General features: G+C 44.1%; 3 protein-coding genes and 1 pseudogene across 6 annotated transcripts; 1 reads left to right on the top strand and 3 right to left on the bottom strand.

The window, feature by feature from the left end:
* The first annotated feature begins 35226 nt into the window (after positions 1-35226).
* Positions 35227-37083, top strand: LOC147971528 (uncharacterized). Its single transcript, XM_087526160.1, has one exon. The coding sequence runs from the start codon at positions 35568-35570 to the stop codon at positions 36939-36941; it is 1374 nt and encodes a 457-aa protein (XP_087382286.1). The 5' UTR covers positions 35227-35567; the 3' UTR covers positions 36942-37083.
* A 187-nt stretch (positions 37084-37270) lies between these two features.
* Positions 37271-40247, bottom strand: LOC125509134 (ASC1-like protein 1). Of its 3 annotated transcripts, none has more exons than XM_048674024.2 (7): positions 40048-40247; positions 39742-39943; positions 38567-38793; positions 38331-38486; positions 38061-38246; positions 37755-37939; positions 37271-37650 (listed from the first exon to the last, which is right to left on the bottom strand). In XM_048674024.2, exons 2-7 carry the CDS (start codon positions 39904-39906, stop codon positions 37619-37621), a joined length of 951 nt encoding a protein of 316 aa, XP_048529981.1. In that variant the 5' UTR covers positions 39907-39943; positions 40048-40247; the 3' UTR covers positions 37271-37618. The 3 variants fall into 3 exon arrangements, with proteins under 3 accessions (XP_048529981.1, XP_048529982.1, XP_087382287.1); XM_048674025.2 differs by having other exon boundaries at positions 39742-39967; positions 40048-40239; XM_087526161.1 differs by lacking the exon at positions 40048-40247 and having other exon boundaries at positions 39742-40036.
* Positions 40248-44732: 4485 nt separating this feature from the next.
* LOC147971527 (uncharacterized) lies at positions 44733-45444 on the bottom strand (annotated as a pseudogene).
* A 766-nt stretch (positions 45445-46210) lies between these two features.
* On the bottom strand, positions 46211-56036 carry LOC125509133 (aminopeptidase M1-C). 2 transcript variants are annotated; one of them, XM_087526159.1, is made up of 23 exons: positions 55768-56036; positions 55550-55695; positions 55202-55304; positions 54896-55082; positions 54708-54801; positions 54412-54565; positions 54095-54199; positions 53890-54006; positions 53357-53470; positions 52392-52593; positions 51910-51995; positions 51705-51821; positions 51177-51290; positions 50226-50408; positions 48696-48978; positions 48501-48622; positions 48314-48411; positions 47878-48055; positions 47687-47801; positions 47535-47602; positions 47341-47418; positions 46783-46857; positions 46211-46670 (listed from the first exon to the last, which is right to left on the bottom strand). In XM_087526159.1, exons 2-23 carry the CDS (start codon positions 55597-55599, stop codon positions 46488-46490), a joined length of 2826 nt encoding a protein of 941 aa, XP_087382285.1. In that variant the 5' UTR covers positions 55600-55695; positions 55768-56036; the 3' UTR covers positions 46211-46487. The 2 variants fall into 2 exon arrangements, with proteins under 2 accessions (XP_087382285.1, XP_048529980.2); XM_048674023.2 differs by lacking the exon at positions 55768-56036 and having other exon boundaries at positions 55550-55758.
* Positions 56037-71521: the final 15485 nt, after the last annotated feature.

Below are 71521 nucleotides of genomic sequence, written 5' to 3'. Positions count from 1 at the left end.
CGCGAGGTACCCCTGCCTTGATCTCTCCGCCTCCTCGCGAGCCTGCCTGATGAGGCTGCCTCTGAGGAAGCTTCCTATCGTCCGCCCCGCCAGGCTTGGCCCCTCGCGAGGGTCTTTGAGCTTGAGCTGATGAAGATGGGCCGCGCTGGGCCTCGGTTGAGCCAGGCCGCAGGCAGGCAAGTTTGGGGACCCCCGTTCCCAGAACGCCGACAGCCATAGGCTGAAGTGTGGGGGATTTGGAGGAAGGCCTAGCATGTGATGATAAACGCCCAGACATGGAGAAAAGAATCCGGAGCTAGATCGTGAAAAATCTAGTCCGTAATAAAACATTAGCCCCCAGACAAAGGGGTGGAGAGTGAACCCTAGCCCTTGGAGGAAGTGAGAGATGAATACGACCCTCTCGCAGGATCCGGAGGTCGGAATAACCATTCCTTGAGTAGGAAGCCTGTGGGGGATCTCCGCGGTCAGGTATCTGGCCGTCCGAAGCTTTGTGATATCCTCCTCTGTAACGGAGGAAGCACCCATCGACCTTGAGGGTTGGGTCCGGACATGATGGGGAAGATTGGAGCAATGAAGTCGAACCTTGGGTGCTAGAACTTGAGGTTGGGAAGGCTGGGGAGAGGTTTGGCATAAAAAGACGGCCCTTGGTTCCTTTATAAAGGCATCGGGTATTGAACGCCTCCTCCTGAGCCTGAAGACTTGCCTATTCTTAAGGAATCTTTCCAACAGAACGGTTGGGTTACCCATGCTCGTATTGATGAGAATCCCGCAATAAGGGGACATGATCTCTGCTTCGACAGGACATGCCAATAACAACCACGCCTCGAAACGTGGAACGGCGGGATAGGAAATGGTTTGAAATAAATTATCAGGCAAGCTTGATGTAACATTATAAAAATTATCAGCAGATTGGACTCGTAAAATACTATACTCTACGGTGGTGGTACTTGTGTTGCAGGTCTGGACACTGTCGTTTCATCCGAAGACTATCCTGAAGTATTCGGAAAGGGGAACCCGCCTTGCAAAGCCGAAGACAATCTGCGCGCCGGACACCTCGTCATTGAAGACTGGTTCAGGGGCTACTAAGGGAGTCATGGACTAAGGGGTCCTCGAGCGTCCGACCTGTTGGACATGGGCCGGACTAATGGGCTGTGAAGAAACAAGATTGAAGACTCTCTCCTGCGTCCGGATGGGACTCTCCTTGGCGTGGAAGGCAAGCTTGGCGACCCAATATGAAGATTCCTTTCTCTGTAACTGACTTGGTACAACCCTAGTCCCCTCCGGTGTCTATATAAACCGGAGGGCTTAGTCCCGATAGGGACAATCATTACCATAGTCATACAGGCTAGACTTTTAGGGTTTAGTCATTACGATCTCGCGGTAGATCAACTCTTGTAATACTCATATTCATTAAGATCAATCAAGCAGGAAGTAGGGTATTACCTCCATAGAGAGGTCCCGAACCTGGGTAAACATCGTGTTCCCTGCCTCCTGTTACCATCGATCCTAGACGCACAGTTCGGAACCCCCTACCCGAGATCCACATAGACAATGGGCATCTCCATGGCCCGTTGATACGCCTAGATGATGTGAGACTATCTTCTCCTTTTTGTCTTCTCCACAACCACCATTCTATTCCACCTATAGTGATATGTCCATCATGTATTGCGTTAAGATTGAAAAAGTTTGAGAACATCAAAAGTATGAAACAATTGCTTGGCTTGTCATCGGGGTTGTGCATAATTTAAATATTTTGGGTGGTGAAGATGGAGCATAGCCACACTATATGATTTTGTAGGGATAGCTCTCTTTGGTCATGTTATTTTGAGAAGACATGATTGCATTGCTAGTATGCTTGAAGGATTATTATTTTTATGTCAATATTAAACTTTTGTCTTGAATCTTTCGGATCTGAACATTCATGCCACAATAAAGAAAATTACATCGAGAATTATGCTAGGTAGCATTCCACATCAAAAATTCTGTTTTTACCATTTACCTACTCGAGGATGAGCAGGAATTAAGCTTGGGGATGCTTGATACGTCTCCAACGTATCTATATTTTTTGATTGTTCCATGCTATTATATTACCTGTTTTGGATGTTTAATGAGCTTTAATATACCTTTTTATATTATTTTTGGGACTAACCTACTAACCAAAGGCCAGTGCAAATTGCTGTTTTTTTGCCTATTTCAGTGTTTCGCAGAAAAGGAATATCAAACGGAATCCAAACAAAATGAAACCTTCGGGAGAGTTATTTTTGGAACAAACATGATCCGGGAGACTTGGAGTCTATGTCAAGAAATAAGCGAGGAGGCCACGAGGCTGGGAGGCATGCCCAGGGGGGTAGGCACGCCCCCACCCTCATGGGCCCCTCGCAGCTCCACCGACATACTTCTTCCTCCTATATATACCCATATACCCCGAAAACATCCAGAAGCACCACGAAACCCTATTTCCACTGCCGCAACCTTCTGTACCCGTGAGATCCCATCTTGGGGCCTTTTCCGGTGCTCTGCCGGAGGGGGAATCAATCACGGAGGGCTTCTACATCAACACCATAGCCTCTTCGATGATGTGTGAGTAGTTTACCACAGACCTTCGGGTCCATAGTTATTAGCTAGATGGCTTCTTCTCTCTCTTTGGATCTCAATACAAAGTTCTCCTCGATCTTCTTGGAAATCTATTCGATGTAACTCTTTTTGCAGTGTGTTTGCCGAGATCCGATGAATTGTGGGTTTATGATTTGATTATCTATGAATATTGTTTGATTCTTCTCTGAATTCTTATATGCATGATTTGATATCTTTGCAAGTCTCTTTGAATTATCGGTTTAGTTTGGCCTACTAGATTGATCTTTCTTGCAATGGGAGAAGTGCTTAGCTTTGGGTTCAATCTTGCGGTGTCCTTTCCCAGTGACAGCAGGGGCAGCAAGGCACGTATTGTATTGTTGCCATCGACGATAAAAAGATGAGGTTTATATCATATTTCTTGAGTTTATCCCTCTACATTATGTCATCTTGCCTAATGCGTTACTATGTTCTTATGAACTTAATACTCTAGATGCATGTTGGATAGCGGTCGATGTGTGGAGTAATAGTAGTAGATGCAGAATCGTTTCGGTCTACTTGTCGTCAGACATGATGCCTATATTCATGATCATTGCCTTAGATATCATCATAACTATGTGCTTTTCTATCAATTGCTCGGCAGTAATTTGTTCACCCACCGTAATACTTGCTATCTTGAGAGAAGCCACTAGTGAAACCTATGGCCCCCAGGTCTACTTAACATCATATTAGTTTCCCTCAACTAGCCATTTCTGTCGCCGTTTATTTTGCAATCTTTATTTTCCAATCTATATCATAAAAATACGAAAAATATTTATCTTATTATCTTTAGTAGATCTCACTCTCGTAAGTGACCGTGAAGGGATTGACAACCCCTTAATCGCGTTGGTTGCGAGGTTCTTATTTGTTTGTGCAGGTATGAGGGACTTGCGTGTAGTCTCCTACTGGATTGATACCTTGGTTCTCAAAAACTGAGGGAAATACTTACGCTACTGTGCTGCATCACCCTTTCCTATTCAAGGGAAAACCAACGCAAGCTCAAGAGGTAGCAGACGTCACCGAGCTGAACGTGTGCAGATCGCGGAGGTGCGTACCTTCGGTGCTAGGATTGGTCGGATCGTGAAGATGCACGACTACATCAACCGCGTTGTCATAACGCTTTCGCTTACGGTCTACGAGGGTACGTAGACAACACTCTCCCCTCTCGTCGCTATGCATCACCTAGATGGATCTTGCGTATGCGTAGGAAAATTTTGAAATACTGCATTCCCCAACACAACTATACCATGATCCATTAAAAGAAACTATGTTAAAACTGTCTTATGTGATATTGGAGCCGGTGTTAGTGTTATGCGTCTCTCTTTATATCATAGACTTGATTTGAATAAGTTGACACCTACTGAAATATCTTTGCAAATGGCTGATAAATCAACTGCTATACATGTCGGTATTTGTGAGGATGTGCCTGTTGTGGTTGCAAACGTTACTATTTTAACGGACTTTGTTATTCTTGATATTCCCGAGGATGATAGTATGTCTATTATTCTTGGTAAACCCTTTTTGAATACTGCAGGGGCTGTTATTGATTGCAACAAAGGCAATGTCACTTTTCATGTTAATGGTAATGAGCATACGGTACACTTTCCGAGGAAACAGCCTCAAGTCCATAGTATCAATTCTATTGGGAAAATTCCAACGGTATTCTTATTGTTGGGGACATGCATATCCCCGTTGAGGTAACTTAGTGTTATTCGAAAATTCTCTGGTTTCATGTTATTTGGAAAGAGTTTATTAACAAGACTTGATCAACCTTGTTAGTGGATTACTTTTGATGAGCATGAGATGGATGAAGTTAGAAAGCACAACTCTCTGTACCCTCCCTTTACTTTCTGTTATTTAGATTAAATAAAGTGAAAATAGTATTTTCTGTCTGTTTCCTGAATTATCCTTGCAATAAAGAAACCCCGAAAATAAAAGTTCACCAAATGTCCTGAAAATTTTACATGATTTTTTTAGAATATTTAAGAATTTTTGGCACCGAGAACACACCAGGGGGACCCACCACCTGGCCACGAGGGTCCAGGGCGCGCCCACCCCCTCGGGGGCGCCCCCTGCCTCATGGACCCCACGTGGGCCCCCTCCACTTATTATTGCACCCACACACTTCATCTTCCTCCAGAAAAAATCATCCTCCAGCTCAAACTCGAGTTCCATCTCATCTTGCTACCATTCGATCTCCTTGCTCAAAGCTCCATTCACAAAACTGCTTTGGGGGATTGTTTTTCGGTATGTGACTCCTCCAATGGTCCAATTAGTTTTTGTTTTAGTTCTTTATTTATTGCAAATTTTTGCTACTTAGGTGACCCTGTTCTTGAGCTTGCATGTCAAATTTATGTGGTCAAAAATAGTTTTAATGCATGATATGGCCTCTAGGCACTTGTAGGAGTAGTTGCTATCAATCTTGTTGAGTTTGATTCACTTTTATTTTGAGTCACTAAAAATTTCAGAAATTTTTCGGAGAAAGAAAATGATGAAGAGATTGTTGAGGGGCTCTTCGAGTCGAAGCTCGAAGGATAAGCAAAGTGAAGAGAATAAGAAGCCCAAATATAATCTCCCACGCACTGCGGAGGTTCGGCCGTGCGAATGGCCTTGTGATGAATTCTTGAGAGCAGTCGAGATTTATGACGACTTTTATTATTTAGCTGAGAATGCAGGCCTCATCGACTTCCTCCGCGACCAGCGCGAACAGTATCTCCTCCTCACTAATATTGTTCGTGCAAAATTTTCACTTTCATGCTAAGAAATCACCACCTTCGGTGGAATTTCACTTATATGATGAGGTTAAGGAGATGTCACTATATGATCTTTGCCGGGTCTGTGAGATACCCTTTGAGGGCAGCATAGAGGAACCACATCATAATGATGTGGAGGTGTTTATTGATACAATTGTTGTAGGGGAAACGAGGAAATTTCCGATGCAAGAATTACTAGCATACATTTTCCTGTTCTATGATACGTCCATTTTGCATCATGCTTTTATATCGATATTTATTGCATTATGGACTGTTATTTCACTTTATGTCACAATACTTATGGCTATTCTCTCTTATTTTACAAGGTTTACATAAGGAGGGAGAACGCCGGCAGCTGGAATTCTGGGCTGGAAAAGGAGCAAATATTAGAGGCCTATTCTGAGCAACTCCAAAAGTCCTGAAACTCCACGAAACATCTTAAAATAAATAAAGAAAAATCCTCGCCAAAGATGAAGGCCAGGGGGCCCACACCCTGCTCACGAGGGTGGGGGGCGCCCCCCCTAGGGCGCGCCCCCTACCTCGTGGGCCCCCTGGTGGCTCTCCGACGTCCATCTTCTCCTATATGAAGTCTTTCGATGAGAAAAAAATAAGGAGGAAATTTTCGGGATGAGACTCCGCCGCCACGAGGCGGAACCTTGGCGGATCCAATCTAGAGCTCCGGCAGAGCTGTTCTGCCGGGGAAACTTCCCTCCGGGAGGGGGAAATCATCACCATCGTCATCACCAACACTCCTCTCATCGGGAGAGGGCAATCTCCATCAACATCTTCACCAGCACCATCTCATCTCCAAACCCTAGTTCATCTCTTGTATCCAATTCTTGTCCCAAAGTCCGGGATTGGTGCTAGTAGGTTGCTAGTAGTGTTGATTACTCCTTGTAGTTCATGCTAGTTGGTTTATTTGGTGGAAGATTATATGTTCAGATCCTATATGCATATTATTACCCCTCTGCTTATGAACATGAATATGCTTTGTGAGTAATTACGTTTGTTCCTGAGGACAAGGGAGAAGTCTTGCTATTAGTAGTCATGTGAATTTGGTATTCGTTTGATATTTTGATAAGATGTATGTTGTCTAGCCTCTAGTGGTGTTATGTGAACGTCGACTACATAACACTTCACCATTATTTGGGCCTAGAGGAAGGCATTGGGAAGTAATAAGTAGATGATGGGTTGCTAGAGTGACAAAAGCTTAAACCCTAGTTTATGCGTTGCTTCGTAAGGGGCTGATTTGGATCTATATGTTTCATGCTATGGTTAGGTTTACATTAATACTTTTGTTGTAGTTGCGGATGCTTGCAATATAGGTTAATCATAAGTGGGATGCTTGTTCAAGTAAGAACAGCACCCAAGCACCGGTCCACCCACATATCAAATTATCAAAGTATCGAACGCGAATCATATGAACGTGATGAAAACTAGCTTGACGATATTCCCTTGTGTCCTCGGGAGCGCTTTTCCTATTATAAGAGTTTGTTCCGGCTTGTCCTTTGCTATAAAAAGGATTGGGCCACCTTGCTGCACTTTATTTACTTTTGTTACTTGTTGCTCGTTACAATTTATCTTATCACAAAACTATCTGTTACCACTTATTTCAGTACTTGCAGAGAATACCTTGCTGAAAACCGCTTATCATTTCCTGTCGGGGGACTGATCCACGAACACCTATGGGACCGGCGGGCTGAGTCCCTTTCGGTTCGGCGGGGGCGGAGGTCACACAAAGAGCAGATCGAGGCGAAGCACACGAGCAGTTTACCCAGGTTCGGGCCGCACGGATGCGTAAAACCCTACTCCTGCTTTGTGGTTTGTATTGAGTTCTTGCTCGGAAGCGTGGAGTGCTACAGTACACACCAGCAGCTAGCGAGACCGAGCGTGAGTGTTCTCTCAACCCCTACTCCGTTGCACATGGGCCTCCTTTTATATGCTCAAGGGGTCACCGACAGGTGGCAACGGAGGCAAAGGGTAAAAATGGAAAGGTGCTGCGGTAGGTACAGCTACCTGCTACAGTGTATCATACCTAATCCATGACGGCAGGGGACAAGGGCATTAAATGCCCGTCTGCTTCGCCTAAAAAGTGCAAAAAAGGGACCGTCAGGGGCGCCACCGCTCGCCACGATGGCAAACTTGTCAGCGCCGCTTGCCACCGCGCACCGCTGGCTGCACAGCCTCCCGCCACGCACGCCTGGAAGGGCCCCAGAGCGACACGTTGGTGGATGTGCTGGAGCGCGGGCACAGAGGGGTGGCTTGCCGCGGCAAGCGTCTTGCCGCGGTCGTTGTCTTGTCGCGTCCGGGAGCTTGTCGCTCACCGGGCCTTGCCGGGACGCGCGGCGCGTTGCGGCAAGTTCCTTGAAGTGCCTTGGGTGGCCTTCCCGGCAAGCTCCTCTTGCCGGGGTCTTGAGATTCTTTGGTTGGCCTTCCCGGCAAGCTCCTCTTGCCGGGGTCTTGTCTCCTTAGCTGGGATACTTTGTTCTTGAATGGTTCCAAAGGAACCACGGAGGACCTTGGCGGTCACCCGGCAAGTGTTGCCGCGGGATGCTGCGACTGCCCGTGCACAAGTTCGGGATACTAGGGTACCCCTACTCTAGTACACCGACAGGAGCCCCCGGGCCTGGGCCATACACGGTGCCGAGCGCTGTTGGGCCAGGCCCAAAACAGGGCACGGGAACGCGCGGCCTAGGTTACGCCGTATGTCACTCCGTACCCACCGCGCCCTCCCCAAACGGCACGCGTTGAATGCGGCGTCGTGGGAGAGATCGTGGGTGGTTTCTTTATTCGAAAATGCGGAACGTCCACTCCCTCCCTCTTTATAAGCAGGGGAAACAGGAGCAGTTCGCCCATTCGCCCGTTGCTGTTCCAATCTCAGAAATCTCCGCCGCTCCCTCGTCTTCCCAAAGCCGAAAGAGAGCAGCGCTCCGCCCTCCATCGCCACCAGCTCCACCAACGCCATCGACCTCCTCCACCACCTCTGCCATGGCTCCAAAAGCTGACAAGGGGAAGGGCGTGAAGTCGACCGAGGCGCAGCGGCTTGCGGCGCTGCGGAAGGAGCGAGCAGTCTTCCCCCCCAAGCTTGCCGCGAAGGAGCTGAGGGAGAACTTCTACCTCTTCTGGTCGACAGAGACACGAGCGCACCCGCGCACGAAGGTACTCCCCGCCGTCGCTTGGAAGAAAGCTCCAAATGGATACCCTTTCTTTGCATTGTTCTTCTACTGCGGGCTCTGCCCGCCTTTCTCTGAATTCTTCTGTGACATCATGAATACCTACGGATTCCACCTCCTTAACTTCACCCCCAACGCCGTTCTGACCATGGCAGTTTTCGCACATCTCTGCGAAAACTTTGTCGAAGTCCATCCCAGCGTAGCCCTCTTTCGCCATTTCTTCATACCCCGAGTAGAGAGAGGAGGGCCTCTATCCGGCGGAATCGCCTGGATCTCAAGGGCCGGCAAGAAGGAAACATATCTGGAGGGAGAATTCCGCGGCAAGTGGGAGGAGTGGAGGGCAGACTGGTGCTGGATTGATGAGGAGAACCCGCAGCCATTCACCACCCAGCGCCAAACCCCAGTAGCACGCGGCAGTGATTGGAGTAACGTGGCCCCGGAAGACGATAGGCTAAAGATTGCTGTCACCCGGATCCTATGCCTCAGGCTTGCCGGGCTCACTGTAGGCGCTGTTGGCGCAGACTTCCTTCGCCGCCGCATCGCCCCCCTGCAGGAACGGGGGAGGCCCACTTGGGAGTTCAAGAATGCGGCAGACATCATGAGGCTGCGGCCGGGCCTCAACTTCAACTTCACAGTTCTGGAGCTCAACGCGATGCTTCAGGAGCTCTTCAAGTATGACCCCCAACATCCCGAAGTGTTCAGGTTGCCGGGGGATGTCGTTCCGTTGTGCAACAATTCCGCGCTCGACCGCATCCGTGCAATGATGCCGCTGTGCGACTCGCATGGAATTGTGCCAACTTGGCAGGAGCCTGCAGACGACGTCGTGTAGCAGTTCTTCGATGACTTGGTAGAAGTGGCGATCCGCCCCGACGAGAAGGACAGCCTCACCCGCAACACCACCGATGCAGAGATGGCACTCATCGCCACTAGGCTGGAAGAGGCGGCGGCAGCCGCAGCCGCGGGCGAGTTTGGATTCACTGTGGAGGAGGCAGATGCAGCAGAGGCAGGAAGCCGTGCCGAGCGAGGGGAGCCTGCCGGCAAGAAAGAGCTTGCCGGGCAGGGCGCCGGGTCGAGCGAGCCCACCAAGGACACGAGCGGCTCGTTGGAGATCAACTCGTCTTCCACCTCATCTTCAGACAGCTCGCCGCAAGCAGAGCCTCCATCTCCACCAAGAAGGCGTCTCCACAAGGCCGGGGATGTAGCGGAGCGGCAAGCGAGTCCACAGCCGCCGCGCCGCGCGACACGCTCCACCGCGGCAAGCACTGTTGCCGCGGGAGCGCCTCACGCTGATGCGGCAACTGGAGCGGGGTCCTCCCGGACCACCGCTTCTGCTCCTGCCGCTTCTCACGCCGCGGCGATAGCCGGAGCGGGGTCGTCTTAGACCGCAGCCACTGCTCCCGCCAAGCGGCTAAGGGAAGCTACTCCTCCGCCTCCTCGCACCGGACGTGAGCCAGACTTCGACTTCTCCGCGTTCAGCTCCGACGAGGAAGAAGAAGAGTAAGACTCCCTTGTTATACTTGTAGTTCTTCAATCCTTGTTGTTTGTCTTGTGTCTCATTTGCTTGACTCTGAACTTGTTCCTTTTTAGGACTCTGGCCCAGAGAGCAGCAAAGAGAGCCAAGGTCCCGGTGATTGTCATCGAGGACGAGCCCACCGCGACGTCAGGGGGTGCGCCCGAGACAACCTTGCGGGACCCGGCAACCTTTCTCCAGAGCAGCCCCCAGCGTAAGTATATGGTTTGCTTTCCACTTCTGAGGTGCGCATGGATACTCTGTCTTTGCTGATATTTGATTGCTGGTTTGTGTAGGAGCAGAGCAGCCCCACCAGGAGCGCCCGGAGGCCGCCCCCGAAACGCCAAGGGAGAGTCCTCCGACAAGGGAGGGTTATCCGGTAAGGGAGAGGTCTCCGGCGAGGGGAAGTTCTCCGGCAAGGGACAGCACCAGCGGCCCCCCGACGGCGGAGACCACGACTGCAGGACCCAGAACAGGTACTCCTCTTGCTTCAAAACTTCCCTGGGGTTCTTCTTCTCTTGATCTTCTTTTTGTTGGATTTTTGCTTGACTCTTCTCCCCTTTTCCGGCCGTCAGACCCATCTGCTGCGGAGCAGATGGAGACCGAGGTTGCCGCCGAAGAAGCGGCCAGTGCTGACGATCCCGCCGGCGCAGAGGCCGCCAAGGCTGCTGCCGCAGCAATTGGCGAGGGGTCTGGCGATCGCACTGACGGCCCTGAGGCCGCAGGAGCGCCAGGCGCTACACCGATCGCCGACCCGTCCGCCGCTGCCGCAGCGCCAGGCCCCGAAGAGCCCCAGCCAGGCGTCTATTTGAAGGCCGGCGACGACGTCTTCATCAACCTTCCCTGGGCATCAAGCTCCAGGGCGCCGGTCGAGGGAGAGATCTTCGACGGGGAGGTGCTCGCCTCCGCTGGACTGACGCTGGTCGACGCGCCGAGCAGCAGCAGCAACGAGCCCGAGGAAGAGCGGCTGCTGCGGAAGTTGCTGTCGCTCTACCGCGCGCGGCAAGCCAAGCTGGAATCCCGCGAGGCGCTTGTCGCGAAGGTGGGAGCAGACATCGAAAAGCGCGCAGAAGAGCTCGGGGGTTTCCACCGGGAAGCCCTCCGGTCCCTGGTGGAGGAGCGGGAGCAGCTCGCCGAAGCGCAGAAGGTCTTCTTCCTCGAGAAGGCCGAGGTCGAAGAGCAACAGCGGCTTGCCGCTGTGAAGCTATCCGCGGAGGAGGGCGAGCTGGCGCAGCGGAAGGTCAATCTTGACGCCCACGAGGAGGAGCTTGCCGCACGCGAGGAAAAACTCGGCGGAGCCCTCAAGCAAGCAGAGGACGTTGCCGCCGCCGAGGCCGCCAAGGAGGAGCTGGAGACGAAGGTGGCGCGGCTGGAGGCCGATCTCTCTGAGAAGGGCAAAGAGCTCAACGCCGCCAAGGACTCCAATGCGGATCTTGAATTGAAGCTGTCCGCTTTGACCAAGACGCTGGACGGCGCCAAGAAGCAGGAGGCGGCCCTGAAAGAAGAGATCAAGGCCGACAAGGCGCTGCTGGAGAGTGTTGCCGCCACCCAAAACGCCTTCAGGGAGACTGTGGAGCACTGGACGGAAAGTCTTGTGAATGCTGCCACAGATATTGACAGGGAGTTGGCGCAGCTGGGGATGGAAGATCTCGGGTATCCCTCCGACAAGAACCTCCAACCCAGCGCCAAGCTCGTCTTGTTCTTCAAGGGCGTGGCGACGGCCCTTCAGCGGCTCCGGGAGAGGGTCCCAAAGCAGCTGGCCGATGAGTCGCGCAAGATCTGCGCGGGAGCTCTTCAGAAAGTGTTGGTGAAGGTGGCCTTCCGCAATCCGGGCCTCAACCTCACCAACGTCCTCAAGACCTTGTCGCCGGATGCTGATCTGGAGGCGCTCAAGGCCCTTGTCGCACCCATTGTGGACAAGGTGAGCGGGATCAAGAGGATCGAAGGCGATCGCGTAGACTAGGCCGCCCATTTCTTCTTTTCTTGTCGCTATTTGTCATGTTATGAAAACAATCTGTTAGAGCCGCGACAAGCTATCTTTGTAATATAACTCTATTCTGGGTAGTGATTGCAATGTTATTCCCTTTACTTGATTCCTCCCTTTGTATGTTTTTGCCCTACGCTTTTAGGAAACTTGCCGGTGTAGGCACCTGAGCCGCGAGCGCTGAGTGCGGGACGTCAGCAGCCTGTTGGCGGTGCCGCTACCGACAAGAAACCTTGTCGCAACTAGTTGCAGCTCACTTAAGTTGTTGAGCGGACTCGAAACAAAGTAAGGGCGCAACTAGTTACGAGTTGGTTCCTCCGCGCATAGGTTTTCCATACAAAGTGCGGTCGTTCAAGGGAGATAACTTAAAATTTAAAAATCTGATTGCTCAAACTTTGGCAACTTAGCTTTTCTGTTGTTTGCTTCCCGGTAAGGTGAAACTTCCTTGAACGACGCCTGGCCATACCACTATCTTCTCCTTTTCCCCCTGGCAAACTTGTGGGCGAGGGAACCTTTCTTTCCTTGAGAAAAAAGAAAGAAGAGAAAATAAAGATATGGAGCCTTACGGCTCGTTATTGCTTACCGTGGAGTAGGTGCTGCACAAAGTGTCAGATCACATATGCCAAAAAATAGAAAGCATGAAATTGACAAAATGTGCGGAGCACATGGGCTTTACTTATGCACGGGGTCTGCGCCCGGCTTTGTACAAAGGATTACATGCAACAGCGGCAAGACTTGTACAAAAGGTGGTTGCCGGAACAGGTTCCGGCAACCGCGCCTTACGGGTAAAACTTACGAAGATGCTCAATATTCCAGGAGTTGCTCACCGGAATGCCATCTTCGGTCTCAAGGCGGACAGCGCCAGGCCTAGTGACTCATTTCACCCGGTAAGGGCCTTCCCACTTCGGCGTCAACTTGTTGGAATTCTTGGCGGACTGAACACGCCGAAGAACAAGGTCGCCCTCCTCGAAACTTCTGGCATTAACTTTGCGGCTATGATAGCGGCTCAAAGCTTGCTGGTAGCGAGCAACTCGCACAGCAGCCTGAAGACGGTCCTCCTCAAGGAGCAGCGCGTCATCTTGTCGCAGCTGCTCTTGCTCGATCTCATCATAAGCGAGCACTCGAGGTGACCCGTATACGAGTTCCGTGGGGAGAACTGCCTCTGCTCCATATACTAGAGCGAAAGGTGTCTGGCCAGTGGCTCGATTTGGCGTCGTCCTGATCGACCAAAGAACCACCGGCAGCTCCTCGATCCAGTTTCTTCCGCACTTGTGCAGCCTGTCGAAAGTTCTGGTCTTGAGCCCGCGCAGCACTTTAGCATTTGCCTTCTCCGCTTGACCGTTGCTTCTCGGGTGAGCAACAGAAGCGAAGCAGACCTTGGCGCCAAGATCTTGGACGTACTGCATGAAGGTGCGGCTCGTGAATTGTGTACCGTTGTCGGTGATTATCCTGTTAGGGATCCCGAAGCGGCAAACAATCGACCTGAAGAACTTGACTGCTGACTGTGCTGTCACCTTTCTCACTGGTTCCACTTCCGGCCACTTTGTGAACTTGTCGATTGCAACGTACAAGTACTCAAAGCCCCCAACTGCTCGGGGAAAGGGGCCGAGGATGTCGAGCCCCCAGACCGAAAATGGCCAGGATAAAGGGATCGTCTGGAGAGCTTGAGCTGGTTGGTGTATCTTCTTGGAATGGAACTGGCACGCTTCACACTTGGTTACTTGTGCAGTTGCATCTTGGAGGGCTGTCGGCCAAAAGAAACCTTGCCGGAATGCTTTGCCGATAAGTGCTCTTGTGCCAATGTGGTGACCGCATATGCCTCCATGTATCTCTGCCAATAGCTTTTGTCCGTCTTCCCGGTGAATACACTTCAATTTCACACCGTTGAGTCTTCTTCTGTACAGTGTCTTGTCGACAAACTGGTACATACTTGACTGCCAGGCTACTCTTTCCGCTTCTTCTTGCTCTTCGGGAAGTTCTCCTGTCTGAAGGAAACGGACAATCTGCCGTGCCCATGCTGGAGCTTGTGGCTCGACAACAAGGACTAAAGGCAAATCTGCTGCTGCGGGAACATCCGCTTCTACGGCGAGAACCTAAGCCTCTGCCGGAGCTTGACGTTCCCCGGCAAGCTTGCCGGAGCAAAACTTGTCGGGAGCTTCTGCTTCAAGGGAACAAACCCTAGGGCTTGCCGGAGCAGACTGCTCCTCAGCGCTCTTGGCGTTGATCTTGGGGACCTTCTTGGCGGCGGCTTCGGGAAGCTCTGCCGGCAAATAGTCACCAGAAACCAACTTCCTCTTCTTGCTCTGTCCAGTTGATGGCATTACGGACGGTTGAGTCAGCTTGAGCACAAAGATCCCTGGTTCCACAGGTAACTTAAGTGCGGCGCACTTTGATAGGCCATCGGCAATGGCGTTCTGAGCTCTTGGAACATGCTCCATCTGTAGACCTTCAAAGTGCTCTTCTAGCTTTCTCACTTCGTCGACGTAGGCTTCCATCAACGGACTCTGATAGCTCTTGTTTACTTGGCGGACGACAAGCTGTGAGTCACCCCTGACAATGAGCTTCTTGATCCCAAGGTCTGCCGCGATCCTGAGGCCGGCAAGCAAGCCTTCATACTCTGCAGTATTGTTTGTTGCTTGCTCCTTGGGAAAGTGCATCTGGACTACGTACTTGAGGTGCTCTCCGGCAGGTGCGACAAGCAGCACGCCAGCGCCGGCGCCTTGCAGCGAAAAGGCACCATCAAAGTACATCAGCCACTCTTTGCTTGCTTCATCGACGGGGATGCTCGTCTCTGGAATTTCTTCATATGGTGTTGGCATCCATTCTGCTATGAATTCTGCCAATGCTCTGCTCTGGATAGTTGAAGTGCTCTCAAACTTGAGGCCAAAGCTTGACAGTTCCAGTGCCCACTCAACAATCCTGCCTGTCGCTTCTGGATTCTGTAATATCCTCTTCAGCGGAAAGCGAGTGACAACTGTGATCTCATGTGCTTGGAAGTAATGGCGCAGCTTTCTCGAGGCCATGAGGAGGCCGAAAAGCAATTTCTGCACGCCAGAGTACCTTGACCTAGCCCCCTACAGAAGGGAACTGACAAAGTAAACTGGGCGCTGCACCATTTTCTTCTGTATCTCCTCGCGCATCTGCGCAGATCCATCTTTGTCAGGACCAGAACTTGCCGGGGAAGCCCGTTGCTTGTCGCTGGATGCGCTTGCCGTGGTTGCTGGCTCGTCATTTGCCTCCCTCTCTGCTACTAACGCAGCACTAACCACTTGATTGGTTGCCGCTATATACAGCAGCAACTTCTCTTGTGGCTTAGGTGCGACAAGTATTGGAGGGGAGGACAGGTATCTCTTCAAGTCTTGCAGCGCAGCCTCCGCTTCCGGAGTCCATTTCATTGGACCTGCCTTTTTCAATAATTTAAAAAACGGCAGGGCGCGCTCAGCAGACCTAGAGATAAACCTGTTGAGAGCAGCCACGCAACCGGCAAGTCTTTGCACATCCTTGACGCGCTTTGGTGCTTCAATCTGCTCAATGGCCTTGATCTTGTCGGGATTGGCTTCAATTCCCCGCTGAGACACGAAGAACCCGAGAAGCTTGCCGGAGGGGACTCCAAACACACACTTCTCTGGGTTGAGCTTGAGGCTGATCTTGCGCAGATTTGCAAAGGTCTTGTCTAAATCTTGGATCAGGGTTGCCTTGTCTTTGCTCTTGACCACTATGTCATCCATATAGGCTTCCACATTTCTGTGTATTTGTGGCTCAAGAGCGACATGGACTACTCTTGCAAATGTTGAGCCAGCATTTTTTAATCCGAAAGGCATCCGTATGAAACAGTATGTGCCACATGGAGTAATAAATGCGGTCTTCTCCTCATCCTCTTCTGCCATGAAGATATGATGGTATCCTGAATATGCGTCAAGAAATGAAAGCAAATCACATCTGGCTGTGGAGTCAACAATCTGGTCAATGCGCGGCAAAGGAAATGGGTCTTTGGGACAAGCTTTGTTAACATCGGTAAAATCAATACAAAGTCTCCATTTCCCGTTCGCCTTGCGCACGACTACAGGATTGGCCAACCACGTAGGACGGAGCACTCCTCTGACAAGGCCTGCTGCTTCCAACTTCTTGATCTCTTCTGCAATGAATTCTTGGCGCTCCACTACTTGCTTCCTGACCTTCTGCTTGACGGGCCGCGCATGAGGACAAACGGCAAGGTGGTGCTCAATTACTTTCCTGGGAACACCGGGGATGTCAGACAGTTGCCACGCAAACACGTCGACATTCGCCCGCAGGAAAGCAATGAGCGCGCTTTCCTATTTAGGGTCGAGAGTGGCACTGATGGTGAAGGTACCACCAGTGCCGTCCTCCTTGGCGGACACCTTCTTCGTCTCTGGCGGAGCTGCCATTGTCTTCTTACACTTGCCGGTGGAGCTCGATGGTGCGTCCTCGACGGCAGCGCAGCACTCCGAGGAGGTGCGCTTGCCGGAGTGGGCATCAGAACTCTTGCCGGACTTGGTCTTCTTCTTCCCCCCGGGAGCTTCAATGGCAAGTGACTTGCAGTCTGTTGTGGCTGCCGCTTCCCGGTAGATCTTGTCGGCGCAGATAAGAGCATCCTTCTTGTCGCCGGGGACAGAGATGACGGTTATCGGGCCTGGCATCTTCAGCATGTTGTATGCGTAGTGAGAGGCTGCCATGAACTTGGCAAGTGCTGGACGGCCAAGTATCCCATTGTAAGGCAATGGAATATCGGCAACGTCAAAAGTGACCCTCTCAGTCCTGAAGTTCAGCTCGCTGCCAAATGTTACTGGCAACGTGACCTTCCCCTTCGGCTTGCTCCTTCCCGGGTTGATTCCTTGGAATGTGCCGGTCTCTTCGAGGTCGCTGTCAGGGATCTGGAGTTTCTGGAGTACAGCGGAGGAGATCAGGTTCAAGCCAGCCCCGCCGTCAACTAACATCTTAGTGACCTTGAGGTTGCGGATAGTTGGTGAAACCAACATCGGCAAGCACCCGTCCGCAGTTGTGCGATCAGGGTGGTCCTCAATATCAAAGATGATAGGCGTGTTGGACCATTTCAGAAGCTTGCGTGACTCGACAGGTGGTTCTGCTGCATTGACTTCCCGCACCCACTGCTTGAGTTGGCAGTGCGAAGTATGCAGAGAAGCACCGCCGTCAACGCACAAGACCTCTGTGGCTTTCTGGAACTCCTGCTCACTGGTCTCGACATCATCCATGTCATCGTCGTCGTCGTCATCTTCATCCTTGTCGCGACCGCGGGGAGGTCTGTCTCCTTGCCGCTGCTTGGCCTTGCCGTGGCGTCCTCCCCGGACGGCGCGCTTCTTGCCAGATTCTCCAGCGCCTCCTTAGGCCCTTTCCTTGTCTCGTCGCTCGTACTCAGCCTTTTGTTGCTGGACGAGCTGCTCGACCTTCTTGCAGCTCTGGAGGCCATGGCCCTTGGTGCGGTGGATCTTGCAGTACTGCTTGTCAGTGCCGTCCTGCTTGTCGGCGACCGCCACAGCCTGGCAGTTGGTGCATGCGGCAATCTCCTTGCCGGAGCTACCAACTTTGGCTTTCTTGGCGCCACCTTCGTTGCCGGACTGCTCAACGACTAGCACATCTTTGCCTTTCTTCTTCCTATTCCGCCGTCGGTTTTTCATTGCCGGGGAAGCATCCTCGCTGTCAGATCCTCCTGCTCCTGCATTCTCTCCGAGGAGTTTCCTCCCTTCCTCAGCACGTGCACACTTGTCGGCCAGGGCATACAGCTCACTGACGTCTCTGATCTTGTGCATCGCCATCTCCTCCCGCATCCTGCGGTTACGCACGTTCTGATGGAACGCACTGATGACCGCGGCAGGGTGGACATCTGGGATGTTGTGCTGTACACAGCTGAACCTCTGAATGTACTTGCGCAGGGGCTCTCCTTCCTTCTGGGCGAGCAGATGAAGGTCACTCTCTTGGCCATGAGGTTTGTGGCCGCCTGTAAAGGCGCCAACAAACTGATGGCATAGGTCTGCCCAGGAGGATATGGAGTTGTCCGGCAAGTGCATGAGCCAGGACCTGACGTTGGGCTTGAGCACCAGCGGGAAGTAGTTGGCAAGGATCTTATCGTCCCGCCCCCCAGCAGCCTGCACCGCGATGGTGTAGATGCTGAGGAACTCCGACGGATGCGACTTGTCGTCGTACTTCTCTGGTACATCTGGCTTGAAATTCTTCATGCTGGGCCACTGGACTTGCCGCAGCTCACGAGTGAACGCAGGGCAACCTACCGTGTACGGCAAGTCTCCTGGTTCCCCTGGCGCATGCATGTCAACAGAGGGCCCAGCGCGCTAGTCTGATTGACGTCGCGCTTCTCTTCGGCGCTCGATGCGAGTACGAGTGTCTTCTTGCTGTCCTTCGTGAAGAACTTGGCGCTGATCGCGGCGAGCTCGTGGATCTGATGACGTGGTGGAGTCGCTGTCGAGGTGGATCCGGCGAGTCGGCGATCCTGGCCTTCGGGGCGGAGAGTGCACAGTAGTTGCACCCCCACCGGTCTTGTCGCCACCGGCTCGTGCCTGGCTGACTTGCCGCGGCTGCGACGTGCTCGGCTGCCGTTGAGTGTTGCCATTGGCGAAGCCGATGAGACTCTGGATGGTGGCCCTCCAGTCGTCATCTTGTCCGCCGTTGGAGGGTAGTCTAGGAGCAGTTGAGCTCGCGCCAAAGCTTCTGCTGCAGTGGCGGGTGGTGATGGCGAACGGTGCGAGGAGCGGGATATGCTCGGACTTCTAACTATGTTAGAAGGAGCAGTATCCCGTCCAGGCGACCGCGCCTCGCTCGCGCCAGCAGGTTGGCGTGCATGGTGGTCTTGAGCGCTCCGAGATCCACCAGCTCGATCTTGGTCCAGCAAACGCATGGTACCGTGAGTACCATGACGCTGCCGGTCCCGCGCCTCATGAGATGGGCGCGGTGCATGTACGGACGCCGAGGTCTTGGAGTGCACCCGGTCGTTGTGGGAGCCGGCTACGCCGCTGATGGGTAGCGCAGCCTTGTCCTTGGACCTGGCAGCACCGTGAGCTCCCTCGTCGACGCCCGTTCTTCCGCCGGCATCCGCCCTATCAGCCATTTGCTCCGGTGGTAGCGGGGCAGACGGAGCAGCCGCCTCCGAGGCCTTCTTCTTCGGCGGCATGTTGATGAAGATGATGAAGATCTAGCTCGCGTGAACGCCGGATCTGGTTCACACAACCTCGACGCCCCCTACCTGGCGCGCCAAAGATGTCGGGGGACTGATCCACGAACACCTATGGGACCGGCGGGCCAAGTCCCTTTCGGTTCGGCGGGGGCGGAGGTCACACAAAGAGCAGATCGAGGCGAAGCACACGAGCAGTTTACCCAGGTTCGGGCCGCACGGATGCGTAAAACCCTACTCCTGCTTTGTGGTTTGTATTGAGTTCTTGCTCGGAAGCGTGGAGTGCTACAGTACACACCAGCAGCTAGCGAGACCGAGCGTGAGTGTTCTCTCAACCCCTACTCCGTTGCACATGGGCCTCCTTTTATATGCTCAAGGGGTCACCGACAGGTGGCAACGGAGGCAAAGGGTAAAAATGGAAAGGTGCTGCGGTAGGTACAGCTACCTGCTACAGTGTATCATACCTAATCCCTGACGGCAGGGGACAAGGGCATTAAATGCCCGTCTGCGTCGCCTAAAAAGTGCAAAAAAGGGACCGTCAGGGGCGCCACCGCTCGCCACGATGGCAAACTTGTCAGCGTCGCTTGCCACCGCGCACCGCTGGCTGCACAGCCTCCCGCCACGCACGCCTGGAAGGGCCCCAGAGCGACACGTTGGTGGATGTGCTGGAGCGCGGGCACAGAGGGGTGGCTTGCCGCGGCAAGCGTCTTGCCGCGGTCGTTGTCTTGTCGCGTCCGGGAGCTTGTCGCTCACCGGGCCTTGCCGGGACGCGCGGCGCGTTGCGGCAAGTTCCTTGAAGTGCCTTGGGTGGCCTTCCCGGCAAGCTCCTCTTGCCGGGGTCTTGAGATGCTTTGGTTGGCCTTCCCGGCAAGCTCCTCTTGCCGGGGTCTTGTCTCCTTAGCTGGGATACTTTGTTCTTGAATGGTTCCAAAGGAACCACGGAGGACCTTGGCGGTCACCCGGCAAGCGTTGCCGCGGGATGCTGCGACTGCCCGTGCACAAGTTCGGGATACTAGGGTACCCCTACTCTAGTACACCGACATTTCCCTCTGCTCCTCGTTGGGTTCGACACTCTTACTTATCGAAAGAACTAGATAGATCCCCTATACTTGTGGGTCATCAAGACTCTTTTCTGGCGCCGTTGCCAGGGAGTGTAGTGCCTTTGGTAGGTGGAACTTGGTAAGGAAAAAATTATATAGTGTGATGAAATTTACTGTCACTTGCTACTACGGAAAGTAATTCTCCGAGGGGCTTGTTCGGGGTATCTTCACCCCGTCCAGTAGAGCAAAGAGTTGCTCCTGAACCTACTGAACCTATTGAAAATGAAACTCCTTTTGAATTTCCTTCGGGTATGATGGAAAGACTGCTAGCTAACCCTTTTACAGGAGATGGAACAAAGCATCCTAATGAGCACTTAATATATGTGGATGAAGTTTGTGGATTATTTAAGCTTGCAGGTATACCCGATGATGTTGCTAAGAAGAAGGTCTTCCCTTTATCTTTGAAGGGAGACGCATTGATATGGTATAGGCTATGTGATGATATGAGATCATGGAATTATAAAAGATTGAAGTTGGAATTTCATCAAAAGTATTACCCTATGCATCTTGTTCATCGTGATCGCAATTATATATATAATTTCTGGCCTCGCGAAGGAGAAAGCATCGCTCAAGCTTGGGGGAGGCTTAAATCAATGTTATATTCAAGCCCCAATCATGAGCTCTCGAGAGAAATAATTATGCAAAGTTTTTATGCTCGGCTTTCTGAAAACAATCGCACCATGCTCGATACTTCTTGTGCTGGCTCTTTTATGATGAAGACTATTGAATTTAGATGGAATTTATTAGATAGAATTAAACGCAACTCTGAAGATTGGGACCTCGACGAAGGTAAGGAGTCAGGTATGACACCTAAGTTTGATTGTGTTAAATCTTTTATAGACACCGATATTTTCCGTAAGTTTAGCACTAAATATGGACTTGACTCTGAGATAGTAGCTTCTTTATGTGAATCTTTTGCTACTTATGTTGATCTCCCTAAGGAGAAGTGGTTTAAATATCATCCTCCCATAGAAGTAAAAGTAGCTGCACCTATTAAAGTTGAAGAAAAGACTGTCACTTATAATGACCCTATTGTTCCTACTTCTTATGTTGAGAAACCACCTTTCCCTGTTAGAATAAAGGATCATGCTAAAGCTTCAACTGTTGTTCGTAAAAGCAATATTAGAACTTATACACCTCCTGAGCAAGTTAAAGTAGAACCCAATATTGCTATTATTAAAGATCTCTTGTCTGATAATATTGATGGGCATGTTATTCAGTTCGAAGGTGAAACTGCTAGAACTGCTAAACCTTGTGCTAAAGATAAACATAGACCTATGGTAGGCGTGCCTGTCATTTCTGTTAAAATAGGAGATCATTGTTATCATGGCTTGTGTGATATGGGTGCGAGTGCTAGTGTTATACCGCATACTTTGTACGAAGAAATTAAGAATGAAATTGCACCTGCTGAGTTAGAAGGTATTGATGTCACAATTAAACTTGCCAATAGAGATACTATTTCACCAATTGGAATTGTTAGAGATGTTGAAGTCTTGTGTGGGAAAACTAAATATCCTGCTGATTTTCTTGTTCTTACTTCTCCGCAAGATAGCTTTTGTCCCATTATATTTGGTAGACCCTTCTTGAACACTGTTAATGCTAGGATAGATTGCAAAAAGAATGTTGTTACTATTGGCTTGGATGATATGGTTCATGAGTTTAATTTCTCTAAATTTAGTAAACAACATCATGAGGAAGAATTACCTAGTAAGGATGAGATTATTGGTCTTGCTTCTATTGCCGTACCTCCTAGTGACCCTTTAGAACACTATTTGCTACACCATGAAAATGCAATGTTCATGAATGAAAGAAGGGAAATAGATGAAGTATTCTTTAAACAGGAACCTATTCTGCAACACAACTTGCCTGTTGAAATTTTAGGGGATCCTCCTCCACCCAAGGGTGATCCCGTGTTTGAGCTTAAACTGTTGCCTGATAATCTTAAATATGCTTATCTTGATGAAAAGAAGATATATCCTGTTATTATTAGTGCTAACCTTTCAGAGCATGAAGAAGAAAGATTATTGAAAACTCTGAGGAAGCATCGTGCTGCTATTGGATATACTCTTGATGATCTTAAGGGCATTACTCCCACTCTATGTCAACATAAAATAAATTTGGAAGCAGATGCCAAGCCAGTTCGTGATCCTCAACGACGTTTGAATCCTAAAATGAAATAAGTGGTAAGAAAAGAAATACTCAAGCTTCTGGAGGCAGGTATAATTTATCCCGTTGCTGATAGTCAGTGGGTAAGTCATGTCCATTGTGTTCCTAAGAAGGGAGGTATTACTGTTGTTCCTAATGATAAAGATGAATTGATTCCACAAAGAATTATTACAGGTTATAGGATGGTAATTGATTTTCGTAAATTAAATAAGGCTACTAAGAAAGATCATTACCCCTTACCTTTTATTGATAAAATGCTAGAAAGATTATGCAAACATACACACTATTGCTTTCTAGATGGTTATTCTGGTTTCTCTCAAATACCTGTGTCGGCTAGAGATCAATCAAAGACTACTTTTACATGCCCTTTTGGTACTTTTGCTTATAGATGTATGCCTTTTGGTCTATGTAATGCACCTGCTACCTTTCAAAGATGCATGATGGCTATATTCTCTAACTTTTGTGAAAAGATTTGTGAGGTTTTCATGGACGATTTTTCCGTCTATGGTTCCTCTTTTGATGATTGCTTGAGCAATCTTGATCGAGTTTTGCAGAGATGTGAAGAAACTAATCTTGCCTTGAATTGGGAAAAGTGCCACTTTATGGTTAATGAAGGTATTGTCTTGGGGCATAAAGTTTCTGAAAAAGGTATTGAAGTTGATAAAGCCAAGGTTGATGCTATTGAAAAGATGCCGTGTCCCAAGGACATCAAAGGTATAAGAAGTTTCCTTGGTCATGCCGGATTTTATAGGAGGTTCATTAAGGACTTCTCAAAAATTTCTTGGCCTCTAACTAATTTATTACAAAAAGATATACCATTTTTCTTTGATGAGGATTGTGTAGAAGCATTTGAAATACTTAAGAAAGCATTAGTCTCTGCACCTATTGTTCAGCCACCTGATTGGAATTTACCCTTTGAAATTATGTGTGATGCTAGCGATTATGCTGTAGGTGTTGTTCTAGGGCAAAGAGTTGATAAGAAATTAAATGTTATCCATTATGCTAGTAAGACTCTAGACAATGCTCAAACAAATTATGCTACTGCTGAAAAAGAACTTTTAGCAGTTGTATTTGCTTGTGATAAGTTCAGACCTTATATTGTTGATTCTAAAGTAACTATTCACACTGATCATGCTGCTATTAAATATCTTATGGAAAGAAAGATGCTAAACCTAGACTTATTAGATGGGTTCTCTTGCTACAAGAATTTGATTTGCATATTGTTCATAGAAAGGGAGCTGAGAACCCCGTTGCAGACAACTTGTCTAGGTTAGTGAATGTTCTTGATGACCCACTACCTATTACTGATAGCTTTCCTGATGAACAATTAAATGTTATAAGTACTTCTCGTAGTACTCCATGGTATGCTGATTATGCTAATTATATTGTTGCTAAGTTTATACCACCTAGCTTCACATACCAGCAAAAGAAAAAGTTTTTCTATGACTTGAGACATTACTTTTGGGATGACCCACATCTTTATAAAGAAGGAGTAGATGGTGTTATTAGACGTTGTGTACCTGAGCATGAACAGGAACAGATCCTACGCAAGTGTCATTCCGAGGCTTATGGAGGACACCACGCTGGAGATAGAACTGCACATAAGGTATTGCAATCTGGTTTTTATTGGCCGACTCTCTTCAAGGATGCCCGTAAGTTTGTCTTGTCTTGTGATGAATGTCAAAGAGTTGGTAATATTAGTAGACGTCAAGAAATGCCTATGAATTATTCTCTTGTTATTGAACCGTTTGATGTTTGGGGCTTTGATTATATGGGACCTTTTCCTGCCTCTAATGGATACACACATATTCTAGTTGCTGTTGATTACGTTACTAAGTGGGTAGAAGCTATTCCAACTAGTAGTGCTGATCATAACACTTCTATTAAAATGCTTAAGGAAGTTATTTTCCCGAGGTTTGGAGTCCCTAGATATTTAATGACCGATGGTGGTTCACACTTTATTCATGGTGCTTTCCGTAAAATGCTTGCTAAGTATGATGTTAATCATAGAATTGCATCTCCTTATCACCCACAGTCTAGTGGTCAAGTAGAGTTGAGCAATAGAGAGCGCAAATTAATTTTGCAAAAGACTATTAATAGGTCTAGAAAGAATTGGTCTAAGAAACTTGATGATGCATTATGGGCTTATAGAACTTCATATAAAAATCCTATGGGTATGTCTCCATATAAAATGGTCTATGGAAAAGCATGTCACTTACCTCTCGAACTAGAACATAAGGCATATTGGGCTATTAAAGAGCTCAACTATGATTTTAAACTTGCCGGTGAGAAGAGGTTATTTGATATTAGCTCACTTGATGAATGGAGAACCCAATCTTATGAAAATGCCAAGTTGTTTAAAGAAAAAGTTAAAAGATGGCATGACAAAAGGATACAAAAGCGTGAGTTTAATGTAGGTGATTATGTATTGCTATACAACTCTCGTTTAAGATTTTTTTGCAGGCAAACTTATCTCTAAATGGGAAGGCCCCTATGTTATCGAAGAGGTCTATCGTTCCGGTGCCATAAAGATCAACAACTTCGAAGGCACAAATCCGAAGGTGGTAAATGGTCAAAGAATCAAACATTATATCTCAGGTAATCCCATAAATGTTGAAGCCAATATTATTGAAACCGTAACCCCGGAGGAATACATAAGGGACACTTTCCGGAATGTTTCAGACCCCGAAAAGGAATAGGTATGTGGTACGGTAAGTAAACCGACTCCAAAACATTTTTAAGGAAATATTTCTCCGTTTTGGAATATTTAGAAAAATAGAAAAAAAAGTAGCAGTCCGGGAAGGACACGAGGGCCCCATGAGGGTGGTGGGCGCGCCCTACCCCTCTGGGCGCGCCCCCCTACCTCGTGAGCACCTCGTGTGCCCTCCGGCCTCCGTTTTCTTGCACGATACGTATTTTGGTTGGTAAAAATTCATTATATAACCTCCCGAAGGTTTTGACTCCCATATCACACAAATCTCCTCTATTCTTGTTTCGAGCTGTTTTCTGTCAGGGTTTTCCAGGCTAGGCATCATGTCGTCTCCCTCCTCCAACAATGGTGACAACGATGCTTGGCTAATGAAGATAGATCTGAAGAGGGAAGAACCCACGAGGGTCAACAAGGATGAAAGGATCAACAAGGCCACGGAGGATCAAGCTCTGGCAGCAAAAGACATCCTTCAACTTGATCATAACCTTCTTACCCCAACTAAGATCGAAGCTTTCAAGATGATTGAGTTAGCTCGTATACAAAACAAGTATCTCACACAAGAAAATATTTTGTTGAAGGAGCATATTGTCGCACTCAAGGGCATTATTCGCAAGCTGGAGGACCTCTTACGCTCGATGTGCGATTATCCGTCACCTCCACCTTCTTCACCGACAAAGGAGATATAATCACATGGGTATGGGCACTCCCCTTGGCAACTGCCAAGCTTGGGGGAGGTGCCCCGGTATCGTATCACCATCACAACTCCTATCTTTATCGTTTTTCTTAGTTCGATCCTATTAGTAGTATCTTGATCTAGTAGAATAAAGTTTATGGCATGATCTAGTTTTGAGTTTGCTTTATGATCTCTCTTTGTAATCGAGTCCATGAGCTATATATAATAAAGATTAGTGTTGAGTCAAGGGCTTGATTATTTTGCCATGATCTTGGGTGAATAAAAGAAAAGAGAAAATGAATAAAAAGAAACAAAGAGTTCATATTGATCTTATTGAGAGTAATGACTTCACATAGAAAGAGTATGATGATTAAAAGTTGTTGGGAGTTGGCAGACATAGCTTTGGTCATTGTTGTAATTAATAGGAAGTAATAAGGAAAGAGAGGTTTTCACATATAGATATATTATCATTGACATCTTTTATGATTGGGAGCACTCATTAAAATATGACATGCTAAAGAGTTGATGTTGGACAAGGAAGACAACGTAATGGGTTATGTCTTTCTTATATCTGAGATAAAGTATGTTGTCATGGATCCCCTAACTTGTTGATCTTGCCTTTCCCCCCTCATGCTAGCCAAATTCTTAGCACCAAGTAGAAATACTACTTGTGCTTCCAAATACCCTTAAACCAGTTTTGCCATGAGAGTCCACCATATCTACCTATGGATTGAGTAAGATCCTTCAAGTAAGTTGTCATCGGTGCAAAGCAATAAAAATTGCTCTAAATATGTATGATTGATTGGTGTGGGAGAAACAAGCTTTATACGATCTTGTGATGTGGAAGTAATAAAAGCGACGGACTGCATAATAAAGGTTCATATCACAAGGGGCAATATAAAGTGACGTTCTTTCGCATTGAGATTTTGTGCATCCAACTATAAAAGCGCATGGCGACCTCTGCTTCCCTCTGCGAAGGGCCTATCTTTTATTATTATCTTCTACCTTATGCAAGAGTCACGGTGATCTTCACCTTTCCTTTTTCATTTTATCCTTTAGCAAGCTCAACATGTTGGAAAGAACATGATATATATATATATATATCTAATTGGATGTAGGGGAGCATGAACCATTATTGTTGACATTACCCTTGAGGTAAAAGGTTGTGGGGCAAAACTATAAGCCCCTATCTTTCTCTGTGTCCGATTAAAACTCCATAACCACAAGTATTGCGTGAGTGTTAGCAATTGTGAAGGACTAAATGATAGTTGAGTATGTGGACTTGCTTTTAAGCTCTGACATAGACTCTTTCCGATGTTATGATAAATTGTAATTGCTTCAATGACTGAGATTATAGTTTGTCGGAGCCCAATAAGGTTTATGATTTATACTTTTGCATTGTGAATAGATCATCACTTGAACATAAGCAATCATATGACAAAATCTATATATGTTGTTGTTATGAGAATAATCATGATGCCTTCATGTCCGTATTTTATTTTTATCGACGCCTCTACCTCTAAACATGAGGACATATTTATTGTTATCGGCTTTTCGCTTGAGGACAAGCAAGGTCTAAGCTTGGGGGAGTTGATACGTCCATTTTGCGTCATGCTTTTATATCGATATTTATTGCATTATGGACTGTTATTTCACTTTATGTCACAATACTTATGGCTATTCTCTCTTATTTTACAAGGTTTACATAAGGAGGGAGAATGTAGGCAGCTGGAATTCTGGGCTGGAAAAGGAGCAAATATTAGAGGCCTATTCTGAGCAACTCCAAAAGTCCTGAAACTCCACGGAACATCTTAAAATAAATAAAGAAAAATCCTCGCCAAAGATGAAGGCCAGGGGGCCCACACCCTGCTCACGAGGGTGGGGGGCGCCCCCCCCCCTAGGGCGCGCCCCCCTACCTTGTGGGCCCCCTGGTGGCTCTCCGACGTCCATCTTCTCCTATATGAAGTCTTTCGATGAGAAAAAAATAAGGAGGAACTTTTCGGGACGAGACTCCGCCGCCACAAGGCGGAACCTTGGCGGATCCAATCTAGAGCTCCGGCAGAGCTGTTCTACCGGGGAAACTTCCCTCCGGGAGGGGGAAATCATCACCATCGTCATCACCAATGCTCCTCTCATCGGGAGAGGGCAATCTCCATCAACATCTTCACCAGCACCATCTCATCTCCAAACCCTAGTTCATCTCTTGTATCCAATTCTTGTCCCAAAGTCCGGGATTGGTGCTAGTAGGTTGCTAGTAGTGTTGATTACTCCTTGTAGTTCATGCTAGTTGGTTTATTTGGTGGAAGATCATATGTTCAGATCCTATATGCATATTATTACCCCTCTGATTATGAACATGAATATGCTTTGTGAGTAATTACGTTTGTTCCTGAGGACAAGGGAGAAGTCTTGCTATTAGTAGTCATGTGAATTTGGTATTCGTTTGATATTTTGATAAGATGTATGTTGTCTAGCCTCTAGTGGTGTTATGTGAACGTCGACTACATAACACTTCACCATTATTTGGGCCTAGATGAAGGCATTGGAAAGTAATAAGTAGATGATGGGTTGCTAGAGTGACAGAAGCTTAAACCCTAGTTTATGCGTTGCTTCGTAAGGGGCTGATTTGGATCTATATGTTTCATGCTATGGTTAGGTTTACCTTAATACTTTTGTTGTAGTTGCGGATGCTTGCAATAGAGGTTAATCATAAGTGGGATGCTTGTTCAAGTAAGAACAGCACCCAAGCACCGGTCCACCCACATATCAAATTATCAAAGTATCAAATGCGAATCATATGAACGTGATGAAAACTAGCTTGACGATATTCCCTTGTGTCCTCGGGAGCGCTTTTCCTATTATAAGAGTGTGTTCCATCTTGTCCTTTGCTATAAAAAGGATTGGGCCACCTTGCCACACTTTATTTACTTTTGTTACTTGTTGCTCGTTACAATTTATCTTATCACAAAACTATCGGTTACCACTTATTTCAGTACTTGCAGAGAATAGCTTGCTGAAAACCTCTTATCATTTCCTTCTGCTCCTCGTTGGGTTCGAGACTCTTACTTATCGAAAGGACTAAGATAGATCCCCTATACTTGTGGGTCATCATTCTACGTTACTTTGCAATATTTGCTAGTAGATGCTTAATTGGTCGTGGGAACAGTGGAAACCTCAGTGCCCCTGATATTGTTATTTTGCGCCAAGCTTTGTTTCATGATACAACTTTCAGTCTAGGCGCTATTGTTGCTAAACGGTTAAATCTGAACCGCATAAGAGGCCCCATCTTTAGAGGCATCTTTGCTTCGCGCCTTGCTGCACACTTTAGGATACCTATTAGGCATTATGAGAAAGAGGAAAAGTTGTTGCCCCCTATTTTTCTAGATTATAAGAGTATGGTAGCACATGATTTTATTGTTAAGGATAAGAAGAAGGTGCTTAAGTATAGATTGATTTTTGATAAAAACTACTATGAGATTATTACCTTGCATGTGCCCTCTTTGTTTAACATATTTTCAGGTGTGTACCTCGTTTTGCCGGAGGCCGTTCATGCATACTGGAGCCGGACACCGGCTCCAGAACCTGAGCCGGAGCCACCCTTGATCCTTATCGACAGTCTGTTTATCAGTGGGATCCGGAGGAGATCGCCAACCAGTGTCACCCATAGGACACTCCTCCGTACACCGGAGAGGGCAGCTTTCAGCCATGGCCATAGACCAACTTAGGCCAAAAGCCTAAGCTTGGGGGAGTACGTAACCGACATTACATTCATGTTCACACTCTCATGCCAGTTGTCGGTGCTCATACTTTTTCATTGTAATATCCATGCTAGTTTATTTTCCTTTCCAGCATTCTTCTTGTGTGTTTGAAAAACCTTAAGAAAAAACCAAAAAAAATAGTTGTAGCTTTTAGGTAGTTTACTTTCCATGCCTGTAGTAGTAATAATTAAAAAGAAAACCCAAAAAGATTTCTCGTTCTTCTTTTGCTTGTTGGGAGCTTTCCCGTGTAAATAGTTTTGTTTCTTTTCTTTTATTTGGGGGTCGAGAGGAGAAGACCGTGATGAAAATGTTGAGTGGCTCTCATATGCATTATTGTTGATCTAACAAAGAGCCCATATTACCTTGTCTTCTCCTGTGTATCGAATGCTTGCAGATTCCAGCTTAGTCCAATGCACATGCACTATTATTATTTTCCACACCGTTCGGTCATGCAAGTGAAAGGCAATAATGACGATATATGATGAACTGATTGAGATGAGAAAAGCTGGTATGAACTCGACCTATCTTGTTTTCGTAAATATGATTAGTTCATCATTCCTGATTTAGCCTATTATGAATGAAACATGTTTGCAATGACAATTAGAGATTATAGTTGCTCATGACATGCTTAATCAGCTAGGAGTTTATAATGGTTTTCCTTGCATGCCAACATGCTATTAAAATGGTTTTGATGTGGTATGATAGGGTGGTATCCTCCTTTGAACAATTCGAGTGGCTTGACTTGGCACATGTTCACACATGTAGTTGAAACAAAATCAACATAGCCTCCACAAATATTTATGTTCATGGTGAATTATATCCTACTCATGCTTGCACTCAGTGTTGATTAATTTTAATGCATGTTCATGACTGTTGTCGGTCTCTAGCTAATCTCTTCCCAGTCTCTTTCTAGACTTCACTTGTACTAAGCGGGAATACTGCTTGTGCATCCACTTCCATAAACCCCCAAAGTTATTCCATATGAGTCCACCATACCTTCCTTTATGCGGTATCTACCTGCCATTTCAAGTAAATTTGTATGTGCCAAACTCTAAACCTTCAAATGAAATTCTATTTTGTATGCTTGAATAGCTCATGTATCAACTAGGGTTGTCTATATCTTCCACGCTAGGTGGGTTGTTCTCAAGAGGAGTGGACTCCGCTCCTCATTCACGAGAAAATGGCTGGTAACCGGGATGCCTAGTCCCATGCTTAAATTAAAATAATTGCAAACAAAACTCCCCCAGGATTGTTGTTATTTGGAGGGACCCGTTGTTTCGGACAAGCCATGGATTGATGTTTGTTGGTGGTAGGGGGTATAAACTTGACCATTCTGTTTGGGAACCGCCTATAATGTGTGTAGCATGGAAGATATCGAGATCTCTTGGTTGTTATGTTGACAACGAAAGTATGCCACTCAAAATATTATTTATCTCTATTTAAAAATCGAGCTCTAGCACCTCTACAAATCCCTGCTTCCCTTTGAGAAGGGCCCATCTATTTATTTTTATGTTGAGTCATCATCCTCTTATTAAAAAGCATCAGTTGGAGAGCACAGCTGTCATTTGCATGTATTACTATTAGTTTACATTGAGTATGACCGTGACTAGATCTCTTTTACCATGAATTACAATGTTTAGTCGGTCCTTGAACTTTAGAGGTGCTCTGTATTTATGTTTTGCGGTCTCAGAAAGGGCTGGCGAGATACCATCTTATTATATCATATTATGATTATTTTGAGAAAGTGTTGTCATCCGAGGTTTACTAATATTGCTCGCTAGTTGATTATGCCATTGATATGAGTAAACATGAGACCTAAATGTTATTGTGAATATGGTTAGTTCATAATCTTTGCTGAAAACTTGAATGCTGGCTTTACATATTTACAACAACAAGATCAAACAGAGTTTGTAAAAGTTTTTCTTTATCACTTTCAGTTTGTCAACTGAATTGCTTGAGGACAAGCAAAGGTTTAAGCTTGGGGGAGTTGATACATCTCCAACGTATCTACTTTTCCAAACACTTTTGACCTTGTTTTGGACTCTAACTTGCATGATTTGAATGGAACTAACCCGGACTGACGCTGTTTTTAGCAGAATTGCCATGGTGTTATTTTTGTGCAGAAATAAAAGTTCTCAGAATGACCTGAAACTTCACGGAGAATATTTTTGGAATATATAAAAAATACTGGTGAAAGAATCAACGTCAGAGGGCCCACACCCTGTCCACGAGGGTGGGGGCGCCCCCTGGGGCGCGCCCCCTGTCTTATGGGCCCCTTGATGCTCCACCGACCTCAACTCCGACTCTATATATTTACGTTCGGGGAGAAAAAATCAGAGAGAAGGATTCATCACGTTTTACGATATGGAGCCGCCGCCAAGCCCTAATCTCTCTCGGGAGGGCTGATCTGGAGTCGTTCGGGGCTCCGGAGAGGGGAATCCGTCGCCATCATCATCATCAACCTTCCTCCATCACCAATTTCATGATGCTCACCGCCGTGTGTGAGTAATTCCATCGTAGGCTTGCTGGACGGTGATGGGTTGGATGAGATTTATCATGTAATCGAGTTAGTTTTGTTAGGGTTTGATCCCTAGTATCAATTATGTTCTGAGATTGATGTTGCTATGACTTTGCTATGCTTAATGCTTGTCACTAGGGCCCTAGTGCCATGATTTCAGATTTGAACCTATTATGTTTCCATGAATATATGTGAGTTCTTGATCCTATTTTGCAAGTCAATAGTCACCTACTATGTGTTATGATCCATTAACCCCGAAGTGACAATAATTGGGACAATTACCGGTGATGACTATTTCTGGTACTCTATTAAAAGGAGGCCCCTTAGTTTCCAATAGGACCCCGCTGCCACGGGAGGGTAGGACAAAAGATGTCATGCAAATTCTTTTCCATAAGCACGTATGACTATATTCGGAATACATGCCAACATTACATTGATGAACTAGAGCTAGTTCTGTGTCACCCTATGTTATAACTGTTACATGAGGAATCACATCCGACATAATTATCCATCACTGATCCAATGCCTACGAGCTTTTCACATATTGATCTTTGCTTATTTACTTTTTCGTTGCTACTATTACAATCATTACAAAACCAATACTATTACGTTTGCCACTGCTACCGTTACTTCCATATTACTTTGCTACTAAATACTTTGCTGCAGATATTAAGTCTTCTAGGTGCGATTGAATTGACAACTCAACTGTTAATACTTGAGAATATTCTTTGGCTCCCCTTGTGTCGAATCAATAAATTTGGGTTGAATACTCTACCCTCGAAAACTGTTGCGATCTCCTATACTTGTGGGTTATCAACTACTTTTTAGTCTAGAGACCGAGCTCCTACCTCCATATTAATTCCTTGCATGACCGCCATTACTGATGAAAATACTTGTGAAGGAGACCTAGTAGTTCTGCAAAAGCGATTGTCGTTTTGAGATTTCCAAAGACACCACAAGAAGGTATAGAGTGAGACAACATTTATTTATGGATGATTGGAAGTGAGGAGGGCTTGGATCATTTGTGAGACTGAACTATTATGTGGGGCAATGAAATCTGTTTTAGTAAACCATGGAAAACTATACCAAGCTGCTTTTGCAAAAGGGCATAAGAAAAAAAGATGCATCTCATCTTCAATATTTCCACAAGTTATATAGTTTTTCACTAATAAACTTAGAATAAGTACCTGCCCTTTTACCTGTAGCAAGTGCTTTCCTAAGAAGTCTCCAAGCGAATGTTTGGACTCTTGGAGCCATATGCTTCTCTTTCCATACCTAGTTTAGCAATGCTATAATCTGCGGTGGTACAATTTTTGGCCTTTGTCTTGAAGGAAGCTGAAGATTGGCAAAGCTATGTTTGTATACACTTTTGGAAGAGAACATACCTGTAGGAGTTAGCTTCCATACAAGAATGTCTTGACTGGTAGTATAGATAATCAGGGTGTGAATTATTGAATGAACTATAGGAGGAGAAAATAACATATTAATTAAGTTAACATTCCAAACTTTTTGCCCAGGAATCCACAAGTCCTTAATTTGAGCTGGGTAATTAAAAGAGCGGGGTTGGATGATGAGGTTATCATAAATATTTTCCCATCCTTCAAACCAAGGTGTGCTCCACAATGAACTATTTCCATCTACAATCTGATAGATGGATGCTAAAATCAGAAGAGGTCTTACCTTCAAAATTGCGGACCAGAAAGTATACTTTGGTGTGTTAGGCTTTGCCCTCCAAATAGTTGTGTCATGATGGTACTTAGCCTTGAGTATTTGGTCCAACTGGCTTTCTGGTTCCTTTGCAAGTCTTCATGCGGCCAAGCGAATGAGACCTTGATTGATCGCCTGCAAATTCCTGATGCCTAGGCCACCAAGTTTCTTGTCCATGCAAATATTCGTCCATGCCCTTAGACAAAGGCTTCTTATTGTTTGGTCATCTTGAACACCTGTCCACCAAAGGTTTCTAATAATATCCGTGAGCTTGGTTAAAAACTTTTTTGAGAAAAGTATATTGGACATGTAGTAGACAGAGGCCAAATCCAAGGCAAATGTTGGGTTCTAGGTCTGCTAGCCAGTAAGAGCTATGCACGCCTACTGCGAGACATAACGCAACTCCCTCTTGCAGTAGGCAAGCGGGAGATGGACCGGCCAAATAGGGGTTTCTTGGAGCGGGTTTCAGTGCGTTTATTTTTTTCTTTTTCCTTTTATTTTGTTTTGTTTTCCAGTCTTCTATTATTTTCTTTTTTCTTTTCTATTTAGTTTTCTTTGTTCCTTTGCCAGTTTTCGTTTTCTCTTTCCGGTTTTCAATGGTTTTTTTTCCTTTTTTACGACACATGTTTACTTTTCCCACACACAATATACATTTTTATAAGTTAGGGACTTTTAATAAATGGTTAACACTTTTTCCCAATATTTTTTTGCATGAACCAATGTATATATATTTTTTTAATGACTACTTTTTACATACACATTGTACATTTTTGTATACATCAGGAACATTTTTTGTTTAACTTTTTTCAAGTACATAATTAATATTATTTTGAAGTCTATTCTTTTCATGTATGCCTTAGATTTTTGTATAGATCAGTAACATGGTTAACATTTTTTTAATACATGATTACATGTTTTTCAATATATGTTTTAAATGCCTACTTTCTTTCATACACATTGTACATTTGTTTTATACATCAGGAATATTTTTATACATATTCAACATTTTTTAATATTTTCATACGCATTGTATTGACGCGAGCCGAGGCAACAGTTGTTCGTCACAAGCACATGGAAGCTTACATGGGCCGGCGGCCCACCGCGAGGCCGACTAAATCTAAGAGAAAGCAGAGAGCAGCTGACCATGCGCGCGTGAAAATTGCTTAAGTTTCAGTTTTGATCGTGCAGTTTTCTCAACGGAGAGACGCATAAGGCAGAAGTAGCCGATCACATATGACTTTGGTCTTTGGAGGACATTGCCAACTTTCCTCTTCACTTTAGCACTTGTGTTTCTTCTCCTATAGCACGGACTAGCGCCACATCGCAGGTTCAGAATCTTGATTTTGCCTGCTGGTGATAGCATATATTACAAGTACGATTTTCAAATCTCAAGGGCTCATGTCGATTTCTTAGAGTGTGTAGTGTGCAGATCCGGCACCTGTTCAACTTGGTGTCGGTCTGCAGATTGCGCTTTTCTGGTGCCTGATCTTGTCTTGCAGCAAAAGATGTGTGCATGTTACGAGGCAAGACTGAAGACTGAACTCAACTTTGTTTCTTTTTCTATGGGTGGAGCTGACTGACAGCCCGAGACGAAACACATGACAGTGTCATGAACTCAAGCAAATCCGACTTGGCACCAAGCTTGAAATGCACGCAAGCAAATCCGACTTCACATCACATACGCATCCACATCCACGGTTTTGAATCCCATCACGTATCGGCATCATCACCTCAGCTGATCAATAAATGGCAGCCAACCTTCTGCCTTTGCCCCGACCTCGCCCTGACCTAGCCTTGCCTCTGCCTTCTCCAATCTTCCCCATCGTCTCCTTCACCAATCACCCAGCGACCGGCGTCCCCTGTTCCCTTCCCATGGAGGTTGCCTACCCCTACGGCGGGGAGCTCATCAGGAAGCACGGCTTCGTGACAGGCCAGCCGTTTGACGCCAAGATCGGCATCATGTCCGGCCAGAAGCGCGCGAGGGAGATGGAGATCCTTCGGCAGCGGTTCCAATCAGAGCTCGTCGCCGTCCGTGGCATCCTCCACAAGGCGGTCTCCGTGCTAGTTCCCGCCTCGTCCCCGTCGGCTCCCCGCGTCAAGGAGAGTCCTCAAGGGTTCTTGGCCGAGGAGCCGCCAGCCAAGAAGAGGAAGGCGTCTCCTCCCGTTCCTGTGATCAATCGCAAGAAGGCGCCAACGAAGAAGAAGATGACGACCTCTCAGAGGGAGATGCTCGCGGAAGACCTGGAGCTGTTCGTTGCGGAAATCCCCGATCACCTCGGCGAGCTCTTGAAGAAGCACAGCTGCGCCACCCGCCCCGGCGAAATCGAGATCGACCTCCACGCAATGGACGACGCCGCCGTCGTCGAGTTACAGGAGCAGGTTGACAAGTTCGCTCGAGAGAAGAAGGCGGCCAATCCGTCGACGCAAGAACGGCACCAAGAAGGCCCTAAGGCGATGGCCGAAGAGGAGGAGGAGGACGAAGAAGTTGACATCTGTGGCGGCGTCTCCCCCTTAGCGATCGTGCCGCAACCTCTGCTGCAAGAACGGCACCAAGACGGCCCTGAGGTGATGGCCCAAGAGGAGGACGAAGAAGTTGACATCTGCGGCGGCGTCTCCCCGTTACCGATCGTGCCGGCACCTCTGCTGCTCGTCGAAGATGAAACAGCCAGCGGCATCCCAAGCTCCAGCAGCAGCAGTTCGGATACTGATTCCAGCGACAGCGATTCAGATACTGAATCCGGCAGCAGCGACTCCGGCGGCAGTGACTCAGATTCTGATTCAGACGAGATCGTCGACAGCCCAGCTCCTCCAACATGCGAGCAGCTCGCCCGTGCTCTGGAAAGGCAGCGAAAGGAGGCCACGTCCCGGGCGAGGGAGAAGGCCCGTCAGGAGCTGCTGGAGACGGAGAGGACGGCAATGCCCGACGATACCCTACACCCAGAGGATCTGAAGAGGCTCGGCATTGATGAGTACAACACGGCGAGGCCCAACAACTACAACTTGTTGCGGCAGATTGGACTCTTCCGCAAGCTTGACAACGACGACTGGAAGCAGCAGCAGCATTATCATCATCGTCAAAGCTTCGAAGAAGACCTAGAGGAAGGCGAGATTCGGTCGTGATCGTCGTTGCTAGCAAGGTGCTATAACAAGTGATGTAACTGCTCATGGCTTGATGCCTCACAGAAAACTTGTAGCTCGATCTCTTCTGTAAATTGTATGTGTGCTGAACATGATTAAATATATGAAAATACATGATTGATTACACTGAGTATCAGCTAAATTAGTGATATCTTCTCTGTATACATGTTTAACAGAGATGTCCATTTCCAATATCGATCATACTGAATATTTAACATGAACTGCAAGCATATATAATAATGACATATAAGGACCACTAAATGTTATTTTTATATTTGAGAATATGACCACTAAATTACAATCAAGCCACATATATAAAAGAGAGTTTTTATAACTTGGAGGCTCAGTATTTCTCAAAAGACATCTTCACATACATATGGAGATTAATATCACGATGTAAGATTGATGCCTCAAGACCCTGAATGATAGCATCACCTCATACATTCAATCTACAAAAAAGATACATCAAGGAGGCTTGTTCCAGTGGCACCGAGATTCGAGCCCTTTCAGTTTTCGTTTTGTGCCTGAATTTCCTCCTAATGGATATGCTAACTAGCTCCTCCTTGACATTCTCATTCTTTATACAACCCGCTTGCACCATTCTCATTCCCAACTGCGAACTATACAGTTCTTCAGTTAAGCATCCAACAACCTTCAGCTTAATCTTCATGGTTGTTTTCGCCTTCAGAATCTGTTTAATAGCAGGGGTAGCTTATAATAAATCCATAAGAGTATGCTGCTGAGAAAGAAAAAAAATCTAACACCAAGGAAATGAGCAAGAAAAGAATCACTGACCGGATCGAACATCCTCACCAACATGACCTCTGGATTGAATTTGTTTGACGAGCATCCGGTAAATCAGTACCCACCAATATATGTGAAAGACCAGAAGTGAAAACAAGAGAGTGTTGAAAAGATAATAGTACGAGGTTCTGTAGATTTTTCTGTTCTCGTTGTCCACGATCATAGCTATTTCATAACTGAAAAAGACGCAAGACCATTGAATTGATCAACAAAATGCACTACAAAACTTAGTAGAGTAATGCTGCTTTCTAATCAGGTAAAGTAGCACCACATGCCAGAACAACCAAGAATGTTTACCTTGTGCTTCTTAGGATCCAGAAAGGAAAAACTATTAGCCGAAGAAGGATCCACGAAGCCACAAAAAGTAGAAATGCTACAACAGCTAGCCACTCACAGCTACTGTACTTGGCCATCTTTCCGATCTCTAGGAATATATCACTTGCATCATGGAGGGGTAAAATGACCGAGCCAGGACGAGATAATCTGTTTGGAAGTAGCAACAACTTCAAGTTTGACTATGCTGTGTATTGTTATGGTATATAAGGGCAATTACACTCATCTGCATACCTGCAAATATAGGACACAACAATCAGAACAATAGTTGCCACATGGTGAGACATCATGACTCCGAAGTCCTTGCGTCTTGTTTCCCACAACAGAAGATCAAAGATAGAATATACGTAAAATCCAGCAGCATACATGTATACAGCCTTAAGCTTCAGCCTGGAGAGAAAAACAAACAATGTTGAAGCCCTTGGAAGTTGCAATAATAAGGAACAAAAGAGATTGTTTCTCTCTCTTACTTCATCTTTTGGTCAGGCCACAGCTGCTCGCCAGGCCCTACCCAAAAGTATCTTGTATTTGTAAACCACGATTCATTGTATGTTACAGATAGTGAAAAGAGTTCTGCAGAAAGATAATAAACAAATTTCCATGCCGATTCCTTAAATTTATTGATTTTCTTTCTCCTTTCATCTGTTTCAGCAAGCTTGTCATACCCCTTTCCAAATATAAGTCGTCTTGCTAACACCTGCGAAGAAAGTGAGATTTAAGAACTATAACATGTGCATGTAGTTCTGATTTGCACCATTCTTGAAACAATTTTGCTCACAGTGTATAGTAGTAATATGAAATCATTAAGTATAGTACTCCCGGTGACTTATGTAACAAGACAAGTACGCGGTAAGTCGGTACCTACGGCTGCAATGATGTTAGATTAGAAATTTCGAAGACCAACACCGGTACAAGGAAGGGCCATAGATCATACCAGTCTTTGTACCATTCGGGACCGCAATCACTAGTTCAATCCCAACATCATCACTGAAGGAGAGAGGCAATTCATAAACTTCCATGTCCTTACTAATGCTCATTTGATATATGTGTGAATGCTTTGATTTATTGTTACACGATGGATTATCCAAATTGTACCCTATGTATGTTGTCAAATTTAAGGGTTCAGATAACATGATGTAAAGACCTACTTGGGTGGGGTAAGCACATGTTGTTTAGCGAATCTGCGATCTCCACATGACAAGTATTTGTACCAATGAGGGACGACGACAACATGATGAGCACGGGAAGCCATGAAATTTAAGCATTGATCCAATCTACTAACCTTTGATTATTAAGGCAACCATCTAGTAATTGAGCTGACCAAGCCCATTGGGAGGAGTTCAGTTAATTACAGGCAACTCACCTACCAAGCGTCTGAAACGAAGAGTACCAACGATCAAGATCATTTGACTAATTACCATGAACCGATCGATATCAACACGGTTTGAAAATCTTGCAGGAAGCTTTTCCGGGTCAACGTTGAGACCTGTGGACGCCTTGAGCGTGCCCAGAACTGGCTCATCCAACTCTTGGATGGGAAAACAAGAGAGATATCCCAGGCCAAGTGGACTCACTGCCCACGCACCAAACGCATCCTAACTGAAGAAGAGGGAAACAGCCAGACACAGACAGGCAATGAATTTACCTCGAAGAGGAACTGGTTGAGGAGGAGGCGCAGGGCGGGGAAGAAGGCGAGGAGCAGGGGGAGGACGGCGTAGTCGGCGTACTCCGGGTAGGCCTCCGCCTCCCAGTCCACCGGCGGCGCCGAGGAGGAACAGGATCCCAGGAAGATCTCCAGGAGGGACGCCATTGCGGGCGGCTGGCTCCTGGATCCGAGGCTGGGCGCGCTGAGAGTGGGAAGAGGGATGAGCCTGCCAGCAGTCAATACTGGGGAGCGAGGGGGACAAGCCGAGATTTGAGATGGTGATAGTAGTACTGAGCAAGAACTAACCTTTGTTTATTGGTGCTAGCGAGCGGATGCGGATGGACGGGACTGGTCCATTTCTGTAGGGGAGAGAAGCCCACTGTCTGTCTGCTCTGTATTGGGTGCAAGTGCAAGGAAAGATGACGAAAAGGCGTCCCAGAAAACGTGGACGGACAAGGAAGAAGAACGGCTACTGGATCTGCCCCGGTCAGTTAGGGCCGGTTCTCTGGAGCTTATCGATGGCTGCCAAAGCCACCTTGATTTGACATACCAATCCAGATTTCTTATCACAATGATAAGTGACGAACGTCAGCTGAAAGGGGATGGATGGCAAGGGAATGCTTTTTTTTTCAACTTTACCCCATAGAAGACGGCAAATCCTGCCTTTTTTTGCCGCAATTTTTTTTTCTTCTTTAAAGAAATTGCCCTGCGTTTACGAAGAAACTATCGAATCATACTGTACAGCGAACATTCGTCGGATATTGCGGCCCAAATTTTATTGTAGAAGCCTACTCTTACTAATTAAGGGCTCAACATTTCCCCTAGAAATATAAAAAGGACGTAAATCTACTTTTTTGAAATGGAACACTTGTAATCTAGATCACGGCAGAACTGCCGGTTATGACACAGGTTACATTGGCAGGGAGGCTGTCAAGCCACAAAGACGCTTCACCAGTAGCTAATCCTGCACCCATGGCGGCCAACACATGTGCTGGCTTATTACAGCTACGTGCAACATGGACTACTTCAGCCTGAATGAATTGGGTATTAAGCTTATACTACGTGATATCACGAAACAGATGACCCACCGGTGTGTAATCGTGCGAGCTTGAGGATATAGCATTTTGGAGAGTGAGGCTGTCAGTTTCAAAAAGTACACGGCCAACACCAAGATGATCACCCACATTAATAGCATGTACAAGGTGTGGAGGAACGTCGTACCCATCCTGGGCGACGGTTGCGTGTTTATATAGTCAGGTCGCGACCTCCTGGTATAGCGTACAAAGTTGGTTCAGATTACAACTTGGAGAAGAAGGGATAAAGGAGGTTACAAAGATAAATGCATATGAGCTAGATCCTAGTCTATCTTCGGTTGGAAACCTCCTGGCGATGGTTATCTGAACCTGTCACGTACGACACTTGGCGTGACCAATATTTCGTTCAACACCCTCCCTTAATCACAACTTGGTCAAGTTGAGATTACGCTTGAACTCTTCAAAATTTTGTGTAGGCAAAGCTTTGGTGAATCCATCTGCAACCTGATCACGCGAGTGCATGAAGCGAATTTCCAACTGCTTGTTTGCAACTCGTTCTCTAACAAAGTGGAAATCAATCTCAATATGTTTTGTCCTTGCATGAAAGACAGGGTTAGCAGACTGATAAGTAGCACCAAGATTATCACACCATAAACATGGAGCTTGGGTAGTCTTTACACCAAGCTCTCGCAGCATGGACTGGACCCAAATAATTTCAGCTGTGGCATTTGCCAAGGCCTTATACTCAGCTTCAGTACTGGATCTTGATACAGTGGCTTGTTTCTTTGCACACCATGATATTAAGTTTGGACCAAAAAACACTGCAAAACCACCAGTAGATTGTCTATCATCTAAACAACCTACCCAGTCAGAATCAGAGAATGCACTGACAAGTGTAGATGAAGACTTGTTGAAAGTGAGACCAAGATTAACTGTATCTTTTACATATCTCACTATACGTTTAGCAGTTGTCCAATGAGTTGTAGTAGGTGCATGAAGAAACTGACAAACCTTGTTTACTGCAAATGAAAAATCAGGTCTTGTCAAAGTTAGATACTGAAGTGCACCTACCAAGCTCCTGTACCTGGTACTGTCATCTTGATCCAAGGGCTTTCCTTCTGTAAGTGACAACTTTTCTATGCTGGACAGTGGAGTTGGAGAAGATTTACATCCTTGTAACCCAACTCTTCTCACCATATCAGTAGCATACTTTTCCTGAGAGAAATGAAGACTATTGCCTTGTTTCTTGACTTCAATCCCTAGGAAGAAGTGCAAGTCACCCAGATCCTTGAGAGCAAACTCAGCATTTAAATCCTTCAACGGTCCTGATATAGCCTCATTAGATGAGCTTGTGACAATAATATCATCAACATATATAAGAACGAATATGGTTCATCTTGTTGTAAATAAATAAGGATGTGTCAGACTTAGAAGGAACAAAGCAAAGAGTTTGCAATTTGTGACTTAGTCTGGAGTACCACGCCCTAGGGGCTTGTTTGAGTCCATATAATGCTTTATCAAGTTTGCACACATGAAAAGGGTTTGTTCTTATTCTCAAAACCAGCAGGTTGTTTCATATATACTTCCTCTTCCAGAACGCCATGCAGAAACGCATTATTGACATCTAGCTGTCGAAGGCTCCATCCCCTGGAAACAACAATAGAGAGCACAAGACGAATGGTTGCAGCTTTAACAACTGGACTAAAGGTGTCCTCATAGTCAATGTCGTATCGTTGTTTAAAGTCTTTTGCAACAAGTCTGGCTTTGCAACGATCAATGGTTCCATCAGCCTTCTTTTTGACTCTAAAAACCCACTTGCAATCAATTAAATTTTTACCATGCCGTGGAGGAACCAGATGCCATGTTTTATTTTGCAGGAGCGCCATGTGTTCTTCTTCCATGGCTGTCCTCCAATTCTTGTCACCGAGCGCCTCTCCAAGAGTACTAGGTTCTTCTATAGAGCAAACGAGACTAAACTTTGTTAATTGTTTGTAATTTACTGGTTTGATTACCCCTTTTTGAAGACGTGTTCGCGGAGCAGCAGACACAGAAGTTGGTGCAGAAGATCCTGCTGCTGTAGCGACAGGACTTGCAGATCCCGAGGCTGATCCCGTAGCATCCCCCGCGTCGCTGCCAGCCAGACCGGATGGATCGTCTGCGCCGGCACGGGGTGGAGGTGTTGGAGAGGCAGCTGGGTCAGGCGCAGAAGATCCTGGGCCGCGGGACACGTCCGGCGCAGGCCTATCAGGGCGCAATGATGAGGCGGACCCAGGTGGAGCCACACCGGATTGCGCGCCAGCTGACTGGGCCGAATCCACCCGGGAATCCGCGCCTGTCTCCTGTCGGGCCAGAGCGACCCTAGGAGCCGCGCCTGTCTCCTGGCGGCGGACGTAGTGGCGGGGCCCATCAGCGGGCCAGCGAGCCTCGGTGCGCCGCGTGGGGGCGTCTGAATGGGGCGGGTTGGATAGGTCGCCCGCGGGACCGCTGCTGGGTCGGCTGTCAGGCGGCACGGAGACCCGCGCGCTGCCCCTGGCGGCAGCTCAGATCCCAAAGGAGATCCGCTGGCAGACTGCGGTGGAACTGATCCTGAGGCGGATCTGTCCCCCAGCCCTGGACACATAAAATGTTGCATATTTGACAGATTTTCTTCACTGTTTTGGATATTTGCTGCACCATTTTCTCCGTAGTTTTCATCTTCATCATCATAAAACTCATGCAAAGGGTTATGATCATTAGTCAACGGTGAATCATTACAATCATTATCCCCATGAGAGATGCCCGTAAGACTGGATGATAGAAGAAGGATTTCTTTTCGAAGGAGTGCACCGGCATTAGGATGAAGTTCGGAGAAAGGAAATTTTGTCTCATCAAACACGATGTCGCGAGAAATATAAACGCGACCAGTGGAGATGTCAAGACACTTGACACCTTTGTGTTGAGTGCTATAGCCAAGGAACGCGCATTGCTTGGAACGAAACATGAGTTTGCGGTTGTTGTATGGTCGGAGATTTGGCCAACAAGCGCAACCAAACACACGAAGTGTTGTATAGTCAGGTTTGGTGTGAAGAAGACGCTCAATGGGAGTTTCATAGTTTATGACACGGCTAGGAAGCATATTTATAATATGTACCGCAGCAAGAAAGGCCTCGTCCCAAAACTTTAGGGGCATGGAGGCACCGGCCAAAAGTGCTAGACCGACTTCAACGATGTGTCTGTGTTTGCGTTCAGCGGACCCATTCTGTTAATGGGCGTGAGGACATGACACGTGATGAGATATGCCAATTTTCTGGAAAAACGAGTTTAGCTTTTCGTATTCCCCTCCCCAATCAGATTGGAGAGTAAGGATTTTGCAATCAAACTGGCTACCAACATAATACGTGTGCCTACCAACAGAGGAAGGGGCAGGACCCCACACATCAGTAAACACAAGTTGTAAAGGCTTGGTGGAGATGTTGGTAGAAACTGGATAAGGTAATTGGTGGCTTTTAGCCTTTTGACAAGAATCACAAAATGTTTCAACATCACGCTCTCCAACATACGGGAGCTTATTTTTCCTAAGCAATCGCTCAACTAAAGAAAAAGATGCATGTCCTAAACGATCGTGCCATCGTGTTGAAGACACTTTGGTGGCACTGAAAACTTGTTTATTGAATCTTCTAATCTCCGGAATCAAGGGGTAAAGCCCATGAACGCATCTACCTCGATATAGCACCTTCTTCGTTGCCTGATCTTTGATCAAAAAGAAGTAAGGGTGAAACTCAAGGAAGACATGGTTGTCAATGGCAATGCGATGAACGGAAAGAAGACTTTTTGAAGCACTAGGAACATGCAGAATTTTTCTAATATGAATTTTTCGATGAGGGGTTTTAATGATTGAGTGACCAACGTGACTAATTTTCATACCTTCTCCACTTGCTGTGTGGATGTGATCTTTACCATGGTACTTGTCGCGCATGGTCACCTTTTCCAGCTCTCCGGTGATGTGGTTCGTGGCGCCGATGTCGACGTACCAGTTGGTGTCAACGCCGTAGGAGCCATCAGCGACTCCGGCCACCTTCTCGTCCTGGGAGGAGTCATCTTCATCCTCCTCAAAACGGTACCAGCAATCCTTTGCCGAGTGTCCCGGCTTGCCACAGATTTGGCACCTGATTGTGTCAGGGTGTGATCTGTTGTTGGAGGAGTTGCTGCGCCGGCCTCGGTTGTTGGTGAAGGAAGGCCGGCCGCCGCGTGTGTTGTTGGCGCCGCTGCTGTTGCCGTTGCCAACGCCCTTGCCCTTGCCGTTCCGAGGCGGCCCGCGGTAGCGAGAGCCTCCGCCCCGACCACGAGTGGCGACGTTGGCTGATGACTTGGAGCCACCTCCCGCGCCAGCTCCCTGGAAGAGAGCCACCCGCTGGTCGAAATTGCTCATTTGCCTGAACAGCTCGTCGAGGGTGACCGGGGTGGTGCGGGCGTCGAGGGCGGACACCAACGGCTGGTACTCCATGTCAAGCGCATTGAGGATGTACGAGATTAACTCACCATCCTGCAACGGCTTGCCAGCCGCGGCAAGCTCATCGGCAAGCCCCCGCATGTAAGCGAAGAAGGTTGCCACCGATTGCGTTCCTTTCTGCGCATTTGTGAGGGCGGCGAGGATGTTGTTGATGCGGGACAGCGACGTCGACGAGAACATGCTCTCTAGCGCCGTCCAGAGTTCGCGTGCATGCGCGATGGAGGTGACCTGCACGAGCACCTCTTTGGACAGGTTATTCACAAGATAACCGAGTACCTGCTGATCCTCGCGGAACCAGACGGCGTGAAGTGGATTTGGGATGGTTTCCTTCTTTCCATCCTTGTCCTTGCTGACGACGAACTTGGCCGGCTCCGCCATGCTTCCATCAACGTACCCGAAGACTCCAGCTCCTCTCAGCTGCGGCGTGATCTGGGTGCGTTAGAGGATATAGTTGATGCGGGTGAGGCGCTCGGTGATCTGGCCGGAGAGGGGGGAGGTGGTGGCGGCAAATGAGGCCATGGCAGGAAGCTGCGGTGGAGAGGAGGGAAAAAAAGCTAGATGGGAAGAGTTAGGCTCTGTATACCATGTGGAGGAACGTTGTATCCATCCTGGGCGACGGTTGCGTGTTTATATAGCCAGGTCGCGACCTCCTGATATAGCGTACGAAGTTGATTCAGATTACAATTTGAAGAAGAAGGGATAAAGAAGGTTACAAAGATAAACGCATATGAGCTAAATCATAATCTATCTTCGGTTGGAAACCTCCTGGCAATGGTTATCTGAACCTGTCACGTACGGCACTTGGCGTGACCAATATTTCGTTCAACACAAGGGCCATGGTCTCGGCGTGCAAGGCATCAGCCAAATCATTCACTGACCCTGCAGCCATAAACTGGATGTCCGAATCTGAGTCCTGGCATATCACACCCCAGCCACCATGTCTAGATTCATCATGAAATGCACCATCCACATAAATCTTCATTAATGGATATGCTACCTAGTTTCTCCTTAACATTCTCATTCTTCATACAACCCATTTGCACCACATGCATTCATACTAATCAATGATTTGGCTACAAACTGGCATCAACTGACTCACTACCACCACCACTACAAATGTACAACCAAATATCATCTCAAGCCACAGTTTCCACACATGGTAAGGCACAAATGCATTCTTATTGCCAACTACAACGGTAACCTAGCACTCTAGCAGCAACACGTCAGGGCTTGTCCAGGAGCTCACGCACCGTCTGTGCAAGCCCGGGCTCGCTCCTGATGCCCTCTGCCCATCTCGCACTGATCCGCACGTTTTCAAGGTTCTGCTTCAGTGTCCTCTCGAATTCGGGCTTTGTGCGGGTTGCAAAGAAGTTGGAGATCTCTGCCGCCTTCTCGTTGGAGGTGAACTGACAAGAAACAAGGAAGTTCACATTAGCTATGACCTCATGGAAATAATACCTGCAAAAGTGGGGAATATGGATCATGGAAATAGGGCAATAGAACTGTGATTAAATGTACCAATGGAACTATGTTTTTAACAAAATTCGCCACCGAGATCCCGGGAAATGTCTTTGAGATGAGCTCCCAGTTTTCCTGCAGACAGATAGAACGGGACAAATGTTAGCACCATGTTTTCAAATGTTTCAGTCTGCTAACACTAATATGAACCATCAGTCATCTCCTAAGGTGTCAGATGAAGAAACCACAAAAAATAGATGGTTGGGTGCTGCTGCCTCAAATTCACTCTACTTAAAATACATTCACAAGGGAAATCCATATAAAGAGATCAGGATCCCGAAACAAATTCACAAATATTGTTCAGCTGTTTGCAAATATGCCACTTGACTTGAATTCTTGTTGACAAAAACAGAAGAACTCTGGGTCCTCTTTGTAATGCAGAAATCTCAATGAAGTTGGTAGAAAAAGAAACATCTCATGATTGGATATTCCTATTTGTTTAGAATACCTACAAGAATCTGATGTTCCAGACAGGACCCAGAAATAACGACTTTTACGCATCAACAACATGTCAACACACAGAGATAAAAGGGTCCTCATTGTTAAAAGAGATCGTACCTTCAACCAGTTCCACGAAATTTCACGTGCCTCTGGTTGAATACCTCTAAGGAGAATATATGCATCTTGATTGCGAACCTGACAAGCAAGAGAGGCATGAGACCTGAGTACAGCTTGCAACTTGACACACACAAGGTAGCTCACAGAGACCTTCGACTATAATTGTGGAAGAAAGTAATGATATTTGCATTTACCTCATTAGAGAAAATTAAATTCAGTGATTCAAGGACGATACCCTTATCCCGGCAAGAAGATAATATGCCTTGAAACAATAAGAAAATGCTTTTAGAACAACCAAAAACATGGGCAAGCTTTGTTAGTTTAACATGGTCAAAAGGCTACACACCTAAGACTTGTAATCTTTCCTCTCCTTCAGCTGACTCCTTGTAGATTTTTCGGAGAGCATCATAACCGGATCTGTTTGAACTACTAACATTCTGCATCACAGCGAGGTATGCGGCCTGCAGAACAGCGCAAGTCACAAATGGAAGAAGTAATCATAGGAGTACAACGTGAAGTGATAGCAAAAGGTAGGACCTTTCTAGTATCCGGAGGAAGAAGAGAAGTGCTGCGATCACGTGTGAAGATGTTAAAGCGCCTAACTCCTTCATTAATGGTCTTACCATGTCCAAGTTGGACAAGTGCAGTCAACAGCAGTGGTCTAAGCATTACATCCAGGTGGCTCTCACCCTTCTTGGGGTCCCAGCCTAACTTTCTGAAAGATAAGTGTCACATAGTTAAAAAGAAGAAACATAGGAACCTGTAGGAAATATACAGTAATAAGTAATAACATGAAAGAATCATGCGTATGTCATGCATCGGCCACAAAAGAAGGAATGTTCAAGCAACATGAGAAGTTAGGAAGAAGATTAACGATATATTATGTTTCCTTTTCCTTTTTGTGAAACAAAAGAGATGATATATTGTGAGTGTAACACATTAAGAAACTCATAGCAGTTATGGTGGGGCATACTCTGCAGGTGACAAAAGAATCTTGATCAAAAGTTGCTTGATGTCACCAGCCAAGGCAGGAGTAGCATCAGCAGATATTTTAGCAATACTTGTGGTTACCTGCCAATCCAAAGTAAAAGATATAGGTGATTTATCTTCATGAACAATTGAACATGATAGAATCAACTGGACCTACAGGATTTACGTACAGTATTTATGTGTGAAAGAACACTATAATCAGCTTCTCCACGATAACCGTAGAGTAAATGTAGCAACGACGCAAATGTTTGCTGGCGGGCAATAGAAAGTGCATATAAGTCCTCCACAATGCCTGCAATGCTAATGTTATAATACCTGCCACCAAAATATTACAAGCAGATTCAACGGTCACATGTTGCATTTACCAATTTTATCCATTAGTGAGAGCTTCTTGGTCTCCAACGCATTTTGAAGTGCAGCTGCAAGCTCATCGTCATATTTTACTCTGTAAAATCCAGTTCCATTTACATTCAACTTAGTAAAAAAGTTTCCGCCCTTCTTTCGGTCACCGCATTGTGAACCAATGACCAGCTTATCACGTTTAAGTTTCAACAATAACTTTTTCTGTGTATCATATGCACCACAGCCTGAAGTTATAGGGACAATCCACGTGCCAGAGCCAGAGGACCCATCTAACAAAAACTGGGCCTGCAACAAACAGAAATCATCAAGTTCGTGGAGAAAAATATTATACACGGAGATCTATCAGTCAACGAGATCAAGTTTTAACAATTTCATTTATTAGATTTTTCACTTTAACTAATATAAAATAAGACACACTTTTGTGAGAACCCTCTCTTTGCTTTGGTCTAGTGGTCTAGTGGCTAACTCGTAGAGGGAAGTGGGCACATCAATACATGAAATAATTGTAAATAATTAACATATTTAAGGAAAGCAAGTCAGTCTGACCTAATACCATAATTTATCATTGCACATCAAATTATACATCGAGACTCACATTTGACAGGACAAATGTAATGATTATTTCTTGAATTGTTTGTCTGGATTTATTAAAAATAAACACATATACCAAATTATCACTATTAAACATACAAGTACATTGCTACAGAAAAACCATACTTCATGATTAAAATTTGATAATTAATTTATGCCTATTGCCTTATAATACTAACTTTATATGTAAGTCTGAATCTGACACTTCCATTTCAGGCTGTCATAAAATTCATTGCTCCCAAATATAAATTATTTGAACATTCAAATTAACGATACATAACTGAAACTGCAGAAAACCGCGGTCTAGATCTTTTGGCAACCATCTGATTTAAATCAATAATCATGCAGGATGTGTATCCCTGGGCTGAGATGGGAACATGGGAAGTAATGTGCATTTAAACATGTCTCTCGTGATTTGTAGGGAAACGTCTGTGCCTATCTACCTTACCAAATTACTTGTAAGTTTCCTTATTAGCCTTATCTGCACTAGGGCCCAAAATATCCTTCAAATTTTCATCAACCAACGACTCAGATTTAAACCACCTCTTAACCCTAATGTGGTAAGATAGAGCACCCTAAAAGTGCTCCAACTTCAGAACAAGATCTAATTCAGTTCTTCTATGAGATTCATGTAAGTTGTTCTTGATACCGCTCAGGCATACGCCAGAATATATGATCAGATACTAGGGCTGCTGTGTAAATACGTGAATGCATCAAGTGACAGATCAATGGCCATAGGGGCAGTACAATATTTCCAGTTTTTGACATCATTGAGTACAGTATTCTCAGAGGACCAGTTATAACAGTCAGTTATACGTTCACAAAATGGTATGGAACAAATGCATACTTGGTTAGTCGTGTGATGATGAATGCATGATAGATACGAAGGATGGTATGTAAGATAACCTATTGCCTGCTCACCCGCAAAAAAAAACTATTACCTGCTCAATCTCTATGTCATTCCCTTTAATTTTCGCATTAATAACAGGATAACCTTTTTGCTTCGTCCATGTAGTCATCAAATCCTTGACAGGTTCACCAGTTTCCTTTTCAAGAACAGCCCACAGGTCCTCGGTTTTAGCATTTGAGTATGCATATTTCTTCATATACGAAGCCATCGCTTTCTGAAAGAACACAGTTTCGTATCTATAGCATATGAGAATACACTAGGAGAACGACATGGAGTTAAAGAGTAGCAGGGGGAAATTACACAGAAAGGAGAGTGCAGCAATTCGTTTACTAAATAATGTAATTAATTAAAAATTTGACTTTTAACGTATTAAGCTAGTGTGCAGTTTGATAGATTCATTATATGATCAAGAAAAGAGTCAACGATCGCTAAATTTTACTCCTTTTTTTTTGTGAACAAGTAATGTTATCCTGTGAGCATGACAGATGCTACAACAGTACATAAGATCACCATCACACCTATATCGACAAATCTGTCTCGATATGCTAATTTATCAAACCATCCACCTCCAATCATGTGATCGGTGAAGTACAAATGGTCACATATGATGCTTGTATGCATTAAACAAGGGCAGGATAATCGATGAAGAAATGGTCATTTTGCTCCTAGAATATGTCTTCAAAGAACAGAAATCTCTCCTTAAAACACCGCTGACAAAAGCATGTTTACCAACTAGTATGATTTAAGAGCATACAAATATTTTATGCAATGGACAAGCATGGAGTCATGTAGTGTTTCCGCTAGATGGAATAGTGGGGAAATGACATCAAAGTATCACTGTTTCCTTAAAGAACAAAATAAACTGGCTGAAAGTGATCTTGTATACTTTTAAGCTACGTGATGAGAAAAAGAATGCCAAGTCTAGGTAAGAAGAGTGAGTCGGTAACAAGTTTCTAGAGTTCAGGTAGAGGCAGTATTAGACCTGAAAACGCTCTGCGCCAAGGTAACTTTGTAGCATGCGAATAACAGAAGCACCCTTGTCATAGCTAATAGCATCAAAAATCTGATCAACTTCACTGGCATGGTGTATTTCAACCTGAGCATCCAGGAAAACAGATAGTGGAAAGTAAAAAATGAATCACAAGTCATTAGAGAAGTGAAAATGTTAATGCCACGAAATGAATCTATGTTGATGCATTGACTGAAGTTGCTCCCCACAGGAAGATGCCACTTGTCAGAGTAGAGATACTTAAGCATCAATTTTAATATTCCATAGGAATTTTATGAGTCAATCATGAATCAGCCAATAATGTGTTGGTAATAGCATATTACGCAGTACGCACTGTTGTTACTTAAACTTGCCATTGTCAAAATTTACAATTAAAATAGATTCTTGCACTTCTATGATAGTAGAGTGCATGACATGACAACTATGGTTTTGGAGAATGTAGTCCACGACATATCCAACCACCGGAGCAGGCTATGGCACAGTAATAAACAATGAGATTACCTCAATAGGATAAGACGCCTCGAGTGAATCCAGCCTGAGAGCAGTGGTTGTCCTATCAAGAAACTGTGTCCAGATCTTCCATTGTGGAAAGAAAGAATCTACAGCTAGATGGCTCATCTGTGAAAACAGAAAGCCTATTCATTCAGTATACATTGGTAACCTGATATTTCATTCTTTTAACTTTTGAGTGGCCGAATTGATTTACCCATGTGGCAAATCCCTCGTTTAACCACAAGTGAGTCCACCATTCCATGGTTACAAGATTGCCAAACCTGTAAGTTGTTCTTGATACTGTTCACCATACCCCAGAATATATGATCAGATACTAGGGCTGCTGTGTAAATACGTGAATGCATCAAGTGACAGATCAATGGCCGTAGGGGCAGTAAAATATTTCCAGTTTTTGACATCATTGAGTACAGTATTCTCAGAGGACCAGTTATAACAGTCAGTTATACATTCACAAAATGGTATGGAACAAAAATCGAGGTTTGGTCAAGCTTTTGCCACAACCAGTTAGCAGATGATTTTCTTAAAGAAGAAACTCTAAATGGCATGCCACGACTAGAACTTAACTAAATAGCAAGGACATATTAACCAAACAAATGCATACTTGGTTAGTCGTGTGATGATGAATGCATGATAGATACGAAGGATGGTATGTAAGATAACCTATTACCTGCTCACCTGCAAAAAAAAATATTACCTGCTCAATCTCTATGTCATTCCCTTTAATTTTTGCATTAATAACAGGATAACCTTTTTGCTTCGTCCATGTAGTCATCAAATCCTTGACAGGTTCACCAGTTTCCTTTTCAAGAACAGCCCAAAGGTCCTCGGTTTTAGCATTTGAGTATGCATATTTCTTCATATATGAAGCCATTGCTTTCTGAAAGAACACAGTTTCATATTTATAGCATATGAGAATACACTAGGAGAACGACGTGGAGTTAAAGAGTAGCAGGGGGAAATTATACAGAAAGGAGAGTGCAGCAATTCGTTTCACTAAATAATGTAATTAATTAAAAATTGACTTTTAACATAATAAGCTAGTGTGCAGTTTGATAGATTCATTATATGATCAAGAAAAGAGTCAACGATCGCTAAATTTTACTCCTTTTTTTGTGAACAAGTAATGTTATCCTGTGAGCATGACACATGCTACAACAATATATAAGATGACCATCACACCTATATCGACAAATCTGTCTCTACATGCTAATTTATCAAACCATCCCCCTTAAATCATGTGATCGGTGAAGTACAAATGGTCACATGATGCTTGTATGCATTAAACAAGGGCAGGATAGTCTATGAAGAAATGGTCATTTTGCTCCTAGAATATGTCTTCAGAGAACAATCTCTCCCTAAAACACTGCTGACCAAAAGCATGTTTACCAACTAGTATGATTCAAGAGCATACAGACATTTTATGCAATGGACAAGCCATGGAGTCGTCTAGTGTTTCCACTAGATGGAATAGCGGGGAAATGACATCAAAGTATCACTGTTTCCATAAAGAAGAAAATAAACTGGCTGAAAGTGATCTTGTATACTTTTAAGCTACATGACGAGAAAAAGAATGCGAAATCTAGGCAAGAAGAGTGAGTCGGTGACGAGTTTCTAGAGTTCAGGTAGAGGCAGTACTAGACCTGAAAACGCTCTGCGCCAAGATAACTTTGTAGCATGCGAATAACAGAAGCACCCTTGTCATAGCTAATAGCATCAAAAATCTGATCAACTTCACTGGCATGGTGTATTTCAACCTGAGCATCCAGGAAAAAGGATAGTGGAAAGTATAAAATGAATCACAAGTTAGAATTAGAGAAGTGAAAATGTTAATGCCATGAACTGAATCTCTGTTGATGCATTGACTGAAGTTGCTCCCCAAAGTAAGATGCCACTTGTCAGAGTAGAGATACTTAAGCATCAATTTTAATATTCCATAGAAATTTTATGAGTCAATCATGAATCGGCCAATAATGTGTTGGTAATAGCATATTGCGCACTATGCACTATCGTTACTTGAACATACCGTTGTCAAAATTTACAATTTAAAATAGATTCTTGAACTTCTATGATAGTAGAGTGAATGACATTGACAACTATGGTTTTGGAGAATGTAGTCCACAACATATCCAACCACCGGAGCAGGCTATGGCACAGTAATAAACAATGAGATTACCTCAATAGGATGAGACGCCTCGAGTGAATCCAGCCTGAGAGCAGTGGTTGTGCGATCAAGAAACTGTGCCCAGATATTCCATTGTGGAAAAAAAGAATCTACTGCTAGATGGCTCATCTGGGAAAACAAAAAGCCTATTCATTCAGTATACATTGGTAACCTGATATCTCATTCTTTTAACTTTTGAGTGATCGAATTGATTTACCCATGTAGCAAATCCCTCATTTAACCACAAGTGAGTCCACCATTCCATGGTTACAAGATTGCCAAACCATTGATGAGCCAATTCGTGTGCCACAGTAATTGCAATCTAAACAAAATACATGCTGTGGTTAATATAAAAAGGGTTTACACATATAAAAGGTTTAATTACGAAAAAATGTTAGGAATTATTAGCGAATTATTGATGATCATGATATAGTGTAGCTTTTTTACTAAACCGATTTATGTATAGTAACATCACACAGTTAGTTAAGAGGTGAACTGTAAACGATGAAAAGATAAGTGAGCTATGATACATACATTCTGTTTGCTGGATGCTGATGAAGACTTGTCATCGAAAAGCAAAGCTACTTCCCGGTAAGTGACCAATCCGTAGTTCTCCATGGCTCCAGGAGCAAAATCAGGGATAGCAACCATATCCAACTTGGGGAGTGGATAAGGAGTGGCAAAGTAACTGAACAATTGAGGAAAAGAGTTTTTTTGTTAATGTTACTGTTTCAGCAACAACCACGGCTTGACACAGTATTTCATTAACATCAATCATGCATATCCGTTAGAAACCAAAGTGTGGAAGCACGGCTAGATTGTGATCTTACTCTTTATAGAGATTCAACGACTTCACTCCAACATCTAGTGCAAACTTCCCTTGGTTACTCTTACCAATTTGAGTGTACACACGAACTTTCGTGCCTGAATAAAATTAAACAAACAAATAAAATAAAGGGAAAGAGAAAGGTCTCATGCACACTCTTTGAATGGATGATTTCAGAAACAGAGATGATACCTTTTGTTGTCATACCCTCTACATATTCAAACAAACCGACAACTATGGCCACTAAATAAGTTGACATAGGTGGCGATTCCTGGTAACGCACAGTTTTGAGAGGACCAGCAAATGTCGCGTTAGCTACTGGCATGTTGGACAGTGCTACCAGCTCAGATGGAACTTCAAGTGTTAGCTTGAACTTAGCCTGGAAAATCGAGACGGCAAAACAAGATATGTTATGAAATATATCTAACCTCACTGATGCTCTATGTGCACGTATTTGAGGAACATAAAGTCATCCTTCCAGCTATCAAATATAATCACCTTGAATGCGGGCTCATCCCAGCAGGGGAAGCACCGCCGCGCATACACGGACTCAAATTGCGTCACCGCCATGTTTCTCGCTTTCCCCTTATACTGGTACTTACTGCAATCAAATGAAATCAGAAAAGCATAAATAGCAGGAAAGGCATTCATACCAAAGTGCTCGATCAAACTCTTATTTCAGAAATAGATCATAACACTATAATGCCTTCACAGTGAACTTCCAAACCACAGTTCAACTTTTCCCCTTTTGTAATTTTCTACTTAAAATTTAGAACAAATCACATGTGTTGAGGTTCGCTGATCATGATGTAGGGTGGTAGAGTCCAGAAAGAAGTCGTCGCATACCTCCTGTAGAATCCTCTCATCTCGTCGTTGAGAATGCCGTTGAAGTCCATCTTGAGCAGGCCCTCGCCGAGGGGAAGCTGCTTGGCGAACCCGAGCACCAACACGCCGTCATCCTTGAAGAACACCACCTCCGTGGGCGCCAAAGCCTGCGAGAGCCGTACCGGCGAAGGATGATTAGAAGAGGGCGAGGAGGTCTCAAGGAATTTCATTTTTCTTACCTGGAAGCGGATGGAGGCGCGGTTGACGGAGAGGTCGAGCGCGTTGAGCACGAGGAAGCGGGTGGGCGCGGAGACGGCGACGGAGATGGCCACCGAGCCGGAGAAGGTGCAGGCGACGAGGTCGGGGCGGAGGAAGAGCTCGTAGCGGCGCGGCGCGGCGAAGCTCGGCAGCCGCGCCTTGCCCCGGAACTGCTCCGCCGAGCCGGCCGCCGCAGGCGCGCCGGGAGATGCTTTGAGATTCGCGCCCTGCGTGCGTGTACATCCGGCCCGTTGTTGTTTAGCGCGAGGGAAGAGAAAAGACGAGAGAAGCAAAGGAAGCAAAAAAACAAAAACAAGCTTTTACATTTTTTTTCTTATTACAAACTTACGCATTTTAAGGCACTTATCGAAAATGGATTATCTCCATTTTTAGTACCACTAAAATAGCGCACTCACTTTATACATCCAAATTTTGCTCACAAAAGCTTTATACATCCAAATGTGATTTTAAAACAAACTATTAATCATGAATTTTTGTTAGTATTGTATTAATATATTGTATCCAAATCATATCTATATCTATACCAATATAAAAGAACAGCAATAGCCAGCAAACATTCACTGGGAGGGGGTGACATTTGTAAACCGCGTGACAATTTTTTAGAACAATATGACAGTTTCCTTAAGAAATGCATTTTCTTCTTAAAAAACTGTCACCATTTTATCTCGCGTCGCAATTAAAATTGTGAAAAAATACGGTCGTTTGCCGTCACCTCCAGAGAACATTGGCCAGTTAGTGTTTTCGATATAAAAGCACCCGAAGGGCAGATACAATTAATCTCGACCATCAAAGAATTGTCTCAATGATAACACTTAACATGTTTAGCAAGCAGTTAATATCATACTACAATGTGTCAACGTTTATGCTAATCACATTATTAAGGTATAATTGATATCCTATCCAATATAAGCGTGCAATTAAAATGTAATTGAATATTCTACCTAAATATAAATGTGTAATTGATATGCAGTTGATATCCTACCTATTATAAACATGTAATTAATTTCTATTAATGTGAAATCATTTACTAGTTTATTTTAAATATGCATATTTTGTTTCACAATATGTAGCCGTTTTCATACATACATCTAATATAATTAATCAAAATGTCTATGAGTAAGTATCACGTGCCCTTAAAGCTTCAACTGTAACCCATTCCGTTTGACAATGACTAGATAGATATAGTCAGATTGTCAGATGAATTCGGCAATTGCCGTTTCAGGCCCAGGCGGAGGCAACGGGATAGAGATAGACTCCGGTTGGAGTTACCTATTCGGCTACCGCCCACGTGAATTCTCCTCTTACCAGTTTCAACTAGTTTTCTCACCAACAAAAATCAGTTTCAACTAGCTCTTAAAAAAGAAATATTGTATCACTCGCACCAACACCATCATGCAACGCATGCAGCACAGGGGCGCATGACTAATGGATAGTAAATTTGTAATCTCATGGGCAGGGGATCAATACCGCACCTCGCCATGGGATGCCATCTTATTGCTGCCGCCGGCCGCTGCTGCGACGACAAGGAAGAACGCCAACACCACGGCCATCACGGCGCCGGCGTCGGCGCGGGATGAGGACATGGCAACGGACGACACGCGCCTCTGTGCACGTGTGTTGCCGACGGCAATTGTGCCTGGGTCGGGAGATTTCCTGCCGGCCTATCACTACTGGCCAAGCGAGCAAAGGAGTGACCGAGTGAGCGGGGTGTGGGGAGGAGCACTGGTGGCTGCCACTATATAGGGCCAGTTCTTTTGGGCGATTCTTCCAGAATCGCCCCCCTCCCTAGCTTTTTTTAGAATCGTCACTTCATATATTTTTTATAATCCTATTTAGTTAAGGTTTAATTATTTAGGATTGTAAAAAATATATAGAGTGGTGATTCTGAGAGAAGCTGGAGAAGGGGACGATTCTGGGAGAATCGCTGAAAAGAACTGGCCCTATTATGGAGCGGAGGCAGCGAGGGCGGGTTGACTCAGCCATCTTTGGTAACCCAATAAATAGTACTAAATTCACGACCCGGAAGCAAATAAGTATCAATCAATATCTTATATACTTGGTAAGTACTATATACGAATGTATATAGACATATGTTAAACTGTAGATTCACTCATTTTGCTTCGTATGTAGTCTATAGTAAAATCTTTAAAAAGTCTTATATTTAGAAACGGAGGAAGTATCAATCAACATCTTGAAATATTTGGTAACCCAAAAAATCTCTTATATTTGGTAACCCAATATTAATTGGGCACATACCTATCTTATCAATTTAAAAAATGCTACCACAGACACTTGCAAAAAAGGTCTTGTATTAAGGGACAAAGAGAGCTAGAAAATATGTACTTTATAACCAAACATAATCTTTTTTTGTGTATTTTTTTTTGCATCAAGAGTTGTCCCGTATACTCCTCTTATTGTGTTGAAAAGTATATGGCCCCCATGGCAACGCCTATGTACACGATCATTTATATATTTTTGAATGAAATGCGTACACAATCATTATCTTCAGTTTTCGGGCGACTTTTAACTCCTATTTGGGCCGGCCCGTGAGATAGCTTTATGGGCGATAGCCAAAGATTGGGTACAACACGAACCCACTTCAATTTTGTTCCTGTGTTTTAGAAAACCGCAATTTTTTCAAAATAATGTTCACATTTTAAAAAATGTTCCATTTTCATTTTCTGTTTACAAAATCAAAAAAGATGTTCTTGTTTTCAAAATTTGTTTGCAAATTGAAAAACATTTTTGGAATTTAAAAAATTGTTTCCTCTTTGGAAGAGCTCATAATCTTTTTAAATATTTTGGTCTTTTTTGTTTCTCAAAAAAAGTTCGCATTTTTAAAAAGTAAATTCACAATTCCAAAAGTAGTTCTCGTTTCCAATTTGGTCTTCCCTTTTTTGAAAATTATTTCAGATTCCCAAAATGTTTTATTTAAAAACACATATTAGAACAACAACAACAACAACAACAACAACAACAACAACAACAACAACAACAACAACAAAGCCTTTAGTTCCAAACAAGTTCGGGTAGGCTAGAGGTGAAACCCATAAGATCTTGCAACCAACTCATGGCTCTGGCACATGGATAGCTATAGCGACCCGACCTCAGACGATCCAGTCTCTGTGCTTAAGTGTCATCCCTGGATCAGTATGCTGACACACACATTACTCGAGAATTTATAACAGAGGTAAATCACATGTATAAAGTAACGTAAATACTATTATCTCAATCCAAATGGCGGAAGTAACAATAAGGTTGTGGATTCCCATCAACACCAATGGCAAAGTTGAGGGTAGAAATCATAACCCTAACGTATCACTTACTCATCGTAATAAGTCCTGCAACATGAGACGTTGCAGCCACAAAGGGTCAGTATATTGAATGCACTGGCAAATTCACACTGTAGAGCAATGCTGAATAATGACTATCACTATATGCATATTTGGCTGGTGGAAAAGCTCTATGGTTATGATGTTTTTACGAAAAGCCAAATTTTTTCCTCTACAAAGGAATATATTTTATTTAACTACAAAGTTTGTTGATAAAATATTGAGAAGGTTCCTCCAACTCAATCCCAAATTAAAAGTTAACAACCCAACAAAATTAATTATATAGAGTGATGAGATCAACATGATAATCCAAGAACCAGATACTCAAGATGTCTATAACCAGGGACACGGCTAATCATGATTAGTTTATACACTCTGCGGAGGTTTGCGTACTTTTCCCCACAAGACTCGATCTCCTCCGTTGGATTTCTCGCACTACATGGTGTTTGAGAAACGGATGACCGAGACACAGTCTTTCAGAAGCATTAATTCTCTACTCCGGATAGACTATACCACCTACAACCCACTACCTGCTAGTCTACCTCTTCAAGAGCTTCACGCAACTTACTCAACTATGCTAGAGCCCATAATAGCTTGTGGCTGCATACGGAAGTTTCTAGCATGAATAATCTTATGATCCCTTTGAGTCTGGGTGGCATTTCATAGGGTGATCACACGGGTCCTCCGGGATCCCCTTGGGCAAGCACTAGGTTCTCCAGGTGCCCGGGCAAACCACTGGCTACTCCAGGGTGCCCCAACCAATCCATCCAGATGTGTATTAAAGTAGCCACCTTAAGTTAACTATTAATGATAACTCTCACATCTGCCATGAATACACTCAACCAATCCACGTCTACGAGCATAGCATAGTAGTATAAGCATAACGTAGAAGTAACTCCTAGGGTTTGAATGCAGGACAATAGGTTCCTACCTCATCAACTACTTCCCAATATCCACATGTTATCAATCCTACTCATGCAATGTTTGAGAGTGAAACTAATGCATAAAAATTGGGTATGAAAGGGATATGATCAAAGTGTGAACTTGCCTTGTACTGTTGATCAAGATGATTCGCACTCATAACTCTTGATAGTTCTACTCGTTACACTCCGTTCAATCTATCGTGAGCAAGCAATAGTAACCACACATAAGCAATCACTCAGAAGATCGGGAAAAACGAAGAAGACAGTTCGGAAAACATCAAAACCAAGCAAATAACTCTTGCAACATAAAAAGATTTCTAACAGTACTAAAATTATGTGAATTTGGCCTTATCATAAAGTTTAGGTCAAGAGCTTCGATTTGCAAAAAGAATCAACTAAATCAGAGTTACAAAACTCAAGTTATGTTCAAAAGAAGTTTGAATATGAATCTGAACAAAATTTTGAAATTTGAAATTTTCAAAAAGTTGATGTGACAGGTTCACTGGATAGGTGAAAACAAGACGAAGCTATAGGCGTTGGTTTCATCTAATTTGGATAAACGGGTGAAAAGTTATGGCTATTTGAAAAATCAAAACCAAACTATTTTACGGAAGAAAAATAGTTACGGCTAAGGTCTAATGAATAAATACATAGCCTAATTGATAATCTAACTATTCCATCGTATTAGTCTAGAAATAATAAACTATGGAAGTATAAAAAAATAAAGAAAAATACCTTTATAAGGCAGAGAAAAGACGACTTTTGAGAGAAGAGACAATTTCCAGAAGTTGCGCCGGAGAGGAGAAATATATTTTTTCTTAAATGAATCTAGTCAAACCAAAATATTAATTTAACCCGAATTGGATGATTTTTGAAGGCTCTATGGGTCTATATTTATAAATAAAAAGAGGTTTAAGGATCAAAGGCTAGGCAATATGAGACTAAACGTAGACGAAAATATACGAAAGAGAGAAGAAAAAGACTAAGGCCTCGGTCGTCGGCCTGCTGCTATGCTACGCATGTAGGCGGCGGGTAGTTCCAGGCGCACGCATAGTTTTTTTAATAGAAACAAAAAAGGAAAAACAGAATAACAAAAATAAACGTAAAATTATATATAGACATATTATATATCAAAAATTTTAGAAAAAGATTTTCTACAACATGGACATTTTCTTCAAGTCATATAAAATCGAGAAAAATTCAAATAATTCAAAGAGTGCTACCGCCCTACTAAAATCCAATAAAAATCATTTTAGAAATACCAAAATGATTTCAAAATTATTTATCTCCAATTTTTTGATGTAGGGAATCATTTTACCATATTTTCCATCTATTTTATTTTTGGAGAAAAATAATTTGAATAAAATCCAAATAACTCCAAATTAAAAATAATTTCAAATGGACTTTAAATTTGATCCTTTTAAACTTCCAACTCGTATTTCGTATATTTTTAAGAAGTCATTTTATCTTCTCTCATGAAAATCATTGAGTTGCTTAAAGTTTCTGAATTTGAAATATTTCCAAATAAAATTCAAATCTTTTCAAAAACCCCTTTTCATTTAATTAAATGGAAGAAGTCATATCATCTTCTCTTGAGGGTTTTGTATTTGAAAATAATTTGAATTCACGGAGATCAAAATGCAAAAAGGTGAAAGTTTGGGAAAGTTCTTTTATTCCCTCTCATTTAACTTCCAAAAAGTTTCAAATTCCACTCAATCAATCACACAACAATCAAACAAACAATCAATCTATCTATTTATTATAACATTCCAAAAATTAGAATTTTGGGATGTTACAAACTTACCACCCTTAAAATGAATCTCGTCCTCGAGATTCGGAGAGGCTAGCAAGAAAAAGGTTAGGGTTTGGGGGTCTCCTCAAAATCCATCAGTTGTCGTAGGAGGGGGTCTGGGGTGCTACCACCCTTAGAAGCATGGTTACGGTTCCATCAAAACTCATATACTTCATCCATATTGTTAACAGTGTCGGTCTTCTCAGATCTTCAGGATAATTCCTTATCTGGGCTCTTTCGGTAGTGGCATAACCTTTTTCTCAATTCTTCTGTCTTTCATCTTGGTAAGGTCATTCCGAGATTGGGTCTTCATAGCTGACGGGTCTGGCGCCAAAACTAAACAACTATCGATATCTCATGGCGGTCATCCAATTATGGTTTCTCCTGCAGGAAATGGGTCTGGGTTGATCCTCACCTTTATAACCTACGGTTGGCAAAAGCTGCCTTGTACAAGGAAAAAAATTGCTATACCATTCTAAGGCTTAAACAAGGTTTTGATCGTCGTCTCTCTACTATAGGTAAGTCACTCAGATTTACCATCCCATATAGCAAGGCGAATAATAAGAGTAAGTCGGTATGGTGATCAATCCATCCCGCACCCAAATCATTACCTTGTACATGGTTTAGCGAATCTCGCATTCTAACACTTGGTCATCCTCTCAAGTATTGCAGAATTTCTCTTGTCGACGAACCAAGTTCGGATAAATCCGTTGATTCTGCAAGCCAAACAAACATCTATCGTTTCTTCACAACTCTCAGGTTTTGCGTTACTCTATAAGATCGTCTGCCTATAAACATAACTTCTTCCAGGGTTTTTCCTTTAACAAGAGTGTGCTTGCTCCTTGGCAGGTCCTGGGGTCTGTGGGTTATGGCCCATCTCATCACTTATAAACCTTGAACTCATCATCAGGGCAAATGATCATTATTCCAACATCCAGCTTCTTAGCATTCTTAAATCCATCCAATTGTATTGTCTCTCTTCCTTTTATTGGTTCCAAACTAAGACGTGATTACTCAGAATCATCCTGGAGTTACAATTGTTCCATATTACCAACATCATATCTCCAATAGTACTTCATCCCTTCATGTTCTTGGGGTACCCAACATATCGAGGTAAAACTCATACTTATGAAGTCCACTCTGTGGATATCATAATCCTTTCCAGAGGTCAAGTGTCCTCACAGGGTACTACCACCCTTAAGATGATCCAATCTTCCGTAGACCATATTTCTCATATACTCGAAAATGGTCAACATCTTTCCTCATAGAGTAACAACTCATAAAATCCAAATCAGTACCAACACTGCTAACTTTATTGATCCTCAAATTACTACAATCTCCTGCATATCCATTACATGCATCAACTCAACCCCTCAATATAAAAGAAAATGTTCTCACTACTACTACTACTACTATACTTCTCACAAACACAACTAATTATCACAAGTCTCCTTCTCCTTGGGGCATTCTCTGGCAAAATGCCCTGCTCCATTACAACAAAAACATATTACTTCTGACAAGTCTCGAGGTTTCCTTTTTGGGCAACTGCTGAGGTAGTGCCCTGACTTCTTGCACCTGTAACAGGTGATATGACTCAGGTCCTTCCTGGAATCCAATCTACTTCTCTTTCTAGACTTTTCCATTTCAATCAGGGCTTCTATTTCCTGTGGGTCATACTCTACTTCCTTTGTCGAGAATACTACTAGATCCCCATCCAGACAATTCTGGAAGATGTGTCCTTCTTCTCCACATGAATAGCATGACTTGGTGCAGGGTTTAATTGGTTCTTCTTTGGGTGTGTCCCCGACATCTTCCTTCATCACGGTTTCTTCTAAAATTTCCATAAGGGCTCCTTTCTTTACTTCTTTCTTCTGTTGTACGGTTCTTCATACCATGTGGTAAATGTGACACCGAGCAGGATAGTGGGTAGTCCCTTCACACAAGAAACAAGTAATCTGCCTAGTTGGGCATTCTTCAACTGGGTGACTTCCTTCACAATTAGGGCATTCATCCTTGTGTTCTTTATGGGCGTGTCCTATTTCTTCACAAATCTTGCATGCACAAGGTTTCTTCATATCCTTTACATAAGGCTTCAACTTCTGGGGCACAAGATGCGATCTTTGCAGAGTCAACTTAAATTCTTTCCAAGTGGTTACTCCTTGCCATCCATTCATGGTTTGGTACATCCTCCACCAAGTAGCAGCACCTCTTTCAAAGCACTGAAGTGCATGCTTGTCATATCATTTCCGGTTATAGGGTTATTTTCCATGTGATCCTCCAGGTTCTGAATCCATCGGTCTGTCTCCAATTGACTCATTGGTCCAGAAAATACAAGCTCATCTCCATTCATCCTCTATTGGGTCCAAGGGTTTTGGGGTGAGATGAGAGAGAGGGAGAGGGATGCACACAATACAAACAATGGTTTTGAAAAGACATATTTTTATCTGTGGCTGTCGAAAAAACATCAAACAAATGACATCTCACAAACGTCGCATCTAACGTAGGCATATAACAGGGTTTGGTCTTCTAGAGGTTAATAAATCTTCAAGGTCGTCTAACTCTTCAAGTCTTGTTCATGCCTCCAATGGCTTTCTTCCGATCGTGCTTGTCCTTCTCAAATTCTTTTGCCAGATCATCTCTGCCGTCGCAAAGTCTATCATGATGTCCTTTAATATTTCTGGAGTTGCGTTCCAACTTCTGGGTTTCAACATCCTTGACATGAACCATGGTCCTACTGTCCTTCAGTTCCTGACAAATCTTCGGTATCTCGAGGTTGTAGCTCCTCCAGCTTGGCTACTTTCAGCTTCTGGCTCCTGAGTTCTTCACGAAATGCTTCCTTGTCTAATACGTCTTCCTGGAGCTCCATCTTAAAATTCTTGATGTACTACTCCAGATCCTGGTGATACACCAGCTAAGGTTAAAACTTCATCTTTTGCTGATAGATGCTCCATCAGCCTTCTACCATCCAATCCTTCCGAAGAAATGCATGCTTAGCTCAGCTCGGTGACCATAGTATCAGTGGCGATGACATCACGAATAGCCGTGCTTCTGCCCTTGTCATTGCCATGAGCTATCTTCCATAGTCGATATCTCCTGCCTTAGGGTTTTCTTGACAAAACTTTGAGTTCTCATGCTCCATGTTCCGCTCTTTCTCCGATACACCTTGATCTCCGGCATTGACAACTTCCTTAGTCTGCCAAATTCCATAAGGGGTGCCTTCCTAGGTCATACAAATCTGGAAAATTCTACAAGGCCTTCAAATTCTCCTAGTCTTCGGAGTCTTCAACCGATGTAGTTTCCATTATTATAATACACGGTAAAATTCTCTTCATTCTGAAGTGGTCTTAGTTGTCCGATATCTTGTACTTTTTGAAGTGGTCTCATCAGCCGAATCTTCATGTGGTCAAAAAGGGAAAGGGATATAGTCTCACTAAAAGGGAATATTTGAATAAGTTCAGAAGAGAAGAGAGGTAAAAGATCCTTTTGAAAATAAAGTTGTAGAGAAATTATTTCCTATGGGCTTGCCAGTTTCTAGGGGTCACGTCCTACAGTCAACATGTGCTCTAATACCATCTTGTAGTGATCCGACCTCAGACGGTCCAGTCTCTGTGCTTAAGTGTCATCCCTGGATCGGTATGCTGACACACATAGTACTCGAGGATTTATAACAGAGGTAAATCACATGTATAAAGTAATGTAAATACTATTACCTCAATCCAAATAGCGGAAGTAACAACAAGGCTGTGGATTCCCATCAACACCAACGACAAAGTTGAGTGTAGAAATCGTAACCCTAACGTATCACTTACTCGTCGTAAGAAGTCCTGCAACATGAGACGTTGCAGCCACAAAGGGTCAGTACATTGAATGTACTGGCAAATTCACACTGTAGAGCAATGCTGAATAATGACTATCACTACATGCATATTTGGCTGGTGGAAAAGCTATATGGTTATGATGTTTTTGCGAAAAGACAATTTTTTCCTACTACAAAGGAATATATTTTATTTAACTACAAAGTTTGTTGATAAAATATTGAGAAGGTTCCTCCAACTCAATCCCAAATTAAAAGTTAACAACCCAACAAAATTAATTATATAGAGTGATGAGATCAACATGATAATCCAAGAACCAGATACTCAAGATGTCCATAACCGGGGACACGGCTAATCATGATTAGTTTATACACTCTGCAGAGGTTTGCACACTTTTCCCCACAAGACTCAATCTCCTCCGTTGGATTTCTCGCAATACATGGTGTTTGAGAAACGGATGACCAAGACATAGTCTTTCAGAAGCATTAACTCTCTACTCCGGATAGACTATACCACCTACAACCCACTACCTGCTAGTCTACCTCTTCAAGAGCTTCACGCAACTTACTCAACTATGCTAGAGCCCATAATAGCTTGTGGCTGCACACGGAAGTTTCTAGCATGAATAATCTTATGACCCCTTTGAGCCTGAGTGGCATTCCATAGGGTGATCACACGGGTCCTCCGGGATCCCCTTGGGCAAGCACTAGGTTCTCCAGGTGCCCGGGCAAACCACTGGGTACTCCAGGGTGCCCCAACCAATCCACGCAGATGTGTATTAAAGTATCCACCTTAAGTTAACCATTAATGATAACTCTCACATCTGCCATGAATACACTCAACCAATCCACGTCTACGAGCATATCATAGCAGTATAAGCATAATATAGAAGTAACTCCCAGGGTTTGAATGCAGGACAATAGGTTCCTACCTCATCAACTACTTCCCAATACCCACATATTATCAATCCTACTCATGCAATGTTTGAGGGTGAAACCAATGAATAAAAACTGGGTATGAAAGGGATATGATCAAAGTGTGAACTTGCCTTGTAATGTTGATGAAGATGATTCACACTCATAACTCTTGATAGTTATACTCGTTACACTCCGTTCAATCTATCGTGAGCAAGCAATAGTAACCACACATAAGCAATCACTCAGAAGATCGGGAAGAACGAAGAAGACAGTTCGGAAAACATCAAAACCAAGCAAATAACTCTTGCAACATAAAACAATTTCTAACAGTACTAAAATTATGTGAATTTGGCCTTATAAGAAAGTTTAGGTCAAGAGTTTCGATTTGCAAAAAGAATCAACTCAATCGGAGTTACGAAACTCAAGTTATGTTCAAAAAAAGTTTGAATATGAATCTGAACAAAATTTCGAAATTTGAAAATTTCAAATAGTTAATGTGACAGGTTCATTGGATAGGTGAAAACAAGACGAAGCTATAGGCGTTGGTTTCATCTAATTTGGATAAACGGGTGAAAAGTTATGGATATTTGAAAAATCAGGGCCAAACTGTTTTATGGAAGAAAAATAGCTACGGCTAATGTCTAATGTATAAATACGTAGACTAATTGATAATCTAACTATTCCATCGTATTAGTCTAGAAATAATAAACTACGAAAGTATAAAAGAACAAAGAAAGATACCTTTATAAGGCAGAAAAAAGATGACTTTGGAGAGAAGAGACAATTTCCAGAAGTCACGGAGAGGAGAAATATATTTTTTCTTAAATGAATCTAGTCAAACCAAAATATTAATTTAAGCCGAATCAGACGATTTTTGAAGGCTCTATGGTAAAAAAGAGGTTTAAGGGTCAAAGCTAAGAAATGTGGGACTAAACGTAGACGAAAATATACGAAACAGAGAAGAAAAACACTAAGCCGGCCCAAAGGCCTCGGCCGGCCGCGCGCGTACACGGGATGCAGTTTTTTTTCTTCTTTTTCGAAGTCTATTTTTTCTGAAGTTTGTTAAAAAAACATTAATGAAAATAAAAAACAAAAGAAAACAAAAGAAAAACAGGTTGGCCTGCCGCTATGCTACGCATGTGGGCGGCGGGTAGTTCCAAGCGCACGCGTAATTTTTTTAATAGAAACAGAAAAGGAAAAACGGAATAACGAAAATGAACGTAAAATTATATATAGGCATATTATATATCCAAATTTTCAGAAAAAGATTTTCTACAACTTGGACATTTTTTTGAAGTCATATAGAATCGAGAAAAAATCAAATAATTCAAAGAGTGTTACTGCCCTACTAAAATCCAATAAAAATCATTTTAGAAATACCAAAATGATTTCAAAATTATTTATCTCCAATTTTTTTGATGTAGGGAATCATTTTACCCTATTTTCGATTTATTTTATTTTTGGAGAAAAATAATTTGAATAAAACCCAAATAACTCCAAATTGAAAATAATTTCAAAGAGACTTTAAATTTGATCATTTTAAACTTCCAACTCGTATTTCGTATACTTTGAAGAAGTCATTTTATCTTCTCTCATGAAAATCATTAAGTTGCTTAAAGTTTCTGAATTTGAAATATTTCCAAATAAAATTCAAATCTTTTCAAAAACCTCTTTTTATTTAATTAAATGGAAGAAGTCATATCATCTTCTCTCGAGGGTTTTGTATTTGAAAAGAATTTGAATTCACGGAGATCAAAATGCAAAAAGGTGAAAGTTTGGGAAAGTTCTTTTATTCCCTCTCATTTAACTTTCAAAAAGTTTTGAATTTCACTCAATCAATCACACAACAATCAAACAAACAATCAATCTATCTATTTATTATAACATTCCAAAATTTAGAATTTTGGGATGTTACAATAGCAAGCTTCCACGCATCCCTGTCCATAGCTAGCTCTTTGGTGATACTCCAATCCTTCAGGTCTCTCTTAACGGACTCCTTGAAGGAAATATGCCCTAGATGCAATAATAAAGTTATTATTTATTTCCTTATATCATGATAAATGTTTATTATTCATGCTAGAATTGTATTAGCCGGAAACATGATACATGTGTGAATACATAGACAAACAGAGTGTCACTAGTATGTCTCTACTTGACTAGCTCGTTGATCAAAGATGGTTATGTTTCCTAGCCATAGACAAAGAGTTGTCATTTGATTAACGGGATCACATCATTAGGAGAATGATGTGATTGACTTGACCCATTCCGTTAGCTTAGCACTTGATCGTTTAGTTTTTTGCTATTGCTTTCTTCATGACTTATACATGTTCCTATGACTATGAGATTATGCAACTCCCGTTTACCGGAGGAACACTTTGTGTGTTACCAAACGTCACAACATAACTGGGTGATCATAAAGGTGCTCTATAGGTGTCTCCGAAAGTATTTGTTGGGTTGGCGTATTTTGAGATTAGGATTTGTCACTCCGATTGTAGGAGAGGTATCTCTGGGCCCACTCGGTAATACACATCACTTAAGCCTTGCAAGCATTGCAACTAATGAGTTAGTTGCGAGATGATGTGTTACGGAACGAGTAAAGAGACTTGCCGGTAATGAGATTGAACTAGGTATTGAGATACCGACGATCGAATCTCGGGCAAGTAACATACCGATGACAAAAGGAACAACATATGTTGTTATGTGGTTTGACCGATAAAGATCTTCGTAGAATATGTAGGAGCCAATATGAGCATCCAGGTTCCGCTATTGGTTATTTACCGAAGACGTGTCTCAGTCATGTCTACATAGTTCTCGAACCCGTAGGGTCCGCACGCTTAAAGTTCGATGACGGTTATATTATGAGTTTATGGTTTTTGATGTACCGAAGGTAGTTCAGAGTCCCGGATGTGATCACAGACATGACGAGGAGTCTCAAAATGTTCGAGATGTAAAGATCGATATATTGGACGACTATTTTTGGATACCGGAATGGTTCCGGGTGAGATCGGGATAATACCGGAGCACCGGGAGGTTATCGGAACCCCCCGGGAGGTATATAGGCCTTAATGGGCTTTAGTGGAAAGGGGGGGGGGAAAGGAGCAAGGGAGCCCCCCCAAGCCCAATCCGAATTGGGAGGGGGGCCGGTGAAGGAAATATGCCCTAGAGGCAATAATAAAGTTATTATTTATTTCCTTATATCATGATAAAAGTTTAATATTCATGCTAGAATTGTATTAACCGGAAACGTAATACTTGTGTGAATACATAGACAAACAGAGTGTCACTAGTATGCCTCTACTTGACTAGCTCGTTAATCGAAGATGGTTATGTTTCCTAACCATAGACATGAGTTGTCATTTGATTAACGGGATCACATCATTAGGAGAATGATGTGATTGACATGACCCATTCCATTAGCTTAGCACCCGATCGTTTAGTATGTTGCCATTGCTTTCTTCATGACTTATACATGTTCCTATGACTATGAGATTATGCAACTCCCGTTTACCGAGAAAGAGATATTGAAGAGGAAGTCGTAGGTTCTCATATCTAAGGAGCGAAAGACATCTCTGTATGAGGGGTGTGCGAGTGGCACACATGGGAATAGTAGAGAGAAATGAGACCCCGGGAGACAAAGTTTTGTGTTTGTCTGAGAGAAAGAGATTCCACATGGAGAATCATAGTTAGAGACACATAGCAGGGAGCGAGATATACTTAGAGAGAGATAGAGTGATGAAGGTCGAGGGAGAGAGTACCGTCAATGTGTTACGAAGATAAAAGATCATTGTTGACATACAGGTAGCACGAGAGATACCTGAGAGACGATGAATGCATATAGGTCCAGAGAGATAGTCCTATATAAGCATGAGTGATAGCTATATGAGATGAATATCTGGATTAAAGGGGATTCAAATATTTAAACTGGAGATCACGACATCGATAATATCATAACGTAAATTGGTGTATCAAACATGCATATTCATTTGAATTTGGGCACACATGTAATGTTATATAGTTTATCAATATTGGTGATCCATAGATTCTTCAATTACAAACAATGCATGGTTTATATGCAATTAATGTCTAAACGGGATTACACTATATGTTGCGTGTGTGAAACACATTATACATGGTTGAGAAGTAAAAAAAACCCGCATGAAACACACATTAATTGGAGACAGTTAGCGAGGAATGCATACATTGGATTTTAGCATAAAGTGGTTTCAAATATTTGAAAATCCAAATTGATGCAAACTTATGAATCTGAGATCATGCCATTTGTAAACCATATTTATGTATAAATGGTGTTGTGCTTTTGAAAGTATATATAAAAAAAGATGTATATAGAATGTAATTCCAATTGAAAATGGATCCCGCCCGAAAAAAAATTAGAATACAAACGGGATTCAAATTGAGTTGGCACGGTAAACGTGCACTCTGCAAAATTTGAACGAAGCGGGGAAAGTTGCAGTAACCGCCCGAAACCAAAATCTGCGAGATGGAAATCACTATTGCCTATCCCTGCCACGCAAAGCCTATATGCTGGATTTCTATAGGTTTCGATAGGGGTAGGTTTGTAATTTCACCCAAACGTGACGTAACCGCCTCTCACCCGGATTCATACACGGCGGGCACCAAAACACAGTGTGTCCTCGGCCGAAATCGACTCCCTCCCCGATTCATATTCATACACGGTGGGAGCCGAAAACAAACTCTCGTCGGCAAATATTCGGTGTATGCGAGATTACCGTCCTATCCCCAACTGACTAGTGTTGCTGTGATGCAGTAGAAATTTGAAACGGGGGCTAAGTTTGTAAATTTCCTCGCATTTGAGACAAGCGCGCCCTTGAATACATGGTTCCCCTTCCTCTCTACCTCCCTTTTCCCCATTCGTACTCCGTGGGCGCCAAAACACCCTCTCCACCCCACCCTCCT

The sequence above is a fragment of the Triticum urartu genome, chromosome 5A, assembly GCF_056163025.1.
Source record: "Triticum urartu cultivar PI428250 chromosome 5A, HENAU_Tu73, whole genome shotgun sequence".
NCBI lineage: Eukaryota > Viridiplantae > Streptophyta > Magnoliopsida > Poales > Poaceae > Triticum > Triticum urartu.
Note: the sequence above shows the minus strand (reverse complement) of the source record. Positions and strands in the feature narration are given on the sequence as shown.

Excerpts from the sequence above, each read along its gene's own strand:
- LOC147971528 (XM_087526160.1), top strand. The coding sequence starts at position 35,568 with ATGGCAGCCAACCTTCTGCCTTTGCCCCGACCTCGCCCTGACCTAGCC.
- LOC125509134 (XM_048674024.2), bottom strand. The coding sequence starts at position 39,906 with ATGGCGTCCCTCCTGGAGATCTTCCTGGGATCCTGTTCCTCCTCGGCG. Across the intron at positions 37,940-38,060 it reads TGGATCCTAAGAAGCACAAG|TTATGAAATAGCTATGATCG; the intron begins GTAAACATTCTT and ends CGTCTTTTTCAG. Across the intron at positions 37,651-37,754 it reads TGGTGAGGATGTTCGATCCG|ATTCTGAAGGCGAAAACAAC; the intron begins GTCAGTGATTCT and ends GCTATTAAACAG.
- LOC125509133 (XM_048674023.2), bottom strand. The coding sequence starts at position 55,758 with ATGAAATTCCTTGAGACCTCCTCGCCCTCTTCTAATCATCCTTCGCCG. Across the intron at positions 55,305-55,549 it reads ATGAGAGGATTCTACAGGAG|TAAGTACCAGTATAAGGGGA; the intron begins GTATGCGACGAC and ends ATTTGATTGCAG. Across the intron at positions 51,822-51,909 it reads ACGAGGGATTTGCCACATGG|ATGAGCCATCTAGCTGTAGA; the intron begins GTAAATCAATTC and ends CTGTTTTCACAG.